Below are 72,089 nucleotides of genomic sequence, written 5' to 3'. Positions count from 1 at the left end.
CTCTGGGCACCCTGTGCCAGTGCCTCAGCACCCTCACAGGGAAGAACTTCTTCCTTATATCTACTCTGAATCTATCCTCTTTTAGTTTAAACCCATTGCCCCTTGTCATATTGCTACACTAAAAAGTCTATCCCCATCTGCCTTATAAGCCCCCTTTAAGACCAGGTACATCTGCATACCCCCTTTGTATGGCTCCTGGCTGTACGAGTTTTGTCTGCAGGGTTATCTGTGTGTGGCACCAAGGTGCATGCTAAGACTGGCTTGTTAGCAAAAGCACATTCAGCTCTCAGATCTCCACTTTCAAATGAGGGGTTAAATAAACCTGTGGCAAATTCGACTGCTTCACAGAATGTGGTAATGGAGTTGATACCATGTGGATGGCAGAAAGTGTACATGATATTGGCCAGTTGTTTGATACTGCCACTCTAAACGCCCCAAGAATTAGACCAATTTCACACTAGAAGAGGTGCTTGTTTCTCACATTTTCTTTCACAGTTGGAGTCCTGGTCACTTGTTGATCTTCTGTCCTCATAAAATCTTTCCAGTTCATTTAAAAGTTGGCTCTCTTGTGCATTTCTTAAATTCTTCTCAAAGCTCAAGGTTTGAAATGCTTTCTTACTTCTGAGACCGAAAGGGCAAAACTGGAAACCTGGAGTACCCTGACCCCAAAGGCTTTGTGCTGCCAAATACAGTCAGCAAGAATCTGTGGTAAATGGGGCTACGAGATCATGCTCCAGCATTAAGTACTAACTAAATGGCCATTTGTACTCAAAGGCTTCAAATCTTATGCTTTCCCTTCAGCTTTCTTCAATGCACCTCTACAACATAGGCTAGAAGCTCTGCACTGTGAGAATTCCAGACTTCTCTTTATAAGGCTGGTCAGTTATTTCCTTCCAGTTATCTCTTCTTTCTACATCATTTTAGAAAATAATACTGTTGACTCTTTTTAATATGTTTGTTTGCTGGGTAACCCATGAACAAATGGTGCTGGCTGTGCTTTTCCCTCTTTCCCTCTCTCGAAGCAGGCTATGCGCAGACACGCATGGAGCTGAATATTTATTACATGGCAACACAGACCAAATAGTATTATATTAACCAGTGATTATCTAGTGGCATTCTGGTTTAGATGGTGTCCAATATTTCAGCTGACCTTCAAACGGTTATAAAAACCATTGCTCCAGAAGGAAAGTTACTTCTACATCTTTTAAAATTGTTCGTATGTGACCTTAAACACACCTCAACTGAATCCTATTGAGCCTAAAAATAATCCTGAATATGAAGGAAAAGTCCTCCATACTTAATAGACAGTCCTAGCCATGGAAAGAGCTGAACTCAAGCCCTACACTGTTTTGTGGCGCAGAACTCACCAGTTCTAAAAAGTTGCTTTAGGAGTTCACCAGCAGATTAACTCTTACATTGATCAAGACCAAAAATATTGCTCACAGCATTGATGCAAGATGTATTAAAAGGCAAGTAATTCACTTCACTGGTATCCCAGACCAGGCTTCCAGGAGTTAATAGACTAACTCACTCACAGCTGGGTAATCCGCACACTGCACTGTCTACCACAACCTGTCAAATCATACCTTGCAAGTACAGAAGGCCCTCACCCTGTTAATCTGAAGCTGATAGATAAGAAGAAAATTATATGCAAGAATGCCATTTTACATATTTGAATTCTGTTTTCTCTTTCTTCTGGTACTTGTGACCTCTTGATCTCTACACATCAGGAACTTACAGTGAGACATCTATGAGTCATTTATGTGAAAAAGTGAAAATGTGAAAATGTGAAAAAGCTGAAGGCTGTTTACTCTCTGTCCTTAAATCTTAAGCAATAAAGTTCAGAGTAACTGTGGTAAAAAAAGACTGCTTTCCACCAAAGTTGACTGCACAAGAGCCATCCCAGGATCCTGATCTGGAAGTGCCAGTATTTCCCATCTTTCCATCTTCCACTTTGGGAAGCGATATAGTTAGGCAGGAATATTTCCTCAAGAATCCGTCTGTGCTGCTGCAGCTTTTGAGAGAAAGGTCACCTTATGCATTTGTTCCTTTGTTGTTATGGAAATCTCTGCCCTGGTTTGCTCTGCTGTTGGGATTCTCACTGCTTTGGCCAGCACAGATGGACACTGCAAAATCTTCTTTGTCACTGTAAGTTTTTCCATGTTACCTGCATATCCACACCAATTAGCTATGGAGTACAGGCTGTTTCAAGGATTCTTCTTAACAGAAGCATGCATCTGTGTAAATATAGCCAGACATGAAACATCTTGGAAGCTCTCAAATAGGTGAACTCTGTAAATCTTTCTTTCATTAATACAGTCCCACAGGAGTTAGCAGGAGCATTTCATACTGGTGCTGTAGCCACATGCATCTAGAAATGGGTGTATCTGCTCTCTAGGCTTTGAAACCAAATGAACAGGTAGAAAGTGATCATTTGTCTTGGACTTAATATAAACTAGTATTACAGTTCATTAAAGGCCTTGAACTTGTGGCTATAGAGTTTGTAGCATTAACTATATGCTCAAGGATTGAAAAGCTGTTTATTATTGTTATTCATATTAAAGCAATGCTTACTGACTGGCCTAATTATGCAAATGCATAGCAGGGGACAGGTTCTACCTGCAAATCTTACAGTATAAACTAAGTAAGAGTAGGAGCAATATAGAAATGGAAAGCAGATGGAGGAAGTGCTAGAACTGGAACTCTCTGATCACAAACCAAGGTCTGCTTGTTCTAGCCCCACTGAATCTGCTATAGTGTGACACTTTCTATCAGGAGTTTCCCAGCCACCCAACTGTAGATCTGGGGAGAGCAGAGAATGCTTATAAATAAGGATCCAAATTGCCTGTGAGGCTTAGAACTCTCTTTTAAGTGATGTCAAGGAGATGAGCTTTCTCCTGTTGGCTGTGATAGGGCAAAACTGTGTTTGATGTGCATTTGGATCACCTGGAGGTTAGGAAACATAGTAATATGGTTAGAGTAGTAGGGCTGAATTAGGCTGTCTAACCTGTCTGATGAGGATGTGCAGCGTGGTAACAGAAGGTGTTGCAGCAAGTCTTTCAGATGAAATAATTTTGTCTTTGCTCAATTCTCTTCCCTGTTCAGAGATCCACAACATGATAACTCATTCCTGATCTTTGATTTTGGTTTGATCAACAGCTACTTTACCTTACAGATGCATTTTGAGCTGTCTTCAAGTAGCTTCAATCTCCTTTTTATGTTCATGTAGAGCTCAGCAAGGTGCACTCACACTCCTGCGACTGCCCTGGCCCGTAGGGTGATGATGATGGCTTCCAGCGTTGGAGACGGAGGTTGCGGGACAAGCCCCCACGGAAGCCCCCACAGAGAGGACACGCTGCGCTGCCGCTGTCCGCGGTGCTGAGCGGGCCTGGCCCCGCAGCTGCCTGCTGCCCTCGAAGGAGTCCACAGCTCTTCCATGGCTGCAGAGCCGGACCTGCTTTGGTCCAGCTTAGCCCTGCAATGCCCCAAAGGAGCCGGTTTTCCCCGTGAGAAAACAAGAGGTTTGTGCTGGTGATGCTCCCCTTGTGTCTGTGTCTGGCCACGGACGTGTTGTCATCTCTCATCTGCAGCTAAAGAAAAGGCTCTGCCTTCATGCGCTGTGGAGAAACACAAGGTAAGGTCCCACAGCAGCCTATCTGGCATGACTGGGCATGCACTGAGAACAGACTTCTCTCCAGACATGAGCAGTTATATATAAAAATATCTAGGAATCTTATTGCTATTGCTACTGGTTTGTTTTTGTAGCATCACTGGTGCTCAGAGCACTCTTGCAGAAAAAAATGATAACCTTTATCTGAAATTGTTATGCCTTGGGGCTTCATTGGTTGAGCTGGTGCTCTAGAGGGTTGAATTTTATCTTTTCACTTCAATTCATGTGCCTGACTGTCCAACAATAACATACAGGAGTTTAGCTAGAACATTAGAAAACTTGTCTTAGCTGTAGGTAATAAAAAGGAGATAGAACTCAGACCTTAGTTTTCATACTAATTATATCCAGATGGATGTGAGCTTTGGCTCCTGGAGGGGTTTTGGGACAGTAACGTCATCCCATCACAGAAACAGTACTCACTGTCCTCCAGAGCCTACAGAATGTAAATACATATTCAAAACTCCTATTCACAGGAAGAGATTTCTAGACACATATTGTGGGTATCTGGATTTGGGCATTTTCCATCAGAATGAAAATATTTCTCCTTTACTTGTTTTTCTGAAACAGATTTCTAGTAAATACTATATTCACTGAGTTTCATCTTTCCCCATTAATTCAGTCTCCTCAAACAACTTCCACATATTTGTTCTCAGCACTGAAAATACTCTTAGAAATTCAAGATGTGTCACAGAAAAGTTTCTACCGCCTTATTAGATGGCCTTTTCTTCTTTTATGTATCCATCTTAGACCTTGCTTCTGTGAAAGTCCATGCATACAGTACCAGGCAGTTCCTTGGAGGAGCTTTACTTCTAAGTCAGGGTACCACAGTCCTGGACAGAAACTTCAAGAGCTCAAACTGGAAATGAAATACAGACTAATATATCAACTGGAAATACAGCTTCTGCAACTGGCGCTTTCCCTTTGCAAAAGATATATTCCATGCTTAAAAGTTTCAATCAGTTCCTCTGAATTTCTCCCCACTTTGCTTTTCTAATGAAAACACAAATGGCCTAAGCTAAGACTGCAGGCCGTAAGTATTGGTATCATCTATGGGGATCATCTTCTCACAAAACCCTGTTTAAACTCTACATGACAAGGGATCTGATTTCATCAAGTAAAGGCAATAAGAGAATTGGCAAGTGGGAGAGAGGCAAACACACCAAGTTTCTTAGGATCTTAGGTTTAATAAAGGGGAACTGATTCATGCACCTCTAATGTTTTCCCTACGACCATACGAGAACTATGCCAATGGAAGAAAGTATTAAATGCATATGCAAACACATTTAGGTGGGAGTAAATATCGGTTCTGTTAGTAAATAACAAGAATGACAGTAAGAATATCTAAAAAGACACAATGAACTAAGAAATAATAAGCATAATCCCTTTCATTAAAAATGCTTCACTCCACGGGGCCAGTAATCCAAGACTGTTTCCATAAGGCTCTGTTGTTTTAACAGCTGTGGCCATGGTATAAAGTTTCCCATTTGGAGCCTGAGGACAATTAAAGTCCTCTTCAACACCTGATGAAATGGGCTCTTATTTACTAATTCATCTTGATAATCAGCTGATCTTGAGGATGTTCACAGTGCTGTGTCTAGAGAAGTACAGAGATTATCTTGGAGCGTGCACTCAGGATGCCTTGGATTGCCTATTTATCCCTTCATCACTCTTTATGGCAACAGACACTTTATTCTCTTTTCCATTTAGGATTTGGTTTATGAAACTGTTTAGAGGCCTCAAAGAGATTATGACCACCTAGTGGTAGGCACACTTTAGAGGTTTAAATTAAAGAGACCAGGCAGGAAAATAGGGAAAGGAAGAAAGATCAGGGCTAATGAGAGTGAATGACTGCAAGCAGTGAATTGCAGTTGACTATGGTGGCTATTAAATTTATGATCGCAATTTTGCATCATCTTGATTGAAGCAAGAGTATATATTGATACCTCCATCTACATAGGCTTTGCTGAGTATCAGTGTTCCCATTTCAGAGGAAGAACAGCAAGAAACTCACTGACCAATGACTAACAGTGCTCTTAAGACAGAAATTCTGGTGAAGACAAGAACTGGTTTCCAGTTCCTAATTTCAGGCTAGCGGATAAGCTGTGAGGACACTATTCCACGCTTCTTGCACATCACATGTTGTCCTTCACTGGCTTCTCTCTCTGACAGCAGTTCTGTAGCCAGGGTGAGGACTTCTTTTGTGTGACCTTTCAGATAGTTATCTTCACCTTTTTGCTAGGTGTGGTATCAGTAACTTTCATCTCTCTCTGTGCTCTGCCTGCTTCCTTCCCTAGGCCCAGTCTGAATCCCTGAAGCTGCAGCTCCTGCCTTGCCAACATTACGCTTGCCAACATGAGTTTCTTTCATCCTTCCCCCCCCACACCATGTTTTCTGTGCACTAAAATAAGACACTATTTGGGAATTGGGAAATCAATTTAAAAGACAAGAACTCCATGAGGTCTCTCTTGCAAAATTTTCTCCAGATTGATCCCTGTGAAAGAAAATCATGGAATGGATTGGGCTGAAAGGGACCTTAAAGCTCATCCAGTTCCAACCCCCTGCCACGGGGAGGGACACCTTCCACTAGAGCAGGTTGCTCCAAGCCCCATCCAACCTGGCCTTGAACACTTCACTGAATATGTAAGGGATACCCACCTTAGCAACAATCCAAATTCATGTTAGTATTCCTTTTCTTTTGGAGACTACTGAAAACAGCCTTGTGTGGATTGGGCTGCTTATTTGTCCTCTGGTTCCTTGGCTGGCTGTTTCAGCTGAAAGAAAACACCTTTCATTCTCCCAGGCTGTGGCAGCTCAGCAGATGAGGCCTGTGATCCAGTCTTCTTGCATTGGCCATTAACACCACGTGTCACGTAAAGGTTTGTATTCTGGGTGAATCCTTACTAGTGTGATGTTTTCATCGTTGCTCACAGCAGGGGGATCAAACAGAAGAATGGGCTGCAGATAACTGAGGAAAAAAAGGCTCTGGGAATTTATTACTTTGTTTTTTTCATAGCGAGAACAAGAAAGAAAAGGCAGCACCTCTTGGCAAACAGTTACATTAAGTGCAGTTTGCAAGAACCGTGTATGAAAAGAAGTTGAAAGGCTTTTGGTTATTCATGTATAAAGGAGATGAAGAAGAGGTAACTCGGTAAAACAGAATTAGAAAGGATGCTGTTGAAGAAGGTATCTTGGGAATGTCTGTTCTGCTGCTTCTAATGACATAACTTGGGACTATTCATGTTAATGAAAGGTAGAAAATTAATATTAAAAATATTATCATTTTTATTCTATATAAGATTGACTGTGGAACTCACTCCAGTAAAAATGTTTGACTTAACATTCAAATAAAAACCTGTCACTGGCACAGACATAAATAGCATTAACAGTAACAATTACATATAGAAAACTAATAAACAATTGGGCTTAAGTTTCTCAGTAATTATTCAAAGCAGCAAGGTGGGGAGTAAACTGCTTATTAGAGAGTTCTTATATGTGACTCAGAAGCATTTCACATCAGGCAGCCCTCTGGACCACGGTGATGGTCCGAGGTCACCGTTTATATTGCAGCCGCTGCACAGACTGCATCACATCGATGGATTTCACATTAGCCTCCCTGATAATTTTGTTTCCCAGTGACTATGATTTGATTCTGTTCAAGAGTTATTCTTTTGAAGTGTTTTTTTCTCTTTTCTCTAAAGAAATAAAATACTCTGAAGTTAATCGGGGACCTCGTGTGCTTTTTTACATGTCACAAGGTCATGTATCTGGGGCTGATGACAGGGTTGCAAATGGGGACAAAGTGGTCAGAGGCTGCACTAATCCCTGGCATGAGGGGTATGGAGGAGCAGCAAATAAAGCAGGACCTATGTTAAGTGGGTGGGCAAATGCTTTTGAAAAAATCCTCTAAATAGGCTAATTCCTCTTTTTCCTTCATGGACGTGGCTAACATTGCTTTGTGTTCACCCTGGAGCTGCTCCTGGGCGCTTTGCCTTCCTGGGAGCCACAGGACCAGACACCCTGTCCATGTACCTGTGAAAACATTCCTTGGGTTCAGCTGAACAAACTGAAACACCCCACGCTGCCCTCAGCCTTTGTTACTGCTTGCTCACCCCAAGTCCTACGTGTAGCTGCTGCTAAAGGAAAGTTTGAGGAAGTCTGCCTGCCACAGGAAGACTTTCATTATTTCCTTAAAAAATCATACCGGAGGTAGGTTTATATTTTGCTTATTTGCTTTCCTGCTAAAAATTCCCACCATTCACACTCACTCTCCATAAGCCTTAGTTGGAGCTCAGATGCCACAATGATGGGCACAAATAAAGATGCCACATAAAACACCACAAAACCTTTCAGCAACAAGTAGCTTCAGGAAGGTGGTTTGTGTTCCTTGCTCCCATAGAATGGAATTCAGCGGTTCAGTGAAAACAAGCAAGCAGGTCTCTGGGCAGCACAGGGCTTTAGAACAGCTTTGGGGCAGTTGGCAAAAAGAGGAAACAAGGGAAAAAAAAGAAATGGGACTATTATTTATAAGCAGTTTGTTGATTCGGGATCACTGGATGTACCAGTGTGTGTATGGGTGATGTTTAACTTGTCCCATGCAGCGACGCAGCTACAGGTGCTATTTCCTTCCCCCTTTTATAGAAATCAGATGAACATCTCTGAGTTTGTTCGCCTTTAGTAGAAAGGAGGGGATGCAAGTTCCAAAGGAAACTCCCTCCCTGCTGAGGTCCAAGGTTTTGACCTGAGGCACAAGCAGAAACAGAACTAGGTCTGTGATAATGGTGCATGGGACTGCAGAGCCTCCAGCTTTTCCTCTGCCCCCAGCCCAGAAGCAGCTTTGGGTATAGAGGTGGGAGAGGTGGAATTTGAAAGAGACAGGGGGAAAAAATAATTAATAACGATGTCCTGAAGTATTTCTTTTGCTTGAGTGCTCAGACAAGGCCCCTTCACACCTCAGGGCACATCCTTATTTGGAAATATTCAGAAATAATAATAGTAATAAGAATAAAACCATCCAGCTCTTCACATGTTTACTGAGGGCTGCAAAGCTGTAAAATAAGGATTTTGGCTTTAGTGTGGGCAATTTAGCTTGACGCTGGCTTAAATTGCCTTAGGTGAGGAGTAAACGGCTGACACTGACCATGGCTTCAGCCCCAGGACTGCGTGTCAGGCCAGCAACCAGGGGAAAAGGGCCTCATGGTGCCTGCATGAGGGAGCAGGAACCCCCCACACACTGTTTCTGGTTATAAAAATAGAAGAGCAGAGAAATCCTCTTTTCAGCTGAAGGTACGTGAGGCAGCTCTGGCAGGACACATTCGTGCTGCTGTTCCCCCTGGCTCACAGTGCAGCAGCAGGTTTGGGACACAGAGTAGCCCTATCTCAACAGGAGGGACAGGACAACCTCAGCGCACAGGACAGCCCTGTGCAGGGCAGGGGAGCGGGGGAAGGTCTGAGGGTTGGTGAGTGCCTCTATGGCAAAGGCAGCCCAGGTCAGGGCTCTTGTCTTTGTCCAGGGATGCGGGTGCTGCTGTGCAGCCCATGCAGACAAGGCAGAAACCCAAAACTATCCCCCAGGGTCTACCTGACAGAGCTGGTTTGCCACTCTCAGCTCTTTTCTTTTTACCACTGCTTCCCTTCCCTTTCCCTTGAAGTTTTTCAGTCTTGACCAGCGGCTTCAGTGTCACCTCCTTAAATGTCACCTTCCATCCCCTCCTTCACCCTGCTCACCCTTCCCCAGATCATTTCTGCACACTTTAAAAACAAACAACAAATCACCATCATCACCACGTCTTTCCCTCTTAATCCAGAGCCGTGCATCCGCCGTGGCTAGGACAGGCTCATGGCAAAGCTCAGCAGAGGCCGCAGTGGGATTCCAGGGCTGGGGAGATGCCCGGAGAGCCATGGATTGAGACCTCCCTGTGGCCCTGGAAGAACCGAGGCCTCAGAGTGGGGGGCTTCCTAAGAACAGGGATACTGCCCCGCACTGGCTTCCCAGCAAAGGACTCTCAGGGCTGGGCTGCTGAATGGAATGGAAGCAAGAGCTGTTTAGGTATTAATATCCATATTTATGCACACAAGCATATATATATTTGTATGAGTATTTATATATGCTTATATAGGGATATATAGATAGGCACACATGTATGTGCATCCGTAAGCCAGGCCCGGCACCCGTTGCAAGCAGGAGAAGGGGTGCAGAAATGAGGGACCCGCACACCGGGATGGAGGGGATAGGCCGGACACCCAGCTCGTCTCCCCATGCAGGACCGTGCCACCACGACCACAGGGACAGCCGTGGGTAGGGGATTGGGCCCATGGGGTAAGGAGAGCTGCGAGGGATGGGCTGGAGCCAGGAAGGGGACTGGGAATGCCCTAAACTGCCCCAGAAGGAAAAGGGAAAAGATCCCGCTCCATGAAAGGGACCTTACAATCCCGCTTTTCAGAATTAGAAATAAAATATAAAAACTAAATAAAACCTGGCAACCTACAGAGGGATTGGGTTGGGGGGGGGGAGTTCAGCAGCGTGTACATTAGATGAAAGTAATGTGGGTGCTATGAATATAAGACGAAAATACACCTAATTCCATCATCATATAGATATAATATATTTCACTCTCACCACATAAATACAAAACATCCAAATATCCAAAACATTCAGAACAAAAGTTAGTAGCAAGGGCTCAGCGCTCAATTCATCCATTATTTGTTTCTTTTCCCGACTAGTTGCCTAGAAACTTCCGACGTAAATAATTTACAATAAAATTACTATTTTCTTTCTGTCCAGCTCCTGCCCACTTCTAGAGTTAATTCTCTATTCTACAGCAACCATTCCACTTGTTGTCAATTTTTTTTTTCTCTTTTTTCTTTTCTTTTCTTTTTTTTTTGGTTACAGATTGGTGGCACGGATTTATACAGTTTGTAAACGTTAAAGTTGAAAGAAAGGAAAGAAACTTCAAACCAAAGTCAAGAAGATTAATCGCTTGTTTCCAAAGAACTAGCTAAAAGTACAGCATCCCTTTTCTGGCAAATCATTCAAGTACCGAGATTGAACAGGAAATATTCGATTCGGAATACTAGAAGGTGAAATACACGTTTGTGGAGGAAAATAGCAGTAGGAATTATGAAGGCAAAAAAAAAAAAAGGAGGAGGTTGTTACATAGATGTATTTTAAAGTACAAAAATAACATTAAAAGATACGTTTTTTATATTTGACGTTCGTTTTAAATGAAGTGTGAGCGATATATGCGAGGGTTGTTTTAGGAGGAAGGGAGGCTAAAGATTGGTTTTGTTTCATTTTGATGCGCGTTGAAATTTTTTGGGGAAAAAAATCGAATAGAAGAGAAAAATTAGCAGAAAAATACTATCGCAACGGATCTGGATGCAAATCGAGTCGCGATTTATCCATCATTTATCTGCAGATTTGCTTTTGCAGATAAGGACCGTGGGGCTGGCCCATGGGAATGCGGGAGAAAAAAAATGGGGGGGAAAATAAAGGGAAATAAAGGGGAAAAAAGGGGCTTTGTGTTATCTCGAAGGAGGAGACAGTTTGATTCAAAATCTCTGCAGCCACTGGTTTCTGCCTCCTCGCTCCGTGCGTGTGTTTGCAAGGCAACCCGCTCTGGCCCTTCCCACGTTCGGGATTCACAGTGGAAAAGGGAAGCTGCTGGCCGTTTTCCCGGCCGGTGTTCCGGGCGAGCAGCACGGAGCTTTCCCGGGGACTGCAGTGCAGTGGGTGTGTTGGAACGGGGGCCACGGGTGGAGCCCCCAACCCCTTGTGCTTCGGAGGCACTGAGGGGGAAAAAAACCAAACCCGGGCATCACCTGACAGTTCCATCTTCCTCTCTCCGAAATCCCTTTCCCTCGCTTGGCATTGGCTATAGCGGGCCTGAAAGAGCCAAACCGCACCCCGTTCTCTCTCCCTCCTCTTCCCTTTCCTACCGGTGGCAAAGCAAACGAACAGACACCCCCCTCCCTCCCCGAAAGGACACACGGACGCCGGGCTGGCGGGGCAGGGAAGCGGCGGGGGCTGCCCCGCTCCCGCAGCCCCCGGTCGCTGCCTCGCTTCGCTCCGCGGGCACCGGGACCCCGCTCCGCTCCGCACCGGCCCGCCGAGGGAACCGCGCCGCGGGGCTTGGAGGCGGCGAGGGAGGGAAGAAGGGATGGATGGAGGGGGCCGCCGCGCCGCCCGCCCCATAAATACCGCCACAAATAGAGACTATAAATATAAATACGGGGAAGTTACTTAGAGTCAGTCCAGTGCTTTTTTCTCAGCGCTTTCTTTATTGTTGGTCCGGGAGTAGGGCTCGAAGGCCGACGAGCTCAGGTAGCGGGCCGACAGTTCCTGCAAGTTGCCCGCCAGCGAACCGGCCACGGCCAAGGGCGCGGAGGAGAGCCGCCCGGCCACCGAGCCCAGCAGCGCGGGCACCGGCAGCCCGAACAGCCCGTGCCCGGCGGCGGCCGCCCCGTGCAGCGCTGCCGGCGGCGGGGGCCCGGCCGCGGTGCTGGCGGCCGGTGGATGCGGGGAGCCGCCGCCGCCGGGACCCGCCGCGGCCGCCGCGCTGCCGCTGCCCGCAGCCAGGCCGGGCCCGCGTAGCGCCGAGCCCAGACCGCCGGTAGCGCAGGGAGGCAGGAGGCCCGGCAGCCCCGGAGGGGAGAGCAGCCGGCCTTGCTCCAGCAGCCGCAGGACGCTGCAGGTAGCGGCTGTCTCGGACACCACCGACCGCAGCTCGGAGTCCTTGCCCTGGTCCTTTTTCTGCTTGGTGCGCCGGTTCTGGAACCAGACCTTGACCTGCAGGCCGGGGAGAGAGCAGGGTCAGCGGGGCGGGCTGCGACCGGCGCCCCCCGACCGGTGCCCGGGCCCCGCGGGGCGGAGCGGGAAGGCTGCGGGGGGGCTCCAGCCCGCACCTGCTAACGGGAGCGCTTTAGGAACGCACAGAGCGTTTCCCACCCCCCAAACCCGGGGTTTCCCGTTTCGGGGTTCGCCCGGGGGAACAGGGGGCAAACACTCCTTATCGCACTGTATCTGTAGCCTGATCCGTCTCACTTTATCCGATTTCACCGTACGCCGGCCCTTTCCCCAACGATTTATTCCGAGCCAGCTCAGCCCCAAGACCTCAGGACCTGTTCTTCGTTCCCACACCGCTGCCTGCCCAGGCCCAGCTGCCTTTCCTGTGTGGGACTCCAACTCCATGCTCCCTTCCCAACCTCCTGGCCTGGATTTTCGCTCCCCATCCGTTTTAGACAATACTGAACTTCAAACTGAAATCATGGGAACCACTCCGGGGAATAATAACAATAATGATAACACCCAAACCAAACACCCAAACACCCGTGGCAGTTTCTGTAACCTACGAGCTATCGAACTTGTCATTCCTATCCGACAAGGGAAAGAAAAAAGGTAATTATCTTGTCAGGGGGGTTTATTATTGCACGATGTTTTGCAAAAATATGAAACCGCCTTTCAAAAGTTTGGGCTTTTTTAGGCGTTTTCCCGCACTCTCGCACAGTTTTAACCCGCCTGATGGCCCCCGGCCTCTCTGCTCTGCTGGACGGAGGGGCCGGAAATACAGGCACCCAAAATAAGGCCCAAACTTCAGGCCCGTCCCCGCATCTCCCGTATCCAAGGCAGAGCGCTCGGACCAGCCTCCTCTAACCGGCAGCGCCCGGGACGGTGCCAGCTTCCCCCCGGTATTCCTCTTGCTGCTGGCGGGGAGAGCCTTGGCCGCTCCTTGCCTCTCCGCGGCCGCAGCCGCGCAACTCCGCCCTCGGGACAGCCCGCACCGGCACCGTGGAGCAGGGAGCACCGAGCCCCGACGGGGCCCGGGTGGGTCCCCGCAGTGGGAGCTGCGCTCAGGGCCGAGGAAGGGTTTGGCTTCGTGGCCAAGACCCCTCGGCCCCGCACAGACCCACGCGGCCACGGGAGACCCACAGGGGCCATGTGCGGGGACGCTCAGGGCGGCGGAACCCCCCTTGGCCACAGCCGTTCCCAAGCCGCACACAGCTACGGGTCCCTCAGCCGCGCACCCTCATGGTCCCTCAGCTCCATCCCTTCTCCCGACCCGACACGCGTGGACCTCTACCCGCCAGCTTCCTCGGCCTGCGCGGTGGCGCGCAAGAGGCGCGCAAAGGACGCGCAGGGCCGCAGCGCCGGCCAACACGTGGGGCCCTGCGCAGGGGAGCTGCCCGAGCCGGGATGGGAGGTTGCATGGAGGGACACGGGACAGGGACAGGGGCAGCCGGGGGTCCCCGTCCTTCTGGGACTACCTGAGTCTCGGAGAGATTGAGCTGACGAGCGAGCTCGGTGCGCTCCCGCCCCACGACGTACTGGCAGCGCTGGAACTCCATCTCCAGGCGGTAGAGCTGCTCGGCCGTGAAGGAGGTGCGGGTCCGCTTGGGACGGTCCAGATCAAGCCCTTTGGGCAGAATAATCTCTCTGATTGAACCTTTGGCATCTGGCAAAGAAAGGCGCAGTCAGTTTTACACCCAAGCAACCTTCCTCTCTCATTTCCGCCCCCCATTTTTATCATTCGTTTTAATATTTCCGAATGAAAGAGACGTCGCCAGCTCCTTCAAGCCCAAGCCCTGAGTCGGGTTGGAGACTGCGGCACTGCACCTGGCCACTGCACCCAAGAAAGGGGATAAAAATCCCCAAACACCCAACAGAGAAGGAAGAAGGGGGCGATGGGGGCCCAAAGCTCTGGAAATAATTCCCTCAGCCCATTTAAAAATCGTTTTGATTTTGAATATATCACACTGACACTACAACACCCACGTTCTCTCTGGAAAGCTGGGGAAGGATCTTCCAGGCCGGGCTTTGTGCCTGAAGCTCAGGGTTACTCTTTGTTCCCCCTGGATTCCAGGTTAGGGCTCGCTGGAAGCCACCCCCTACTCTCCAAAAATAGAAAACCTCCCTATTATTAATGTATTGAATTTTGTTAGAAGTTTTCCATGGAAAATAAGGCAGGCAGGAGCTTTCTGGGCACAGGCAGCGCTGGCTGAGTGCCCACCCTGGATGTGGGGACACCCCAGCCCACCCCGCATCCCGAGCAACCAAGCTCCGGGGTTTTGGCAAACAGGAAAAGAAAGAGGGAAAGAAAAAGGGGGCAAAGCTAACCCAAAGCACCAAATAGCCCGCAGAAACCTCACTCCTCTGGTAGCCCGGACCGAAAGAAAGCGAGACAAATCTTGTTAACACCACTGTCAAGTCAGAGCCAGATTCATGTTACATTAAAGCCTTCCCAACTTTGCTTTCCGTAATTTTACCTCCTCGGTACGGTTTAAATCAGAGACAATCACATCATTTTAATCTGACCCCCTCTCTGGGTCAATCGGTCGCGCAAGGATTAATTATTGTTTACAAGGCCTTGCCTCACACTAATTTTGGTCCGATTCTGTTCGCTCCCTCCTCCCCCAAAATGCACCTTAATAAACCCGAAATTTCTGCAGGTAAATTTTAAATTATGATTATTATTTTTTCGGAGGCGGGAGGAATAGAATGATTTAATTACTTCAGCCTGGAGAGAAGACGAGGGTTGGGGGAAATTAAACGTATAACTATACAATAAATGATAAGGATTAAGAAGCCCTTCGTGGTGCCTCCATTCGTTTCAAGGGTGATGACTATTCCAAACCAGCCCTTTCTGCAGGCTACCCTCCTGCCCGCTTCCACACCAGGCGGGAACCGCGGCCCCGCGCCATTGTGCGCGGCGGGCGGGATGCGCGGAAGGAGCGCCCCGGCCGCGGGGCAGAGCCAGCTCCATAGCCGCGGCCCCGGCGGGCTCCCTGCGGGGACGGGCACCCAGGAAGAGGTGCAACGCGGGGAACAAAACCCGTTAAAACCCGACGGGACCGGGCGGAGCAGGGGGGGAACCACCGCGGCCGAAGTTCTCCCTCAGCCAAGGAGGCGATTCGCCGCAGCACACGGGGCTGGAGCGCGGTGCAGGGCCGCAGGAAGAGCTTCCAAGCAGGGGGGGGACCCAAGGCAAAGCGACGAAATAAGCACAGCTCACAGCTCACCCCCACCCGCCGCGAAATCCCTCAAACTCATACCTCTAACTAGGATCCTCCTGCAATAGTCCGGGTCAGCCGAACTAGATTTACTTTTATTACAACCTTCCGTAGCTGCAGAGGCAGAAAAAGTCCCTTGCTGATCCTTCAAAAAAGAAGTAGAAATATTTCCTTCAGCCCCTTTGCTTTCCTTGCCCTCTTTATGTCCGTTCTTCGAGACCCGGTTAGCTTCAGTCTCTGAACTGCATCTAACGTCCATTTTGTCTTGTTTCCCAAACATGTAGTGCAATAAAAACAAAACAGAAAAAAAAACCACCAACAACAAAAAAATAGAAGAGTAGAAGAAGAAGAAGAAGGCGAAGTCTATGTTGGATATTGCACGGCTTAAGGTCAGATCGGTGGGGATCTGTAAAAGCACCTTGAGTAAGGAAGATCGGGTTTTATCCTACTGGAAAAGCAGCGGCTTCCTCAGTCCCAGCGTCCTAATGTGACTGTCCAGCTTCCCAGAGCGCCCAGTGATCAGGTACTCAACAGTACAACTCTAAAATGATTTAATGTCTGCCTTATTACAGAGACATGTAGTTGTTAGACACACAGAGGGACGCGCACTCGCTGTTTCAATTGATTACGGGTAATTTTGCAGCCTCCACATTTAGGTTACCTCATGAATACACTAAATTGTTTGGATAATATATCAGATCGTAATGGATGGTTTGTGTGCTTGTCCCCAATCAAGTAGAGTTTAGCCAGTGAATAAACTGAAATGATTGGTCTTGCTTTCAGGAAACACACAATCAAAAGACTGAGACTTCCAGAAAAAAAAAAAAAAAAAAAAAAAAAAAAAAAGAGAAAAAAAAAAAAAGGAGAAAAAAAAAAAAAAAAAGAGGGAAAAAAAAAGGGGGGGGAGAGGGAGAAAAAAAAAAAAAAACTTTTGACAAGATTCACCCTGAATTGTTAGCACCATTAGCAGCCATTATTAACTTTCTTCAGTATGCCTTTGACCTCCCGATTATAGAGTGGCTTTCTCCAAAGCACGCCAAATAAATCTGAATAAAGCTGCTGGGAAGGGCTGGAAAAATGCAGTTGCAGGGGGGTGGAAAAAGCAAAAACCCACCAACAAAACCACAGCCAAAAAGGAAAAGAGCCCCCTGAATTCTAAACAAACAAACAGATCCCCAGCACGCACACGCATCAAAAGTTGGTCCTTCCAGCAGATCTCTCCAATGAAGCAGGTTATCTTGGCCAGCAGAAATCCTCGTTAACACATCTCCCCACAGACAGCCATCTTAAACTCCTACCTCTCCTTACTTCAGTCCCGATACTTGCTTTTTGTGCTTCTCCCTCTGTGTGTGTGTGTATGTGTGCGTGCATGTGTGTGTGCTAATTCTGCACCTTCGCAAACACTGAACCTATTCGCAGAGCCTGCTCATTGGGGAAAAAAAAAAAAAAGGAGGAAGAAAAAAAGGAGCCAGCTTTGTGCTCAGTGGATCCAGGAGGGGGGAGAAAGGGAGAGGGGGAGAAAGAGGGAAAGAGGGAGGGAAGGAAAGGGAAGGAGGGAGGGAAAGAGAGAGATAGCCCGTGAAAAATCTCAACTGCGTTATCCACTAAAGGAGAAAAAAAGTTTTACTCTAGCTATTTCATTGTCTCTGCTACAATATCTTTGAGAACCGCAACAGCCAGTAATCCAATAAGACCGTTGATTAGGCTACAATGATTCAATTCAAGCAAATGGCCTTGTGCAAAGAGCATGCTCCAGTCCTTCTTGTCACCTTGCAGGGCAGAAGCCCTCTTCATGCTGCTCTCCTTATTCATTCCTTTATGGGAAATGTAGAGCAAAAGGAGTGAAAGATGGCAATTATCTAATTGGACTATTAACAAACAATTCTCTGAGTGTGGCTGTCTGGCAGTGGTTCTTGGGCGAGGTGAAAGGCCACATGTTGCACTGGCCCCATTCACAAAGAGTTTAGGGGCCTGAGAGGGAGAGAAAGAATTTTCCCTGAGAATTTTTCACACAAACACCGGAGCATCCATCAGGAGCGCTCCTCTCCGCCTCGCCCTCCGCCTGCCTGGGAATGCTACCCACCTGGAGCAGGCTGGGGGAGCTCTGTGGTTTACTGCAGCGGAGAGGAGCGGGTAAATGCAGAACAGGGCTCCCTTCCCTTGGCCAGAGATGCTCAGCCCCAAGGGCCTCATCCTGCTCCCGCTGGAGGAATAACAGCCCTCGTCTCACGGGACCCAGTCTTTGTGCATGGTGGTGTAATGGAGTGAAGGATCCACTGCTAGGGTTTCATTGTCATAAGTAGGATATTCAGGGGAGAAAAGGAAAGAAAGGGAGAAGAAAGAAGGGAAAGGAAGGGGAAAAGAAAGAAGGGAAAGGAAGGGAAAATGAAAGAAGGGAAGGGAAGGGAAGGGAAGGGAAGGGAAGGGAAGGGAAGGGAAGGGAAGGAAAGGAAAGGAAAGGAAAGGAAAGGAAAGGAAAGGAAAGGAAAGGAAAGGAAAGGAAAGGAAAGGAAAGGAAAGGAAAGGAAAGGAAAGGAAAGGAAAGGAGGGGGGAAGAAAGAAGAGAAAGAAAGGGAAAATGAAAGAAGTAAAGGAAAAATTAATGAAAAAAGAAAAGAATATAGAAAACAAAAAGAAGAAAGAAAAAGAAAAGAAAGAAAAGAAAAAAAAAAGAAAAGAAAAGAAAAAAAAAGAAAAGAAAAGAAAAGAAAAGAAAAGAAAAGAAAAGAAAAGAAAAGAAAAGAAAAGAAAAGAAAAGAAGAGAGAAAAGAAAAGAAGAGAAAAAAGAAAAAGAAAAGAGGAGGAAGTTCATAGATGCATTTGAATGAGTTGTCTTTAGTGGACATCTTAAAACTTGGTAATTTTTCCACAAATCACAGCCTGTTTTATTTTTATTACCACTGTCTGAAAAGTCAGACTGAGATCAAGGAGGTGCCTCTAAGATTTTCGTCAAGTCCTATCATTTCAATGATATTCATGCATACAACTGGAGGTAAAATGTCCTTATTATGGACCAGGCTTTATTTTTCCTTACAGCCAATGCATCTCAGCGATCTCTGGTGGTCTGTTGTTATTAGTTACTACTTGTATGGCAGTCATACCCAGGGCCCCAAATAAATCGCAGCCCCATTGTGCAAGGCTTCATGCAGATACAGAGAGAGGATGGAAGGAGTTCATTTCCTCCATGGGTTCACAATGCTGTGCAAATGCCTGTTGTGTGAAGGGATGCTTGTGAAAATGTACATTTAAGAGAGATCTGGTCCTTTCAGGAGAGGTGCAACAAGTGGATGGTGATTAGAGGGAATGTTTTTCATGTAGCTGAAGCATAGGATTGTGTTTAGCAGGTAAGCTTCGTTGTCTGATATACATAAATATATACATGTATGTGTATGCATAGGCAAGGTAGTATCAACAATCCTGGCTGGATGTTTATTTAATGCGAAATGAAACAAAGTCCTATTTCAAACATCTTTTACATAGCAGATATATTTTTTAGACAGAATAGGCATAACAATTCCATAAGAGGTCTACTGTGAAATACAGAGAGCAATTATAATTGTATTTGCATAGGTGTGTGGGAGTATGTATGACATTGGCCCTCATGTTTTTCATTACGCTAATGTCTAGGCATAGGCCATAATAATAAACATGGAGCTATTGAACTCAATTACACTGTTTGAAGCTGAGTATCTGGAGATTAAATATTGTATTTGTGTGATAATTGGGGTTTTTTAACATTTATTTTATTTTACTTACCACAAGGACCTGATCCGAAGCTCACTAAAGGCCAGAGGAATTTTATTCTACATGTGTAATATCTTAAATACATTGCAACCCCCTTTTGTCTATAGAAGTCAGTGCTACAAAAAGGCTTTCCCTTATTAAATCTGTTAAATTTGCTTTCACACATTACGAACACAGTACTGTTGAAGATCTGGAAATTCAAATAATGTGTCTAATCCTGCAGCAAACTTGTAGTGAGCAGACAGGTCTATCCACACACAGCTCACTTACTTTAATTGAGGCCTGCTCATCTGCAACAAATAGCAAAGTCCAGAACTGCATTGGGAAATTCAGCATTTTACCATTATGAAGTCAACATTAGTCTAGCTTTGTGTTTTTCTCACTGGTCTAATCTTCTTTCAAGTATTCTCATTTATCTTTTTTCTCAATAGACTTAAAATTAAGCATTCTGGAATATTATGTTCTTGCAGGACATATGTCCCCTTCTCACTGTCACAACCCCAAGTCTCTCCATAGCTTCAGCACACTTACATCTACAATCATGTGCCACTGGATAAGCAGATGAAGGGTTACCTGTTTTCCCTTCAAAGAGTGCTTAACAGTGACTTAGCAGAGTACAGAGGTGCTCTCTGGCTGTACTTTGCTGTGTGGACTACCTTGTTGCTTTTCAGATACAGCTTTATTAGTTCACATTAGCATGTAGAAGACTGAGGAAATTGTTTCTCGTTGACTGCCATTGTTTATATTATTTTTATCTCTATTCAATGGGTAGGAAAGATACCCATTACTGCTACTCTTCTTTGTCAAAGAAATATTTCTGTCCTAAATTCTCTTTAAGGCTTGCAATGCCAAGCTGGTTATCATAGTCTGAACATGGTGCTGAATTGCTACTGAGCTTCAGTGCTTATGCTTATAGAACCATAGAATCATAGAAGTCTTGAAGTTAAAAGAACCATCAAAAGGATTCTGTATTTAATACATTTAATTTAGTATTTGATATGTATTCCTATCAAAATAATATTCCTTATGAGTACAAGCTTTTGTCCGCTTGGAGAGCTTGCTCCTGCCCTCCTTTGCTATCTTTGCTTTGCAGAGTCATCCTAATAGACTTTGGCTGTGGTGGGTGGTTACAGGCTTCAGCTGAAGAGGAAACAGAGCCAGCCCAGCACTCACAGACACGTAGGTTAATATAAATATCTAAAGGTAGGTTAATATAAATATCTAACAGCCTGCTCTGCTCTCTGTAAAGGCACCCATTGCCCCAGCTGGGGCAGATGCAAGAAGAGGAGGGAAAGCTCTCCCAGCACCCTCCCAGCCCTGAGATAAAAACGCATGACTCAGAGATCTTCTAAATCAAAAGACTTATCTCTGTGTTTAATAGCCCTAAGTAGATTTTTGTTCCATTAATTTATCTAATTATTTTGATTCAGACTATTTGCTGTTGAATTTAGAGATGCATTCAGCAAGCATAGCTTGTTTAGCAGAGAGTGTATGAACTGAAACCTTGGGGCTGAGCATCTTCCTGGTTATTTCAAATTAACAGAGGATATGGTAGCTGCTCGTAAGGATACATTATGTGTGGAAATGTCAAGGAGTTGTTACAAAGAGGTCCTACCAGGCATCCTTGATTGCTGTTACAGGCAAATGAAGGAGAAACAGAAAACCTCATTACTATGTGCACAGACGTTCTGGGACAGGAAGTTTCTGTCCAGTGTGACACTTTGTGAGCAGAGAAGATGATGTTCTTCATGAAGGGAGGAGGTTCCCCAGAGTGTTCTTCTTTCATATGGGTATCAGTGCTGTGCTAACCACCAGGATCTCTGAGCACCGCCTTGAAACAATGTGCGCAGCATAATTAACAACCCTGTTGTTCTTGCAGACATTCACTCCTAGGAAGGAAATTGCTATACAATTTAAGGTGAACTCGGGAAATTTCAGCATATACATACTACTGTGTAATGAGGGGAATTTAAACAGCATATGCTAAGTCCTTATTTGAAGATGGTAATTTGTTCTAGTGGAAGTTGGTTCTGTCTCCTGCAAGTGAGCCTAGAAAATAGTACTCTTTCCACACAGGTGAGCAGTATCCTTGAATAACAGGATCATGTCTTTACCCTGAAGCTTTACACTGTCTTTGAAGGAAAGGATTGAAGTCTGTGACTCAGTTCAGCTTTCTGTGTGACGTGGAAGATAAGGCTGTCATGTCTGTGGCAGCCTGTATGGCTAGAAACATTGCTAATTCCACTTCCCCAAGGACTGATAGCCAGGTGTTGTGTTGTTCAGTGCCATGTGCGTCCCTGCATTATCACAATATAAACCACATCACATGGTTTGTTTTATGGTAAGTTAAATGTCACAGGCTCACAAGAACTCTAACAGGTAAGGAAAAACCAATTTTTCTCTGTCTTAAAGTGGGCAACACCATCCTGCATTGGTATGAAATAGGGAGGTAGATCTGTCTGATTCCAAATAGGCTTCATCAGCTTTGATGCAAGTATTGTGTCCTTCATGCCAGTTCCTATATATTCCTCTTTAAGCAAGCATTCTGCAAGAGAACTATTTAAAATAAATTAACATATCCAGACATCTATTTAAAAAAAAGCATCAGATTGAGATAATAAATGTTATTGCTTGTAGCTGTTACATCCCCATGCTTTGCTACGCTCCCAGTTAGTAGCCTGATGTAGAATACAGAACTTGCTGCTTCTTAATTTTCCTGCATACTTTGCCAGTAATTGCAGTATTGTCTCGACCAGATACTAAACTGAGCATATTGGCAGGACTTAGCAGTGCTGTTCTGCAGGCCAGTAATAATGAGCATGGGTATCACACGTGTATCATGATTAATCACGTTGTGGTCATTATGAGCTGCTCCTTACAGTTATCAATCTGGACAGTGGATTAATACAAAGCTTCATTGCCTCTATCATGCCCATGGCATATGCGAGCCATCTGAACAATGGTGAGACATGATTCTTTTCATGAGAGAAAACTGTGAATTAAGAGGAAATACTGTTTGCTCTCAGACAGCAGATTGAGAGCCTCTGGTTTCAGCCTCAGCTGTGTCACTGCCTTCCTCTGTTACCACCAGCACCTGAACACTTAAACTCTGCCTTCATTTCACCCTCTCCTGACAAGGGTATTGGCTTTACCAACTTTGCTTGAGCACTTTTGGGTGTTTATCACCTCAAAAGCTATTAGCCTGTGAACCTTTACTATCGGTACTAAAGCTCTTGCAATCCTATTCATTGCCATAGTCAGTACAAGCAAGCTTGAAGGTTTAAACAGCACAAGAAGGGTTTGCATTTAGTTTGTCATTTAGGCTAGTAGATGTGATCTGTACTCTTTTCAATACTTGGAGTTTTAACATTGAAGACCTATGCATCAGAAGGGAAAAAAAGACAGATTTTGGGTTAAAAAATGAAGTTCTTTCGTTTTGGGAGCTTAAGTCAGACAGATCAGATTGAACACAATGCTTGTCTCAAATACTCATATTATGGTCTCAAGGAGCCAGAGGAAGACTGTACAGGACAGTCCTGCTGAACTGAGTCTGTTCCTTAGGTTTCTTCTAGTAATTAAAATGATGTGGGAGATCAGAAACTGTCCCTTCAGTCTGGAGTGAGATAAATGCTACCATCATCCCACGGCTGGGATAGTAGTATTTCAGATGGACGTCTGAAGTGACAGCACAGTATACTCCCTAATGCTTCGTCAGAGAAAATGATGGAAAAGGAAGGCAAAAACTCAGTGCAGTTTGGTTTGTTAAAACCTGTTGGAGATTGCAGGTAGGTTTAGGGTGACTTCACTTTATGGGTAATACTTTATCAGATGGATTTAAACACACTGAGAGGCTGAGCATCATGATGGCAGACAACTCTGAACATGGCTAAATGTGAGGTAATGCAAAAAACCAGCGATTAGCTGTATAGCTCAAATAATCCCCAAAGCTCTGAATTTCCAGGAATCTCTGAGGAAAAAGAACCTGCACCAGGAGTCACCACTGCCTGATTTACCTCAATCTATAGTAGCAGCTTAAAAAAAATTCAAAAGGCTGTTTGGATTTATTGAATAGAGATAGAGCAGAATGCCAAAAAACCATCATGATAACACAGGATTATGCCATAAATCCACATTAACTCGGTGTTCATTCTTTTTATCCTCTTCTCTCATGAGATATATAGCAGAGTTTGAAAAATGTGTAAGAAATGAGAATAAAAACTATTACAGAGCTGCTGGGATTAATACATGAGAGATGGCAAAGTCTAGAATTCTTTTGTTGGGAAGTGCAAGATGAACATGGAGCTGATCATGGAAGTCAAACTCTTAAGCACATAGCATTGGGCTTTCTTCCTATTTTATCACATGAGAACAAACATCAGGTTAAATTAAAAAGCAGCAAATTGAGAATGAAAAGTAAATGCCCAGACACATGTCTCATCACCTATGGGAGTTGCTGTTACAGGAGGTTACTGAGGCAAATCCTTTGGCTTGAATTTGAAGGGAATTGGACTTTGTTTGGATTACCTTATTACAAGAGGTTGAAAACAGTGACCAGTGTGATTGAATCTTACACCCAGGGCTGGATGCTGATCTCATAAAGGAGTGAGGCAGAAGAAGAAACACATCAGTTTGGGGGGGTTAGCTTGTATGCTATTCTCTAATATATCTGAAAGAGTGATGGCATTGGATAGGGAAAAATCAGAGTAGTACATAGAATCATAGAATAGTTAGGGTTGGAAAGGACCTTAAGATCATCCAGTTCCAGCCCCCCTGCCATGGGCAGGGACACCCCACATTAAACCATGGCACCCAAGGCTCTGTTCAACCTGGCCTTGAACACCGCCAAGGATGGAGCATTCACAATCTCCCTGGGCAACCCATTCCAGAGCCTCACCACCCTCACAGTAAAGAATTTCTTCCTTAGATCCAATCTAAACTTCCCCTGTTTAAGTTTGAACCCGTTGCCCCTTGTCCTGTCCTGTCCTGTCCTGAATAGTCCATCCCCAGCATCCTTGTAGGCCCTCTTCAGATACTGGAAGGCTGCTATGAGGTCTCCATGCAGCCTTCTCTTCTCCAGCCTCAACAGCCCCAACTTTCTCACACGAGAGATGCTCCAGTCCCCTGATCATCCTCGTGGCCCTCCTCTGGACTTGTTCCAACAGTTCCATGTCCTTTTTATGATGAGGACACCAGAACTGCACACAATGCTCCAAGTGAGGTCTCACGAGAGCAGAGTAGAGGGGCAGGATCACCTCCTTCGACCTGCTGGTCACGCTCCTCTTGATGCAGCCCAGGATACGGTTGCTTTCTGGGCTGCGAGCGCACACTGCAGCCAGCTCATGTTCATTTTCTCATCGACCAACACCCCCAAGTCCTTCTCTGCAGGGCTGCTCTGAATCTCTTCTCTGCCCAACCTGCAGCTGTGCCTGGGATTGCTCCGACCCAGGTGTAGGACCTTGCATGTGACATTTTGATGGCAGCTAACGTTAATACTTACTGCTAGTAACTTCTGCTTCTGGTAAGAAAAAAAGCGTGATCAGTGGAAGAGGCAAGCTATTTGGCGCAGCCACATCATCGGGGAGGTGTGAAAACATTTAGTGAAACCATTTTATCTTAGGTTTCCCTTCTGTGGGAAAGCACATTTTAACTCAGGCTTCAGAATTAGTAGGAAAGGCAAAAGACAAAGGATTATTGGCTCCAAAATACGCTTCTACCAAGCAAATAGATACTTCACCACTAGTGTTGTGCAAGGTTGGGACTTCTGAGGTAGAAAGACACAAGACATGTCTAACATACTGTGGGGCCAAGAAAACAAGCTGTCTTCTGCTGATACATTACTCAAAATAGGGAGGACAACAGAAAGTGATGTTCTGTAAAGCCAAGCCTGTTGAAGTCTGGAGCACTGGCAAACACTCTGGGACTCTGCTTTGTGTTCCTATGGAGCAAGGACAAGAAGAAGAAGGGCAAAAAGAAGAGATCTTTTGTATTGGAGGACTCCAGCAGATTCTTTTGACAAAGGGATCTACAAAGTCTGGAAACCAACCTGTCAATAGCAGTCTTTTTATCATATCCCTCAGTTCCTATATCAAGATATGAAGGGGTTATCAGATATCAGTTAGGGGATATCAGATATCGAGTGGCTTATGCCTTGTTATTGTTTTGCTTATTCATTTAAATAACAGAGATGCAAGTCTCAAATAGAAGCATGTTTCTAAAGACTGGGATATTCCTAGGATATTGTTTGCTTAAAAGTGTTAGGATGTTTCTTCCACCCAATAACACAATAAAGGTATTACATGTATATATACATATATAAACAAATAACACACACATAACATATATGAGGAGTTGTAATATCTAGAATCCCCATATCTCTTCGTGGTCCTGATGGATTAGACAATGTCCAAAAAGACTGAGTATACCTTGAGTTATTTATGACCTGAATAAGACTAACCGGATAAGAGAAGAAATAGAAATTATTTTATTTTTATAGGTGGAAGAAAACTTTAGTGTTTATCTTTTATTATTTGATAGATAGAAAAGAAGAAGCACAGAGAGTGCTGTTTTCCTAGGAGGGCTGAATGAGATCCTTAGGGCAGTTCTCTGACTTTAAGACCATCCACCAAGAAAAGGAAAAAATATTCAGGAAACAGAGGGGTTATTCAGCAGGGAAGCTGGATAACTGCCAAGCCCCCATTGTTGAGTTCTAAGGTGCAGAAATGATGCTACCCACTCCCTGCCTTTTAATATGGCACGTACAACACCCATGTGACGTCTAGCTGTGAAGGGCAAATGTTTGGCATGTTTTCAAAGGGCATGTTCTTGAAACGCTCTCTCAGATCCGCATGTACCAGGTAAGAGAAGAAGAGGTCCAGCTGTAGCAACCTTTTCCAGTCCAGGAGGATGCACAGCTCTGAGGACAGATTATAAACCCTTCGATGGAGACGCAATGCTACTGATGTTATTAGAATTGCTGTTGATTTAGACTCCAGCCAGATTAGGGTCAACTCCAATGACTTAGTTAGCAACCTCCTGCCTGATTGGCATGAAGCTGTTCATACAATCTTTTGTCTTAGTTTTGTCTTTTTGCCTGTTACACCTTCATTTCCTCCTAATGAAGAGCAGAATTGGACCTTACGGTGTCTGTCTCCTTTTATCATGGGAACTAATTCACCATTGTGTTGGCAGCGTTCCTACTGCTGTCAATGGGAATTATGTACTTTGAATGAAGGCGAATGAGGCCATAACTGTTTAAGAATTATGCTATTAAGACAGCACAATGTGTTTTACTTTTATATAGAGCATTACATATGAAGAGTCAAAACCGCTTTGCAGAGAAAAGGGATAATAGACTGTACTTCACAGAGTTGTTTGGAGTGGTGCTCTGATTCAGAAGGAAAAGGACAAATGACTGTACAGATGTGAAGAGAATAGCAGAAAAGCTGGACCTTCAAGGCAATAAAACAGCCAGGGACTTTCCTGACAGAACAGACATGGCAAAGGGGAAATGGAAAGATAAGCTGCTGAAAAGAGCTCAGCTGGGCAAAAATGAAAAGATGTCATGGAACTTCAGGCTGGAGTAACCCCTCAGTCCCCCTCCTCTCAAACACAGTTGAATTAAACACTACAGGACAGTGGGTGCTTACATGGAATGTATTTTGACCCTGTTATCTTATGAGTCCATCTCATGTGTCATCTCAAGACAAGAGATGTGCTGTAGAGATGCTTCATGGCACATGGGCCTGTGCTATCCCGTTTGTTCCTGTAAAGTCTCTCCAGTTAGGCAAAAGAGCATCACCCACTTGCCCAAGTTTGTTGATAGCATCTTGTCAGCAGGTTTCTATTGAGTTATGCTGTAAACCTGAGTGTAATGAACCGCCAAATGCTGTGTCAGGGGAAACCTGCTCCCTGTAAATAGCTGCTTCCTCATCAGATGAATCACAGTACCCTGCCCAGCCAGGGATCAGAGGTCTCAGGAGCAGCAGGAAAAGCCATCATGGTGCTGTTTGCTGTATCTGACTACCAGCCATGGGTCTACACAAGCTGCCGTCACTGAAGTAGCTGAAATATAGATGAGCCCAAAGGCTGTCTCTTTCTCTAGGAGGAAGTCTCTGGAGGATTTGGAGACATGGCATGTGCTTCATCCCCCCCCCGCCTTCCATCCCACTGCCTCCCAGGCGCTGCCTAGCTGCTTTGCATGGCTAGGTGTTAACACCCTTCCTTTGGTGGGTGCTCTTCAGCCATATCTGAAGCCGTGCCTGCTGCAGAGCATGTGGGGGGCACAAAGCCAGCACCATGGACCTTGCCTAAAGCAGATTAAGGGTCCAAATGAGACATTCCAGCCCTAACCCACTTCCCTGAACGGGTCATGCATCTGTCTGATCATCTCAACAACTCTCTCATGTTGCACTGTGTTATAAAGCTCTGCTTGGCTAACACAACACACTGTGATGATTTTGCTGATGCAAGATCATCTTAGTCTTTGAGGATGGCAGGGCTCATCCTCAGAAATGCCAGGAAATGTTTGCACAGCGTTGCTCTTTGGTTAATTTGATCCCGAGGGCATGCGGAAAACTCAGATAAACATATTTTGCCCAAGTAGATTTGCAATCAATAATCTCTTCCAGTTTTATTTTTTCCATAGAAGCAGCTTTTGGCATTTTCTATCACCAAATCCCTGTCCCAGAATTCACTAGGCAACCGCAGCGGTGCAGAGGAAATGTTATTGGTCTTCATTTTTGCAAAGGTGAGATAGAGCACAGGCAGGTGAGGTGGCTTTCCTAAAGTGGGATATTGAACCTGTGCCAGTGGAGTGGAGCCTTGTAGGGCTTTAGTCCCATGTTTGTAGCACTTCTATTCTGAAGCTCCAAGTTGAATCAAACAAGAAAGACTCTTAACATTTGAAATAACTCATCTGAATCATTGAAAAATATATTTCAGATGTTGGGATTTCCCTTTTCACCCTCTTTTAAAATAATATTTAATTAAAACATTCAGCAAGAATTTTCTTCTGCTATATTAAAACTTTAAAGTCTACTATTGGAATGACATAGAAATAAAATGTTCAATGAGTTCCAGTGCAGTGCAGCTCTTAAGTATGTGTTTACCTTTAAACACATCTGGAGCCCCACTGACTTTGACAAGACTACTCATATGCTTAAAGATAAGCCTGCTTTTGTTGGATTATGGCCCTGAGGATGTAAGTGCTGGGGGAATCATTTTCATGCGCTCCAGAAAGGGCTTTAAATCACTTTTGTTTAAGGAGAACTAACAGGTTGGAGGTAAACAAACCTAACAAACCAATAGATCAAGATTAACTTTAAAGTGAAGCCACTTGACATCTCTAGAAATTACTTACTTAATGTTGAAGTTTGGTTCTTAAAGAAAATAACGATCCAATTATTTCTTAAATGAAACAGAGCTGTAGGAAAACCTTGATACTTCCACGTGGGAATTTTGGGTTCTTTTTTAAATAGAAGGAGAAGAGAGACATAGCCATGTTAAAGGTAATGCAGTGTGCATGTCTGAAGGGCAGGAGAGTTAGGTGGATTATTAGATTTCAGCAGTTGAGAAGCGGTGTGGTACATAATAGGACTTCGTCTGTAGTTGGGTTTGCTGGTGATGCTCTGAGAAGGACAAAACAGATGAGCAGCAGGACAGTGCAGCCCTAAAAAATAACAGCTGGCTCTAATACAGTGTCTTTCATTTGTGGATGTTAAGAAGTTTAATCCAAAGTCTTTGAAATCAATGGAAATGCTCTCATTGACTTCAAGGAGCTTTTCCTCAAGCCCTGCACCACTCATCTTGCCACGCTGCACAGGCACTCAGGTCTGCTCAGATGTGTGGATCCAGTCAGGTCAGCCCTGCTCATCCCTTGGAAGGTGCACAGGCACTGGGGCTGGGATCTTCCCACTACCCTTGACATACACACCGCTGCACCTGAGAAACCATATGAAAACAGCACTTCTGTCACAGGGTCTTTCTGGTCCACTGCAGGCCATGGGGACTCTGGTGCTGTCTCCTTCCTCTCTGTCACCTCCCACTGTCCCCATGGGCCACTGCTGCCTGGGGCACTGTGGAGTCTCAGGACTGCATTGCAGGTGCAGCCCATGCACTTCAAATTAATTCCTTCCCAGTAGGGCTTGAAATCAATAATGAAGAGCAGTTGGTGGTGGTGCATTTTGGGGTTATTTTTTTTAAGTAAAACCTGGAATTGCTAATACTTCACAAAGATGTTGCTTTTTAAGCATTGCCACCTCTGCTCTGTGGCTCGTTGGGAGTCTAGGTGGGAAAAGCAATGGGAAATGGAAGATAAGAAAGCCCTACCATCTAAACCAAGCACAGCAATCTAACATCGCTTCAGCGGTAATGACAATGGAGAAGGAACAGAATGCTGTCAGGGGTAATGGTGTCCTGCTGGCAGCTGAATATGAAAGCCAAAGCAGAGACATTTATAAAATAAACAAGCATCAGGGAAGATGAGACATTTATTACAGAGCAGGAAATAGTGAACTTTAACAATGGTCCATTTCAGTTTCTCTCCTTGCTATAGAATGAAGTGGTGTAAACGAATGCTTTGTCTCATGGATGTTTTATTGTTTCTCAGGCAATTACCAGACCGTATTCAGTTTAAGCGAGGGGAGGGAACTGCACGTCGTCCTTTAGGAAGGCTGTTTATGGGGGCAAGCAGGCCAGGGGGAGAGATGCTTGTTTTGTGTCTAAATTTGTGTACATTTTCTGACTACCAAGAAGAGATAGGCCAGGCAGTATCACACCAGAACATGACAGAAGGGGTTGTACATGATGACAGAAAGATGCGCTGCAACTTGGTGACATCGTTTTGGTGGCAGAACCTGGTTAAGCAGTTTCTGCTCCCCACTTCCTGCCCCCTCAGCACATCACCACTCTGGGGCTGCTTCTCCTAGGTACAGCGTTGAGTATGTACATGATGAAGCAGGCGGAATAGAGCAACCTACAGAAAATGGCTGTTTTCCCCAGTCTTGTATCTGATGCACAGATGTGTGTGCTCGAGGGACAAGTGCAGGGGGGATGATACAGTGACAAGTTACAGTGAGGATGAAGAAGAGGATGAGAGATCCCTGCATCAGGAGTTCTGCCAAGAGACAGTGAGGGGGACCATATCTTTAGTGAGAGGGTAAAATTACATTGAGACCATGACATAAAATGCACCACTCTGGCATGGAAAGCTCCTATATGCTGCCATACCCTACACTTATTCTCTGTGTAGTACCAGTACCTATGTTTCATAGAGCAGTGAATGCAGATTGGGGCCAAAGCAATCTCCATCTTCTCCTATCTCTTCAGAGAAAAAACATATGCTGCAAGAAAGATTATGCTGCTTGCCATCAACATGCCAAAAAAGGGGGAAAAAGAGCAAGAATTTGGACATGATTAAGTAATCATGCTCCTTTCTGCAATGAGGCCTGAGCTAAACCCACACTCTTCTATTAACCTCTGTTGGGGGGGGGGGGGGGGGGGAGAGATTAAAAACATGGTAGGGTCATGGTGACAGGTGTACAGATGAAGAAGAGAAAACACATATTTAAGCTGTCAGAGGGATGTGTGGCTTAAAGCTATGGGATAAAATAAAACCTAAAGCAAGAAAACACAGTTGACCACCAGAAAATATTTCCTAGCAACCTTTATATTTCAACATATTTTCCCTCTTTTCCGAGCTATCTGATGGTGTAACAGCCTCCCAAGACTGCAGAGTAATTATCATGGATTGTTTTTAAATTTAAAGCTGGACTGGAAAATGTAAGAAAATACTACTGAGTGAGGATAGATTAGATAGCCTAATAGACCATTTTCCTCTCTAATTTCCATTAAGGTGATGAGTTGGAATGCTGCTTGCAGCATATTAGTGAAAAACACTGGGAACATGGTCATATAGTGGATCCAATATCTCAAAATAACGTTTGGAGTAATAACAGTGATATAAAAATCCATCTCAGGTATTTTACAATGCTAATTAGTGCCTGAGTGACTCACAATCTTTAATGTATGCATCTTGCAACACTCCCCAGGGGAAGAGATTTGTATCAACCGCTTAAAAGAAAAGGAGCAGATATAAACAGGGATTCGGTTGTTTGGTGTGCAAGGGCAATCAGGAAAAATTAATCTGAATTAACTGAAGCAGGAGTTTAATTTGGATCTTTCTGCCAAGTTACATTTTGCACATAATCCTCATTCAGAAGGGAAGTGTCTTCCATTGAGTGCAGAGCGTTAGGCTTTCGCTGCATACCTGTTGACATCGACATCCATTACCGGTGTAGAATGGATGAGTTGCACTGTACAGGGACTATTAAATAGAGAATTTATTTGCATTTCTCTATGCTCGGGGTTTGACGGGCAAGCTGCCAAGCGTTTGAGAATTAACTACAGGAAAACATCATCTCCTCTGCGGAGGGGAAACCAGAATTGGCAGAGGTTCGGTTATTCAGTCTGGGAAACCAGAACTCACATAGTATAACTGGGATGGCACAAGTGGTACAGCACAGCTGGGCCATGGGTCAGGGCAAAGGACCATCAAGCCCTAAAACCGCTGTTGGGTATCAATGTGTTAAATAGATCGTGGATGGAAAAAAAATGGATGGGAAGATGGGAAGAGGTAGTGCTTTCAAATAACTACTTATTTTAAGATAATACATTCATACTTTCAAGAGTCCGCCACTAAACCCTGATGGTTTTCCTTCCCCTGTGGGCACATGCTCACCATGGTGCTCCCTGCTCTGCACGGCAGAAACATCTCTTCCTGCATCCTGCTGAATCGGGGCCCAGCCAAAGGCTGGAGGGGTATTTGAAGAAAGGGGGAAAGTGGCGCTTGATGTTTCGTGTTTTGAGCTTTTTTTTTTGAACTGTGGTTGAAGTGACAGAAACAAAAAGGAGAGGAAAGGAGAAAAGGAAAGGAAATATTTATTGTGGTGAAGAAGGATTTATTGGTGGGGAGAAAAGAGGAGAAAGGCAAACAAAAGTCTCCCCGGCACGGGGCGCAGCTCTGCCCACCCCGGCAGCTTCCCCCTCGCTCCGCTCTGCTCCAGGCTCTCCGAGGACTCTCGGCGCAGCATTCCCAGCCCCGGGACCTCCGAGACCCTCTCCCAGCCGGGAATTACCTGCCGGGACGGGAGTGCGGCCGCGGGGACAGGCGGCACCGGAGCCTCGACCGTCTGTGCGGTGCTTTGGCACAGGCGGCGCGGCGGGGAGGGAGCCGAGCCCGGCCTCACCGCCAGCAGCCCCGCTCATCCATCTCCCGCACCGCGCACCCAACTGTGCAGACGGGGAAAGGCGATGCCCCGCCGGGACCGATGTCCCCCCCTCTCCCAGGGCCGCGCTTCCGTCCTTCCCACGCAGACCGGCAGTGTTCCCGCACGGACAAGGGGCAGAGGCCCCTGGCCGAGACCGGGGGAAAGGGTGGGCCCGGCTCCCCTCCCCAAGAGCTGCCCCGCACTCCCAATGCCCGCCCCCCGTTCCACCCCGACGAGCGCTCCGCCCATCACCGTGCTTCCCGTTCCCACGCGCTCCCCATCCACCCTGCTCAGTGGGGCTCATCCCACATCCCTCTTCCTCGCACGTCCCGCCCGCGCCCACGGGATATCGCCCCACGCGTGTTCCTGTATGAACGGGGGAGGACATACACACGCCCCGCGCTCTCGCCGCTCTGAAACGGGAACGGCAGGTCCCGCCGGCCCCAGGTCGGGCAGAGGAAGCCGTTGCCGGGATTTCCTGGCCCGATCCTCGTTTCCCGGTCCCTGGGAGCGCTCCGAGGCAGCGGGAAAGCATCAGGCTATGTCCCCCCTCCTCGCTTCCCAACCCCGGCCCAGATGCTCCCGTGTCGGCCGCGGAGCCGCAGAGGTTTCTGTTCAGGACACAGAGGCAATGGGGAAACCAAACCCATTTCCTATTTATTTTTCTTTCCCTTTTTTTTTCTTCCAGGGCTTGTCACCTCCCAAGATGGAGCGGGATTAGGGCTGCGAGTCCCTTACACACACGGTGATGGGCTCCTGCCCCTCCCCGGCCAGGCTCGTCCCTCACCGGGAGCAGCCGGGATAGCGAGGAGCACACCTCGCAACCTCTTGGAAAAACCATGGGCTCGGTATTTGTTCAGCTGAGGAGAAACTAGGAAAGAAAAGGCAAATGTCAGCTTGAGCTCGTCATTTTCCTTTAATCCCGTTACAGAATAAGAGTAGAAAGCATGGGGTTTACGACAGGAAAAGAAGAGAAAGAGATAAAAACAGTGCGGGAAAAGAGGAATATACAGAAAACGAGAAATGTTGCTTTACGGTGTTCTTTGACATCCGAAACTTATAATTTTATCTTGAGTAAACGCAATTTTGGAGACACTTGCGGACCTTCCCACCACGTTTTATTGGGTGGATAATGTGCCCGCAGGTGGAAGCACAACTAAAATCGTTTCAGGTGACGGTGCTCTGTTATTAGAGAGTGTTGTCTCACATCTAAAAACCCACTTCGATACTAAATACCTTGGAAGCACCGAGCAATTGAACGGATTTTTGTATTTATGTTTTATTTAGCTTTTTATACACTGAGACCTGTGACCGTTCAGCGGCCGCTTTAAAACCTCTCACGGCAGCGAACGGTCAAATTTTACCTTCACTGAGAGACGATTTTGAGAGCTTTGCGTTGCCTTTTTGCACAGCCGGTGTTAGGGCTTGTTTCTGAAAAGCAAAAACTACCGAAATATATTGCGCCTTCCGCTTTTTATCCATAAAATTGTTTTATGTTTTGCACCGTCTTTGAGTACCACAACAGCGCGGGGAGCACGGCGGGGATAACGGAGCGGGATGGCCGAGTATCTTTCGGGAACAGAGCGGACAGCTCGGATATAGTGAATCGAATGGCGGCATTAGATGCTGCAGATACGTTATTTGTACCGGTTGAAGAGGTTGCTCATGCCGGCCCCGGGGCTGTTCCGCACGGCTCGGGCGTTTCCCCTGCCCCTGGGTCGGCCGGTCCCCAGCCCTGGCTGAGGTCTGAAAACGGCCTTTTCTTGCCAGGGCTCAGAGCGGAGCTTTCCCGACCTTGTTTCTTATTTTATAGCTGGTTTTCAAACCCAGTTTAATGTGTTAATTCCACGCCAGTGAGGCTCAGGATCGCAGCCTCTCCCCAAACGCCGTGACTCCGTCCATGAGCAGGTAGTCGTTACAACGACAGGACCGGCGAGCGGACGTCGACCCACATCCGCCCCCAGCGCAGGACACGGCCCGGTTCCCTGTCCCCTCCTCCGCGCCGCTTCCCGGCCAGCGGCTGACGGCCAGGAGAGGAAGGGGGTGCATTGTCAAAGGAGGTGTTTGTCTTTGATTTATCGTTTTTTGTCCCTCTAGAACAGGCGAACCTCGGATGTGCGGGCCCGGCGAGCTCCCATCGCGGCCGGGCAGTGGGTGCGATGCTCGGGGGAAGCATCCCCCGAGGCCAGCTGCGGACCTTCGGACGCCCTCCGGTAAAACCAGCAGCAAACCCACCCTTGCTCTCTTCTCCAACCCTCAGAGCTGGAAAACTCCAAATGGGGGATCCAACGTAGGGCACTCCGGCCCTTATGAGGGGGTCTCGGAGCCGCAGCACCGCCTGGACAGCGGGCACGAAGCACTCCGAAGGGACAGACCCTCTTTGCCGCCCCGTCAGGATGAGCAGGGCTGCGCGGGGCTGTCTGGCGGCTCTGGGTCTCCCTCCATATCGATGTGTGCTCATATCGGGCAGCGGCCCCATCCAGGGCGCCTCGGCTGCACGGGGAGAGCGGGCGAAAGCTGCGGAGCCGGCTCCCTCCTCGTTTTGCACAGGTCGCCATCACCCCACCTTGCTGCTATGCCTGCCTCACCCTCCCTATTTCCCTCGACCTGCTCCCGAGCGCTGTTCGCCCACGGGGCCCTGCTCGGAGGGGCAATGGGCCCCGCTGGCTGGGGACCGCATCGGAACCTTCACACGACCCCAGCAGCAGGAGCGGGGTGAGGGGACGACGATCAGCAGTGCGGCATCCACTGGGACTACAGCCTTACCCCTTGGCTTTCGGGGATCCTGCTTGCTTGGGCATGGCGGTGAGGTTTTATTTAAGCGTTGGGGCAGAGCGAGAGTCCTTCACTCATCTCTCAGGTCGGCACCTGCAGGTCGCTAGCTGCTGGGAACACCTAAGAACAGGAAGAGCCTCTTTCTCCCCATTAAACGCACACTGGAGGTGGAAGAAGGAGGCTTTTCCAAGAGAGACGAAGACCGTGGAGCCCAGAGATCGCAGTCCCTTGGGTAAAACAGAGCTTGTTTGGCCCAGCCAGCCCTCACCCCCAGCAATCAGTGCAGCACCCTGCACTCTACCCCGACCAGAGAGGTGGATTTGCTGCCTCACTCCTTGGAGCAGAAGCAGCTCCCTCGCCCTCCTCCAGCCAGGCTTAGCTTTTCTCTGGCATAGATCTTCTGCCGAATAGTTTTCCTCCCTTTAAAGTCACAGCCATCTGAGAAGTGGCAAGTTTCCTTCATACCTTCACGGGGACACTGCCGAGGTTCAATGACAGTGCGGAGGAGATGGAGCCCTCTTGTCCCCATGCAAGAGAACATGAAGATAGAAACACAGTCACAGGCAGGCCTTTCCCACGGCTCAGCTGCTGTGCCCCCCAACCCATCAGCTGGGCTTTGCAAGAAAACAACAGTTTCCCTCACAGCAGGGAGCACCACCCTGCCTTGCATATCTCAGCATCGATATGTGTGCATGGGAGAGTTCAGCCCCCTCCAAATAACTCCCCCGCCCCATACCCATCCCAGTCATTGGGATGGATGTCCTGGTGCCTTCCAATCCTTATACTCCTCACTCCATGTTTGCCCAGGCCAAGCCTGCAAGCTCAGATGCTATTTGGAGGGGAGGAAGCAGGTTTTTTCCTCCCTGCACCCCAGTGACTTTCCCTATGGGGCCCATGGGAAAGGATTGGTGGGGAAGGGTGGTACCTGCTGTGGCTGCCTATTGCTTGGACATCTGTATGCCAAGTCCCTGTCAGAGCTCTTCCAGGCAGACACCTCAACATAAAATCTCTTTGAGACATTCATTTCATTCCCTACCAGAAGGGGTAGCTCCCTATTTTTCTTCCCCTGTGAATTCTGAATGACAAGGATGAAACGAGAAATCAGGATAATTCCTCCCCCTTTACCTGTCAAAACATCCACAACCTTTCCCACTGTTGTGACATGCTGCAATGTTTCACTGCCTGGAGATGTGCCTGGCTCTGGGAGGAGCCCTTCAGGATTTAGTGGCAATCCTGAGCGGATGCCTGGTGACTTCCATGCCCAGCAGTTAAGCCACCATGGGCCACCTCACTGAGCACATGAGAAACCTGGCTAAAAGCCCATGCTGGGTGTTTGTGAGCACTGTGAGCATGCAAGTGTGCTAGAGCTTAAAAGGAGGCTTGGAATTAACAACTAGGTTGTGATGGGAGCATGGTTTATGGACTCAGGCAATCATCCACCATGGTAAATCCTTACTGCGAACCCCTCTACTCATGAACATGCTGCAGGTACATTAACAGCACAGGGCTGCAGAGATTTTCAGCCATTCAAAACATATCCATTCCTGGGAACTGCTGCTGCTCACACCACTTGGCTTGGGCACCTCTGCTTTCCTTGCATTTAATGTTCATATATACAGGAAAGAAAAGGGCTTGGAAGGTCATGGGATTTCATTATGGCCATCATGGATGACTGCCTCATTAGTACTTAGTTTATATGAAGTCACTGTATGTGGGTTCAACAAACCCTACTGTGCCCTACTAAACACCTTCCCATGTGGGGTGATGAACCAGAGCTCTCTTGTAGAAGAGGCCAAAATGCAGAAAACATTACAGGAAAGGGAGAGAAGATGCTAAATGAATTGCCAGTGGAAGAGGGAATTGTTAAGGTGCCATTCCCAAGAGAGCTTGAGTAACTGCCCAAAGAGCAGAGAAACCAAACCAAACAGCCTTTCCCCTCCTCTCAAAAAGCCCCTCAGTCCTTGCCAATCTTACTTAAGGGAGAATTTCTTCCTGACCCCACCTCTAGTGAGTCTGCAGGTACCAAGGCACTATGTGAAATCCATCAGCCATGGTTGTTCTTGGTTTTATCCATGGCGTTAAGTACTCATTCCTAAATATATCCAAAGGAATACAGTCGAGGAAAAGAGAGCTTGATTGGGAGTGCGCTAACCTCCACCTGCTCTATTAGGTAAACCAGTATTTTTTTAACCAAGCATCAACAGGTTAAGAAATAAAATGCATATCAGTGCAGGCTTTAGAGAACTGTATTTAGATTTACAAACAACATTGTAACTGGATCAACAGGCTATAATTAGAATTTAATAATCCAAGTGGAGGAGTAATACGCCTGCTGCTTGAAAAATTGGAGCCTTTCTTCTGCAGGTCTGAACACTCAGCTCTGCAGAATGGACTCCAACTTGCTTGACACAATTACTGTCCTAGTGAGGCAAACATGCTACAAATAAGAACAATAAGATCAACAATAGTCTAAGTCTAATACCGTAAACAAAGGAATAATCAGAACACCTCCTGCCCCAGCACAACCCACATAACTGGGACAACCAATTAGTGTGGTTATTAGGGAAATATGCAAGGAACTGCTATATTGTATGGACTTTAGAAAAGACTTGAAGGCTGGCAAATGAATCAGAGGCAAACCCATCAGATGCATTGATGACTATTAGATACAGTCTTTGCATTTAGTTCTAAGGTCTTCCTGAGGCAGGGGTGACACTCCACGGAATTGATGAAGGGGGGAAAAAAGAGACCTGTGTAAACAAAATTCCCCTCATATTATATTCAAGTATTTATTATGAGCTGTATAATTAAACAAAAGGTTAATCCAAGGGATTCCACAAGGGGATTAACCACACAAGCACCAAAAATGGATACAGTCCACAGGCTCTGCTGGTATCACAGCTGCCTCTGGAGGACATGGGTACAAAGCTCCTGCCACAGACTGACCACTGACCATTGCAGCTCAGTCCAGTTTCCAGTCCCAGATATTAAAAGGAGACCTCACCTCTCATATTGCTTGCTAAGCACACAATGAAAGAGATTAGGTGGGAATTTTTTCCTACTTTAAAGCTCATTTCAAAATCCAAAGAGTACTTGTGGGGGTATTACATCTGTCTGAAAATAAACCATGCACTATTAGCTTTTGTTTCCCAAAGGTTTATTTCCACAGGACAGGAATAGTCTGGATCAGAATCTGTCCTGGCCAGAAAGCAATAGTCAGGGATACACCACGTCAAAAACTCAATTGAGAGGCTGTGATCAGCTCACCTTTAATGAAACCCTGGACAGAAAGTATATATTCTCCAGTCTATTTTTAAATTATAGTTGATTTCTTTACATGCACTGACTCATCTTTGTCTTCTTGAAGTGCTTGGGGATTGCCAGGAAAGTAATAACATTGGGAAGCGTTTCCTATGTGAATCCTGTTAGCCAGAGGTGTCTAACCCAAGCATGGCATGAGGACAAATGTCAGCCATTGGTAGGGCTCTGAGCCTTCCCAGCAAGTCAGAACCCTCCATGCTGTCCCTGGGTGCTGGTACATGCCCTCAGCCCATTGAGCTGGCTGGAAGGTCTGTAAAAAACAACTGACATGAGGAGACCCAATTTGCTGTTGGGGGTGTTTCTGATGAAATTCAGGTTTGCTGCTTTTCCCAGCAACTTTATCCCAACATCCCAACATGCTTATCCCAACATCCTGCCCCAGGATGTCCCTGGGACATCCTACAGTTTTGAAACAAGCCGGAGAGATGGAGGTTCATTTGGGATGAGAGTTAGAGGGGATCAGCTGAGTCTGTTTAGCTCCTACCTCCTGGACTGCCAGGATTGCACCAGTTCTCATGTGTCCTTTGGGAGATAGCCATGATATGACTTAGGTACCTTGTAGTGGAGATCCCTGAGAGCTCATCATTGTGGCATGTACAGAAATGAAACCTCCCCCTTTAAAGACATCCCAGGTTTCACTGTCAGAGGTGCCTGGCTAGTGTCTTACGGCAGTGCCAGCTCCTTTCCCTGCTGAAACAGAAGCAAGGAGAAATGAAGAGAGTCTCCATCACAGGCACTAGATCAGGGCCAACACAACTCTGTGTGACAGGGAGACAGCTTGAGGGGATGTCTTGTGTGACAGTGGGGAGAGCTGGAGAGGAGGACGTGAGAGCAGATGCTCTTAAGCCAGGCAAGGGGAATCAGAGCTGGTAGACTGCCATAATGTCTCTGTCCAACTTTCATCTCATATTAACCTACAGATAAGAGATATCCAGATAAGATTCACGGGAGAGATTAATGTTAATCAGGTTCTTGGTTATATGGTTAAAGTGATACTCCTCAAGCTAGCCGTAAGGCTGCAGGCTGGCTAAGGGAACAGCCAGCAAGTATTTGCCATAGTTACACTTGCAAAACATTGGAGATTTCCCTTCTTGCTCTGTCTCTCTTGCCTGCAAACCCAGCGGCCGCTCTTTTGGTGTTGTGCTACAAACAAGAGCTCTCAAAAAGGAGCCAAGGTGCCCAGGAAAGCAACAAGCAGCACACACATGGCACAGTGTAGGGCTGCTGGTCTGTGTTGTCCTCTTGCTACTGTTCACAGCAGCTGAACATCAAGTCTCTCAGAACATGCATCTGGTTGACTGACCCAGCATTCTCAGATCTTTATTAATCCATAAGGCAACATGTAAGGGGAGATTACACATGACTGTGAGTATGTGTGTGTGTATTTGGTACCAGAAATTCACTGGCAAATTTGTAGAAGCCCACTCCTAATGTCCCTGCTGCATTTAATGACTTGCTTTCCAAGAATGACTTCTACATAAAGTCAAAACCATTGAACATGTGTCTTCATGCAAAGACGTGCTACAGAGGCTAAGTGAGCTGGATGTCAGCTGCCAAAACTTCCCTGCAAAGATGCTGGCTCACCCTTATACCAGCCTGGCTTCCTAACTGCCAAATTCACTGTTTGGAGTGGACGATCATTTTTGCCATATGTACCTTGGGCTACATCAAAAGCAGGGTGACCAGCAGGTTGAGGAAGGGGATTCTCCACCCCTACTCCACTCTCCCACCTGCAGCACTGTGTTCAGCTCTGAGGCCCCTAACACAAGAGGGATGTGGACCTGCTCAAGAGAGTCCAGAGAGCACTGAGATGCTGGAAGGACTGGAGCAGCTCTGCTCTGGAGCCAGGCTGAGAGAGCTGGGCTGGTTCAGCCTGGAGAAGAGAAGGCTCCTTAAGGGGAGACCTTAGAGCAGCTCCAGTGCCTAAAGGGGCTACAGGAAACCTGGAGAGGGGCTTTGGACAAAGGCCTGTAGAGCCAGGCCAAGGGGAATGGCTTTAACCTGCCAGAGGGGAGACTGAGATGAGCTCTTAGGCAGAAGCTCTTCCCTGTGAGGGTGCTGAGGCGCTGGCACAGGGTGCCCAGAGAAGCTGTGGCTGCCCCATCCCTGGTAGTGTTCAAGGCCAGGTTGGACACAGGGGCTTGGAGCAACCTGCTCTAGTGGAAGGTGTCCCTGCCCGTGGCAGGGGTTGGAGCTGGATGAGCTTTAAGGTCCCTTCCGACCCAGTCCCTTCTGTGATTCCATATTTCTATGATCTGGGGCTACCCAAGCTCTCGGCGGGGCGGGAAGGGGGATGCTCTGCATCCTCCCGCGTTTGCAGCCGAGGAGCGCCGATCTCTGCTCCGCGCCCGGAGGGGCGGGGGGTCCCAGCACCCGGCCCGCGGGCTTTGAGCCCCCTCTTGCGGCAACTCGCCGGTATTTAGCACCGGCTTTTCCCCCGGCGCCGGGCGCGGCAGCAGCCACCTCCCCACGCCCGGGATCCGAATCCGGATCCCAGTCCCAATCCCACCTTCCTGCCTCCCGCTCCCATGAACTGTCATCCTGGCTGACGTGCTGTTTCCTTTGCATAACTCCAATAATCTCTCCTGGAAGCCAGTGTTGAAGGTGGATGAAAGGCACGCGAGCCAGCCCCTGCCTGGAGACAGGTTTTCCCAGCAGATGCCTCCTCTCGATGAACCCCTGTTCCTTTCAAGGGCTTGGAAATACTTGAAATGATTTCTTTGTCACAGAGATACCATCTTTAGCTCAGGAAGTCCGTGAACTGCAAATTGCTCGAGGCTAAAAGACTGTTCTGGGAAAATATAACTCTATGCTTGCCCTGCACTTGTACCCTTTCCTAAGCAGCTGCTGATGGAAACAGCAGAGGGGGGAGATGCTGGGCTCGGTGGATGTTGCTCCTGCTGATAGCACTGGCAGATGTGCTGTTTAGGAACCACTTTGCAATGGGGTTTTGTTGCCAAAATTTGTCTCTTCACACAGTGTTTTTTTGGCTGTGACTCCAGTGCTTTGGCTATGGCACAATTCACCCCTTTCTGGGATCCAGTGTGACTGCAGAAACCTGCTCTGACCCAAGGAAGGTGGGAATGCACCTACAGAGGTGAGAGCATCTTAAACTGGTTTTCTTCTTCAGGAAGCTACAGGCTGCCTCTCAAAGCAGATGGATGTGCACTGTAGTTTCAATGGCTCACCTTCTTACATGTCCTATCCTGGCAGCTCCTCACAAGGCCACATTGCACTTGCTGTTCATAAGAACCTGCTTTGCTGTCACTTGTGGTAGGGAAGTTCAGCCAGGTTTTGCTGCACAGAAACTTCCTCCAGCACAGTAGGGCCATACAACGGAGCTGTTAATCCTTAGCAGGGTCAGTGCTTGCTTGTGTGAATATCCTGGGTATATGTTTTGTAACACACACGCTCAGCTGAGTCTGTGCATGCCCTGGAGGTGCTCTGGGAAAGAGTTTGTCCGGGAATGGTTTGCTGTTGAATGAGCAGGTCCCATATCTTGCTCCTGAATGACCATTTGGTAGTGACCACAACCTCAACCTGGTTCCCCTGGACTTTCCTTCACAGGAGTGTAATAGTGATGAGAGGAATTGCATGACCCCAGAAAAAGCAGGTGGCAAGAGGTATCCTAAAGGAGAAACAGGCTGTTCTTTCTAGCAGTGTGCTCACAGCTTGAATGTTCAGACTGAAATTTTCCATAGCATACATCTGCTGCAGAACCTAAAGGCAAAATAAATATTGCATAGATGTTCACTGAGTGAACTGTACCCATTTTGTGTAATGATTGAGGCCCTGGTCTGGATGAAGATACAGAACGACTTCATGTAAAGAATTAACTCCACGCAAATGCAAAAGGGGATGTGTCCAGGTTGCAGCCTTAACACTTTTGAGTACTCAACTTAGCCAGCTCAACCATGTCTTTATAATAGAGTATAATAGTGTCCTGGGCTGGGATTCTCCTCTGTAATATTGCATATTGTGTGTTTTGCATGTTCCTCCTACAAGACAGCAGAGAGCAGCAAGATCTGGGGCAAGGAAAGTAAAAGAGAAGCCCAGCAGGAGCCAGGAGTATGGTTTGAGAGATGAATCTACAGCTAGAATATCCACAATCACTTATTAAGGAAAAAAGCTAATTCTGCCTTCATATCTATTAAAATGGGTTATGTGAGTTTAAATGAAAGCAGAGTCTGACCAAATTCTGCTACAAATCAGCTATATAAAAGCATTAAGTTGAATGCTTAATTGGTATAAATGGCATATTTCTGCTATTAGTGTTGGACTGCAAACAACCTCAGTCTCAAATTATTGAACAAAATTGTGATCATTTCAGAAGGGTGAAAAAGGTCCAAAACAACAACGGGCACTTCCCAAAACAATTTACTTTTACTTCCATAAACATCTGACTGTAGAGAAGGAGAGAGGTTCTTTGCACTGCTGGGATGGAATTGCAGGAAGGAGGGCCCCTCTGTCCTTTGGCAACACTCGTGCATTTGGAAACAAACCTCAGTTACATCCAGAGCTCCCACCTTTAAGATGCCTCATCCAGCTTTCCAGATTGTTCATGTTATAGCAAATGCCTTGTTCAGATTGGAAACATTTGTAAAACATTGACTATTTGTAAAACATGTAGCAAATCCTGGCAACTCTCTAGTTCCCACCCAGGGTAAAGGAATCAGTAAATGCAAAGTAATTAGATACCCACCTGAGAATCACTTCAGATCAAGAATTCAGAGAATTACTTAAGCAGATAACACACCAGAAATTACTGTCTAAGCACTTAGATGATGAAAGAGGGTTTTAAGCAGCTCAGGTATTAGCACTTCAGATGTGGGTTTGTGGTGTTGTAGCAGCTTGGGTTCAGCAATAGGATCCATGTTCCAGCATCAGGGAGTGAGCAGCTGCAGGTGAGGGCAACGGAAGAAAATCTTCTCCTCCCATCCGAATTCAGTGTGAGATTCAGGTGGAGCAGACACACACCTGATTTGCTCTGCTTGAGTAAGGAAATGAGAGCAGAGAGGAGGCACATGCTTCTGATGGTGCTTATACCCTGTGATGGTGTGCATGCTGCTGTCGCTGATGCCCAGCATGGCTTGGGCTTTTTTGACCATCTCTATGAGCAGGCACCCAGGCCATGCCATGAGTTCCCTCCATGAGCAGAGGGGTGAAGGAACAGGGATGATCCTGTCCTCTGATGGGTTACTCTGATTACTGGCACTCCATGCTGCAAACTTCAGTGTGTCTGGAGATGCTCTTCTGCCTTCAAGGTTTGTTAGCAAAGGCGGGTTAACCAAGAGCTGTTAAGAGATACCACTTACAGCTGTGTGGGGAATGGAGGGATGAACTTATGGGTAAAATGAGGGGAAAAATGTGGGTTGGATGAAAAAACTTTTTACATGAAACCAATATGCAAACAAAAGCAAAACGGATGTCAGCACTGCCCCCCTGCCCTGTCTGCGAAACAAGTATTCAGGCCATGCGGAGCTTCCTTCTATGCCTCTGGGCAGGATTGTGATTGTGGGTTGTGATGCTCTCTCCTTATGTCTCTGGTTCTATACAGCCATCCCAACTGCAAGCACTCCATCACAAATACCTGCAGCTGCAGGAGGCATGTTCAGCAAACAATAGAGATCCTTCTTGTTTAGCCTCAGATTTCGGTGTTCCTGCTAGAATCTCTCTGACCTTTTCAACTCAGCTTCTTGCTGGAGTTTTAAAGAACAACTCCTATAACCCCGAAGGCTTTGCAGCCACTGCTGTTGTGGCAGATCTGACCTAATAACGATTGATTTCTTAGATATGGCTGCTTTCTAATAGTTGTACCTGTACAATGAACAAAACATACCACAATTCTAGAATACACAGAATTGTAAAGGGATTTAGGGTGGAAGGGCTCTCTGGAGGTCTCTGGTTCTAGGTGCAAAGATAGATCAGGCTTCTCACGGCCTTATCCAGCTGAATGCTAAAAACCTATATAGTATGGAGGTTTTACAGGCTGAGGTTTTGTGGGCCTCTCTTCTGGTCTGTAACCATCACCCTTTTGATGTTTTTTTTTCCCCTTCTTGTATCTAATCGGCTTTTTCCTTGTCATTGCCTCTTGCCCGTTTTCTCTGATAAAAAGTTTGACTCAATTTTCTCTGTAATCCTCTTCAAATGGTTAAAGGTAGCAATTAGTTCACCCATGAAACTTATTTTCTCTGCACTAAACCCCCGTGGTTTCTTCAGGGAATCTTCATTGGTCATATGCTCTGGACACCTAAATATCTTAGCAGACCTCTGCTGCTGGACACCTAAATACTGGTCATATAAGTCATATATAAGACCTCATAGCAGCCTTCCAGTATCTGAAAGGGGCCTATATGGATGCTAGGGAGGAACCCTTCATTGGGTGACCTGGTTTAGTGTGAGGTGTCCCTGCCCATGGCAGGGGGTTGGAACTAGATGATCTTAAGGTCCTTTCCAACTATTTCCTTTCTAACTATTCTATGATTCTATGATATGGTCTGTAATTGCACTGGACTCTCTCCAGGTTGTTGATATCACATCTGTTTCAGTTGAATGACTTAGAACAAACAGGGCAATTGTAATTATTGTTGTTGTTTTTGTTATTTTCTACATAGTGTTCTTAAAGACTAGCCCATAGTTCAACTGATACACTGTGGTACATGCATCATGAACAACTCCTAATTTGAGGAGCTAGACAGTAAGTGTTCATCAACATGTAAAGCACATGATGATTAGCTAGAAAATCTGAGTTAGAAATGTATCTGACCCTAAAATACAGCATTTACTGCAGCTGTTTTTAGAAAGAGATGGATAAATATTCTCAAAGATGGTCCAAGAAAGTCCTTACAGGGGATTCTGTCCCCCAGGTGCACAAGTAAGGAGATGCTAGCTCTGAGGCAATGTGAATGGCTTCTTTCTCAAGACATATTTGCTTAGACAGCCTAAAATAATTTAAATGTGAGCATTTTTAGCTAAATACTCTGGTAAAAAGCAAGGACCACTGCTCCCCACCTTCTCCTGTGTGTGACATCCAGCAAAGAGACAAGCTTTGGGAGAGAAGTAGCTTTCTGTAACCCCACAACAGGAGCAGTGGAATTGAAGAAAAGAGTTCCCATGTGTGCCCCACTGAGGGATAAGTGATGCCACAGAGGGGTCAGGCATTAAAATCTCCCAGTTACCTAAAGCCAGCTCCCCTCCTTGAGCAATATGCTCTCATTAGACCCAGCCGTTGTCTACAGCAGAAGAATCTGTGGATCTATCGCTTTTTCAGGGCAGTTGTTTCAGAAGTGGCCTTCAGTGGTGGTGTGGTTTATGCCAGATTTACTGGAAGCATAATTACACCTTCCCCTGACCAGCGGTACTGAAACAAATCTATTGGCTTGTTGAGCTCCACAGCAGTGGTTTTGCTGGCAGAGAGCATGAGTTTTGGTTTGTACACATCCTGCCAGTACAGTTACGGCAGCAGCGAGCCTGGCAGAGTTTACTGAACCAGTTACGCTGTGTTTCCAAGCTTTGCATGTGACTGGGACCTGTGACATGTTGAAATGAGATGATGGGATTTGTGCCCTTGCTGTGTGCTGTGCCTCTGAGCTATTTAAGATGTGGTAGATGAGCTAGAGCAGCTGATCTGAAGGTGTAACGTGCTGGGGGTCTGTTTTGAGGCAAACATTTCACTTGCTAGGGGTGAATTTATTCAGTGTCATGACCAGATATTTCTCCTCTCTGGGTCTTGTGGGTACCAACAGCTTTCAGAAAGGGAAGAGGCTGACTGGGGGACCTCTCCTTAAGGATACCATGATCCAGGGAGAGCATACTCAGTTCTGCATGCTACTGAAATTCAGTGCATGCCTATGAAGACAGGCTGAGAAAGTTGGGGCTGTTCAGCCTGGAGAAGAGAAGGCTGCATGGAGACCTCATAGCAGCCTTCCAGTATCTGAAGGGGGCCTACAAGGATGCTGGGAAGGGACTACTCATCAGGGACTGTAGTGACAGGACAAGGGGTAACGGGTTCAAACTGAAACACGGGAAGTTTAGATTGGATCTAAGGAAGAAATTCTTTACTGAGAGGGTGGTGAGGCACTGGAATGGGTTGCCCAGGGAGGTTGTGAATGCTCCATCCTTGGCAGTGTTCAAGGCCAGGTTGGATGAGGCCTTGGGTGCCATGGTTTAGTGTGAGGTGTCCCTGCCCATGGCAGGGGGGTTGGAACTAGATGATCTTAAGGTCCTTTCCAACCCTAACTATTCTCTGATTCTATGTGCCGCCACAGGGAGAGGTCTTCTATAATCTGAAAGAAATTCCTGGCATACAAACTGAGAGATCCTGGAAGGCACAATGTGATCCCAACAGCTATAGTGAGCTGATGCTATTGCACCATTGGATAGCGATAAGAAGCTGAGCCTCTTGAAGAGCACATAAAAAGGCAGCACAAGAATGGCTTTCACTGTAGATCTCCCTTCATCATCAGTTAGACTGAAAGAATGAGGAAAAGGCAGCAGTGTTCACAAAGCAGACTGCAGAGTCTTCGTCTGACTGTGCTGAGGGCTGCTGCAGCTCCACTGTGGGGGGGGCACTTGTTTTCCAGCCAGACTTCTGGACTTGGACATACCTCTTGGATAAAATATGTCTGTTGTGCTCCATCCCCTTCTTGCTTGCAGCATAAGGAGGGCAGTGGTGGAGCAAAGGTGCTGTAGGATTCAGGAGGCTGTGCTTCTTGTCAAGACCAGCACTACCAACACACATTACTGCATGGGGACATGCAGTAGCCTCCAGTCCCGCCTCCTCTGGGTGTGCAGGACCTTCAGGATTCATCTGAAATCCTGATGCAGCATCTACACAAATGTTTGTCTCAAATGTTCAACCTCTCCTTTCTGATATGTTTCTCACGTCTTTCATTTTAGATAAAGGATAAATCCATCACTTTCCAGTCTAAGCGTTGCACTAGCTGTTGCTCTCCCCTATAGCCCCATCTGTAGCCAGCTGACTTTGGCTGCCCAGTAGGATTCAACAGTAACCCTCCTTGAATTTCTCTTGATCCTGCACCTGAGCTACTCCTCCCACATACCTCAAACTCCCAAGTGACTGTGGAGAAGGTTAGCGCCATTTAGATGGCTTTTTGCATGCAGCCTCAGTGACAGGCAGTGAGTGTTGCTGGTGGTGGGCAGTCTGGGTGCCAGGCAGTCTCGGGAAGAGCCCGCAGTCCCTGGGTGGAATGTGGTCTTCATGAATCTGCGAGGTTCATTACCCATGGGGCCTGTGGCCCAGATGACTCATTCACAAGTGCTACAAGATTCTTCTTTTTTTCTTGAGAAGAGTGGAAGAAAACAATTTATTCCACAATTAGTTTTTATAAGAAATTCCTTGGGAAAAAATGGGCAATTTTGCATGCACTTCTTTCTCACCCAAAGCATTTTGCAGAAGGCACTTTCATAATGGAGTCTTACGTCAGCCCAGGCAGGATCACATCACCAAGGAGCTGTGGCTTTAACTAATTAAAACTGTGAAGCTACATTTGGAGGGGTCTAGAGCTTGAAGGAGTGTTCCCCACTAAGGTGGCAAAATGTTGTTTACTGAATCACTAAAAACCACTTAAAAACTACTCCTGTGACTGCTAAAAACATTTGAAGGGCCAGTGTTGCAAAGGGTAAGCTAATTAATGGTGTATTAGCTGAAATGGGTGGGACAGGGATTGAAAAGTTCATGTACGCCTGCTCAGAGCTAAAGGAAATGAGCAGAACTGAAAGAAATCTCAAGTGTCAACGCACTGATGTCCCAAGGCACACCCATATGTGAAAATATCTTCCCCCCCTTGAACCTACAATGACTGGTGAGTGGTAGGATAATGGAGTTTAAACTATTGCAAGAGTACTTCACACAAAAGGGGAACAGAAATTACTGAGAGCGTCATTAGGAAAATTGGGATGAAAAAAAGTGATGGAAAATTTAGCCTGATGCTTAAGAAACTCTGAGCTGCTGACATTAATCCATGGCCAGTCCGACTGCCAGTGATGGGAAGCAGAAAGAGGTGTCTGATTGTCAGCATCCTACAGACTCCTGCCCTTTGGTTTACAAAGTGCTGTGGACGGCTGAGGGCAGAAAATACTGTAAGCAGTGCACTCTGAGGATTAATGCTCCTTAATGACCCCAGAGCTGTTCCAAATACAGGTTTGACCTTAATGCCATGGGTAATATTTGGCCAGTACTCCAGCCTGCAAAGGACGACTGCTTGCCTGTGTCCTGTTTAACTGAACATGTATATGACATTGGAAATGAGGTCAATAGATGGTTTTTTTATTAGTATTTCACATGCTGGGAATCGGGAGGGTCTATGCTACTCATAGAGCCCATCTCAGATGTGTGCTGGTAGATATTTACAGCTAAAAGCTTGTTCCTATATATGAGGTTTTAGATCCCTCTCTTTTAAACTGCTTATATACATATGGGGCCACATTAATAATAATAAAGAATAAACCTATTTTTAAAGAGTGAGGTAGACTTGTCATGTTGAATCTGAGGGGGTTTTGCCAGTTTGAATGGTGTAAAATTGCTCTGTTGGCATGAGTCATGACGCTTAGCTTTTCTGCAGCATATAATCTCACATGCTCTAATGTTAATTAAATTCCAAAGAAACAGTTTTCTGATCTCTCTACAGGGAGCTTGTTTGCCTTAAAATGAAACTACTGGGCTGAGATAGTCTCCACTATACTAGCATTACGTTCACTACATTAACTCAGTAAAGACTTTGGCATAAGACATGTAGCTGAACCTCAGTAATCCCCTTTGCTTATCTGGAAACCCGGGGCTCCTGCTCGGTGTCTCATTTGTAGTGGGGTCTCATTGCAATATTAACCTTTCCATTTGTTATAACACCCTGAAGCGTTATCACATCATTCAAATGAGCCACGCAAGCAAATGAGCAACGTAGAGTGCTGGGAGGTGACGGTGGCCAGGCTTTGTTTGCAAAGCCTTCCCCACGCTGAATGAGAGCTGTTGCACTGCATCTGTCAGCGCTTGATTTTACTTCTCCGTGGCCCTTTTGAAAGGGGCTGGAGCAGCGTTGTCCATCCAGAAGCAGCTTCCCCTCCCAGTCCCAAATGTATTCTGACTTAGCACATGGTTCAGATAGCAGAATGAGCAGAAGCTTTTGCCGCAGAGCTGCAGAGCTTTGCAGCAGCCAAGCCCTCCACACTTGCTTGCATCCCTGGCTCCTGGGTGCAAGTGCTCATGAAGCTTTGGGAGAGAAAACACATTGAGATTACAAGTTCCCTAAGGAGGAAGGGGTGATATTTCCCCCATTTGGGGTGCATGCCTGCTCCTTCTAGACTATTGCTGGTTGCTCAGGTTTGGGGAAGAAGTGGAAGAAGAGATGTGAGTGAAGTCTTTCTACCCAGACAATGATTTGGGGTAGGGGAGAGGGGTTGAGAAGTAGCTGGTTAGCTCATGAGTGAATGAAGGCTGGTCCTGCTCTTTGGTGAAAAATTTGCCCATCAGACGTGTTTTCTGGCTGTGTGCCTTCATCTGTGCTAAAAAAAGAGATAAACAGAGACTAATACCTAAGCCTTCGTTCATCCTGGGGCATACGATGAGTCTTTGCCTTTCGTAAATGAAATGATGAGACCACTTGCTTGGCTTTGGTGTGAACAAAGAATGAAATAGGAAATGCTCCTATTCAGGGTGAGAGGCTTGGACATCTTTGAATCCACTCTGCATTATATGCAGTGTCAGGATGCTAGTCCTGAGTGCTCTCAAATATTCCCAGAGGTTAGAAGCTCAAGCACTTGATTCAAGCGAAAGCTGAGACTTTTAAAGATGGATACAAAGGAAGCTAAACCTTCTCCTGGGGTATGCGATGGGCCCTACACAGCCAATTAGTGCATTTCTCTCTCCATCCCAGCAGTGAGGTGTAAGTGGACGGTGGAAAGAACAGGAGGTATCAGGGGAACTCATAATCCAGAGGAATATAGTTGGGGTAAGGAGGAGAAAAATAATTGCAAGCTGCCTTAAAAGCACATGTCACTTATCTAGTGGGACTGATATGCTCTGCACAAATGTCATAGGTCTGTGTTAGGGGTGGGCTTGGGCCAGAACTGCTCCTGGGCCCCACTGTGGGCTGAAATCCCACAGGGGCAGGTTTCAAGAGCCTGAGGGATGGGAGGGATGGGGTGAGCATGGTGGGTGGGAGGTGGGAAGAGTCCTCTGAAAGTGTTCACAGACACTGCTACTGAAACCTCACTGACAACCACCATGCCTTCATCACCATGTGGGGTGTCTTTATGTCTGGGGATCAAATTCGATGTTTACACAGTCTTGAAACTGCTTTCTTAGTACAACTACTGCTGCTATGTATTTCCTGTTGTTTTGGGTTGGGTTTTTTTCTTGGGGTTGATATCCCATTTATACAGAAACACTCATTTTCTTGGGGAGTTTATGTATGTGCATTCTAGAAATACTTTCTGCAGTCATGTGCTAGAGTAATAGATTAAATCCTTCATGATCCTTGTTAACATTAAATCTTGAACAGAACGTTTTTAATTCTCATCGTCATAAAGAACTACCAGGCTGAGGTCTTAGCCTTTTATCAAACAATATTCTCATCAGAATCAATGTCAGATGCAATGAAAGCAAAGTATTTAGTCTGTTGCCATTTTTTTAATAAGGCACTTGTCATCCTTCAACTCACTTTGGTTGAAGCAGGTATTTGTCAGTGAAGTATGTTGAATCCAATGTGTTTCATAGAAGAGAGGCAAACACAGCAGGTCTTTGACATAGTAGATGACTTGATGGAGAAAGAGTTTTAATGATTCTTGAAAAACATCTCATTGCCAAACTTCTTGGTTTAACCTTTGTAACCCAGGAACATCAGATACTGTAGGAATTCTAACATAGAAGCGCAGACTGGTTTGGGTTGGAAAGGACTTCAAGGTCATCTAGTTCCAACCCCCTGCCATGGGCAGGAATGCCCTACATTAGAACATGTCAGCCAAGGCTCTGTCCAACTCTTGTAGTTGTGGTCACAAACCTTCCTTTCAAGCAGCACCTCCAGAGCACTCGCATTTGCCCCAGTCAAAGAAATGGAAGTTAGGAAAAGTGCAGGCTTGCTGTCCATTAACATGAATAGAAAATGCATATTGCAAAAATCTCTCTCAATACAAGTACCAGTAACTCAATTTGGAATAACTTGTGGTTAGTGGGATTTGCTTTTAAGCAACTGAATTCATACAGCAATAGTGGGAAATGGTTTAGATTAAGCAAATAATGTAAAAATCATTTCTGGATATAGGGTTATCAAATTTTCTGACTGTCACAAGCTCAGAGCCTGATGTTGCAAATGGCTGAGAAGCTCCTGGGAACTGTTAAATACTTTGCAGTCCAACCATGTATAGGGGGAGGCTGAGAAGATTTTAAAGCACTTTGGAGGAAAGAGGTTTGTACCTAAGAGGTAGATGAAAAAAATCCACAGGACAAATTGTGTCAGAATTACCCTACTGGGCAATGAGAGCCTTTTCCAGAAGAACATAAATGTGAGTATTACGCCTCAGACCTAGGGCCCATTTGGCCCAGTACCCTGTTTCACTTTTCCAGCTTCAAACTATCTTCAGTTCAGGGAGTTATTGAACCCCATGTGGTTTGTAGTCAGTATTAATGATTGTTCTTCTAAACATCTCTGCATCCTTTTCCTTAAGGTATGTAAACCCAATATCCTTTGGCAAAGAATTGTCCAGCTACATGAGAAATCATCCCATTTTATTTGTTTTAAAGCAGGTTTCTACTTGCTTCATTTGGTGGTCGCCAATTCTGGCCCCAGAAGAGTCTACAAACCTGCTCTCTCTAGGCCACCCATGTGTTTGAAGGCTGTTGTTATATATTCCATCACTTACTGCTTTATTTCCCCTGGCCAAAGGCACTACTCAGTCATTCCTTGTCTGAAAGCTGTCCATACTTTCAGTCATCCTTGTTGCTGTTTGAAACTTCCCCGGTTTTAATATGTGCTATCTGAGAGCATGGTACTGGAACCACATTGGAGTGTCCACAACCTCCAGGTATGTGGACACTTTGAAGATTCAGCAGGACAGGGAGCTGGGATCTAGTCTAGGTTGTGCTTTGTTTAGAAAGGCTGGACCAGATGATCCTTGAGGTCCCTTCCAACCTGGGATTCCATGATTCTATGAAAACTCTCCAAGAGAAGCCAGTGTCTGTGCTTCTAGCATGGAGCACTCCACTGCCTATAGCCACTTTACTCTTCCAGCTGCCTCTTTGCCTTCTCTGTGTCCCCTAATCTGCTGTTAAGGACACTAAGCCTAAGTACAACCTTTTAGGAAGTTGTATTGCTTTTGGTTATTTATGAACATTGGCAATTTTCAGGTCAATAGGGAAAAATAAAAAAGAGCTTGACTGCAATAAGAGGATTTATGAATCTGTTGTCAAAAAGCAAGACTGAGTCAATGAGGCAGATAACCAGAACAGTACAAGCACACAGGCTTATTTTTGTCTTAGCTCTGATGAAAGCCTCTTTTCTATAGTGGAGGTTTCCATACTGATGAGCATATTATATCATGTGATCCAATTTGCTGAGAGTTTGACCTAGAAGGAATCACTGTAAGCGTGTAGGATTTCTTTGCAGTATGGACATGTTGCTTGTATACAGCGCAGTAGGTCTTGGCTGCATAAGACTGCTTCAATTTTTAATGAAAGACTCCTACAGATTAAATATTTAACACCTCTTTCTGTAAAGTCCAACTCCCCTTACTACTACTACTATCATTGTAAAGGGCAGTGATACTGCTTATTGCTCTAAGTGGTTTAGAGTGATGGATGAAAAGAACTGAACTGAATCCTGCAGTTCTTTCTTACTAAGATCAGTGAGAGTTTCAATTAATAGGAAGATTTTAATCAAGTGAGAACTGGGAAAGACCTTATTGATCCTTTTTTTTTTCTGGAGAAAAATCCTTTAAAACTCAAGAGAACCCTCCTACAAAGATTATGGGGTATAGAGAGAGATTCTTTAAGCCATCTGAAAGAGAAATGAATTGTTCTACAGTTTGCCCAGATGAGGATAGCTAAACTTAAGTGACGACTACTAGTGCCAACCCCTTCTTTTGATTAATTTAAGCTTCTCTGTTTATTTCTGGGAGAAATCTTTAAAGAAATCCATCCCTTACAGTGTACATTTTCCCTCCTGGGATTGGGAATGTTTCTATTGTATCAATGGGAAACTGTAGTTCAGAACAAGAAGCTTTAACCATGAGTTGGCTCCAACGGAAACCCACAAAAGCTGGTAATCTGTGTGCATTATAACACAGACTGATCAATAGTAATTCAGGGATAGTGTGGAGTGAAAAATATTTCAAGGCTTGATTAGTTGTGCTCCTTTTCCATTGGGACTGTAGTGTAATCTTCACTTATAAAGACATGTGATCTGAAAGCCTGAGGCAGAGCAATTCTTGTTTCCACAGGAGAAGCTTTTCAAGGATGCAAAAGCTTTCACATCCTTATCCTCGCTTCTAAAAGCTGTGACTTCTCCACAGAATTAAAAGAAAGGAAAAAGCAAAAGCGATGGCATCAACATCTCAGCCTCTACGAGGTAAAAGGGCATGTAAAAAAATCTTCTGGGCAGTGTTTCCTCATGCCTGCTTCATTCTGTCTCTTGTGATCTATGCTTTCCTTGGGGCTGTCATGTTTTCCCACATTGAAGGTAACCGGAAGGTCAATTTAAGTGAAGAATATAGAAAATTCATGCAGAATTTGTGGCACATCTCCAGAAATTTATCAGGTATGTACTTGGATTTCAGAATGACTTGGCTGTACAGGGAGATACTCAATCTCTTGCTTTTTGAATGGGATTTTTGGCTTTTGAAGACATTCTTCAAAATCCTATCACCTGAACCTGCAAACAGGATTTTCCCTCTGCCTAGCTAATGACTGCTGCTGTTTGCTTGTCTTCTTCAGCTGTGATTTTTGTCTGCAAGCTTCCCTGGTCCCTGTGTTCCTGCCTGAAAGCACTTTTTCTGTGGTGCCTGTGTTCTCCCTTTTGTTCAAGTTCCTGAAAGAGCAGCTGAGATTCCCAAAGCATTTCTCTCTGATTGCTGGGACTGAATCCTCTGCCTCAGAAAGTCCCTTCCAGCTCCCTCTTCATAGCTCTGGGCTTCCCTACCAGCCCTATGGTGATGGGATGGAGAGGGTAGATGAGATGAGAAGGGTTAGAAGTCCTCCCATATCTGTGTTGGGATCCATACACACGCTCAGGCTTTCACTCAGGTAGCTGTGTCTTTAAGTTAAAAGAATACAGATCCTTTGGGGAGACCAAAATGAAACAGGACATTCAGGTTGAGAGCTGAATAGTCAATCTTCCTGCCTGCTTCTTTACGCTTATTTTTGTGTCATATTTTGACTTCATTGGGGCATAGTTTGGTTATTTTTTCTTGTTGCTTTATTCACTGAAGCCACATGATTTTTTCCTGGAGGGAAAGGGGAGAGTGAGGTGAATATTTTTATCTCCTAAAAGAGTACAAGCAAAGTGTCAGATGGTGAAAACCTCACTGGAATAACAGGCTGGCTGCTTCCTCCGTGGTGGTGTGCAAACACTCATCATCTCTGCTGTTTTACTGTAACAGATAACATGACAGAAAATGAGGAGATATTTAAGGAAGAAATCCATACACTGCTCAACACGGCTGAACGAGACTGGTTTGTCAACCCAAAAGACAAATGGACTTTCTTTGGGTCTCTCTTTTTCTGCTGCACAGTATTCACAACTGTGGGTAAGTTCAGAGTTAAAGCAACCCCCAGCAGAATCAATTGATACTGCTGCTTTGTCTAATGTATTTCTTCCAGAGAATTAGAACAAACAACCAAACCTAAACCCCAAATCCCCTTCAATGTTCTTCCTGAGTAGTGATGATAAGTCTGCCACAGGCTCTGCAAAAACCGACGGCAGAGATGTAGCTGAGTCACAGAAGCAAGTTGGAATTTAGTAAGTAGTGATGATACACACTAATTAGCTGCATCACTACATGCATACTATAACATGTACTTATATATGACAGGTACCCAAAACTAGTATATTAAAGTAAAAAGAAAGCTCAATTTTTCTGTCAAACGTTATCCTTCCCATTATTGTGTGTTATGGCGAGTAATGTTCTCCTCACTGGAAGAGGTAATTCATTATGCATATATTGTCTTTCAATTGCTTCCCTGTTATTTATGTCTAACCCTGCTTCGTAAATCTATGGCTCTCTAATTAACCATGTTATAGTTGTTCACACTGCTTTGTGTTAACAGCACATGCCAATGTTTAGGTCACACTTCTGAAATCTTTCATTCTGACTTTATACTTCAAAGGAGGACCTAGATCAAGTATTTGTTGCCAATAGATGGCTATTTCCATTGCAGTGGGTTTGTTATTTGCAGTATTAGGAACTGATAAATCACTTCAGGTTGGAGTCAATTTAGCTACTTTTAATCATCTAGGAGGACTGAGGCATCTAGTCGGAAGATCAGTGATTTGAGCTGTCTCTCCCCACTGCCCTAGGAGCTTGCTTACTGGCTCAGCTAGCCAAGATTTCTGGATAGCTGAATTTAAACTCAAGATAAGTTTTGACCCTTGTAATTCCACTTCACTTTTTTAATGCTTAGAAATTGAGAAAAGGCAAAATCACTCTGTACAATAACTACCATAATTAATCTTCCACAATTGCTTCAGCAGTAAGGATTAGCAGCCAATGGGGAAGAGAATGACAGATTAAATAGTTTTTCAGTGCCTTACAGCAAAGGAGGGACCAAGTGCAGATTCAGACCAAAGGCTATGGCATCCTTTAGTGAAAACAAATATGAGTGGGTGAAGAAAATGAAGGAAAACATGCCTCAGCATATGAGCTAATAAACTTACAGGCTAAGCAACTGGCCTGGAAAATCATCTAGAAAAGAACAATGTTTTTGGAGGGAAAGAAGAAATTATTTATGTCATTTTGGAGGATGAGAAGAAAAATGGTTTTTAAAATTAAATACAATTAATATAATGCTGATGTTTTCTCCCACTGTAATGGAAAAGCACTAACTTACAATTGAAGTCTCATATCCAATATGTTAGAGGAAGGAAATATAAATACCCAAATTGAATTTCCCAAAACTTTTAGGGAAAGGGCACATCTTCTACCATTTTAAGTATCAGAAAGGCCATGCATCTGGTAGCACTTCCCTATTTGTTGTAGTGATATTTGTAAGCTTTAGTGCTTGAGAATAAACATTCATTTCCTCATGTGAGAAACATGTGCTTCCTCACTTGATGTTTTGTTTTTCTTAGTGTTTAAGAGACTCTGAAAACTATGAAGTGCATACAAACACAGTGTTAATACAACATATGCCATTAGAGCTAGATCTGATGAATAAGGGACAATTTCAAATGCTGTTATTAGCTTACCGTTCATCACAAGTAGTTTTGGTGGAGAAATGAAGTATGAAGTATATGTTTCATTGTCCTAGTCTGGTCCATAGTGCTGTTCCACTTTCAGAATTCAATCATCTAGATCTGAATCTCCTCAAAGCTGAGGGAGTTTCATCCCTAGAGATCATTCAGTCATACTGTGAGGCCCTGCAGGCTGGCCAGGAAATGATCCCTCAGCTCCACATGCACAGTCCATTAGCTTTCCCCAGCATCAGCCCTCAGCTTGACTTCCCTGCAGAGGGACCCATGGGCTCAAGACCTCTCTTGATGTCTTGCCTTTTGGATCCTTCTTGACCCAGCTTCCCAGGTCAGGAAATCTTCCCAATGACAGTCTCCAGCAGGACAGAGGCTGCATGCCAGCCTTGGGCTGGACCAAACCTTTTGCTTCCCCTCCCTAAATGGCCTCTTGTTGTCAGGAGGTTAAGTCAAGTCAAACAGCAGATAATGTAGGAAGAGTTCATTCAACAAAACTGACAAACTCCAAACTTCCAAGTGTTTGAAGAAGAAGGACACCCGGATTCTGAGACTCAGATATTTTAATAGCTTCAAAGCAAAGCAAAAGAACAGTATTCTCTGTGCTAAAAATTGATTTTTAAAATGAACAGCAATAAAAAGCTCAGAGGATGTGAATACCTAATAAATCACAATGTTATGTCTCCCTTCTCTTCCTCTTTTTGTTCAAGGTTATGGCAATACCTATCCTGTGACACGGACTGGAAAATATCTCTGTATGTTGTATGCTTTATTTGGCATCCCTCTGATGTTCTTGGTCCTGACAGACATGGGAGACATCCTTGCGACTGTCTTATCCAAGTGTTACAATGAATTCAGAAAACTCCAGTCAAAACTTCTAGCCTCTAAACTCTGTTCTGGATGCACATGCAACAAAGGGGATGAACTGAAATCCAGAGCGCAGTCCAAAATAGTCATCAATGAGCCCTTGAGTATCATGGAAGTGCTGAAAAGTCAACCAGGTGTTAAAAGGAAGCCAGTCAAATGCCGCAATGCTGAGATTTTTGAAATGTTAATTGCCAGAGAGAATGAACGCACAGGCCCAGTGAGAAATAAGAGCATTGAGAGGTGGAGTTCATGTCCTGAACTAGCCAGGGGAAAGACAATGTCCAGAGTCATGGAGAATTTTGACAAAATTGGGAAGCAGTTAGAAAAATTAGATGTGCCCATCGTATTAATGGTGTTAGTTATCTTTGTGTACATCTCTTGCGCGGCTGCTATTCTTCCAAACTGGGAAACCAGGTTGGATTTTCAGGAAGCCTTTTATTTCTGCTTTATCACCTTGACAACTATTGGATTCGGAGATACACAACTGGAACATCCCAAGTTTTTCTTGTTTTTTTCCCTCTATATTATTATTGGCATGGAAATAGTCTTCATTGCTTTCAAGCTGGGCCAAGAGCGCTTAATTGGTTTGTATAAAAAGGTGATCTCATTTTGTGGGGAGAAAAAGATGCCATCAATGAAGATATATCCAAAATAAGTCATTTCTCCTTCACTTGTAAGCATTGGCCACTGCAATGAGATGAAATTTCCTTTGCATTTCTGCCTTGGGGTGGCAGGAGGTATATCTTATTCTGATTTCTTCTGAGAATCTAATGTAAAATGGCTGAATACCTCAGGACACACTTGGAGAAGGCATCTCCAGGAAGTACTTTCCAGCAGGGTCCCATTTTCTGAATAACGATGATGCATGATGAAGAAGCAGAAGGCTCTCCCTGCCAGTGCTCCCTAGCACCTTAGCAAAGCCTTTCTGTCCTCTCTCCCACCACAAGCCAGAATAGGATTTCTTTTTCAGCACTTGTCCAAGCAAGTCCCAGATCACAATCTCATCCTGCCACCTTGTCTGCAGGTAGGGACAGCTTGGTTGTGGCTGTCGGTACTGAACTGTGTCAGAATGCCACTGCAATGTGATTTATCAGCACAGAGAGTTGGGGAGAAGGACTTTGAACCCAGCTGCTCTTCTGTCATGACTACATGTATTGCAAACATTGCGCCTTTATGTACGTCAGAGGAATTTTAAAATTAAAAGAAAGACACCAAATTTACACATCTTCCTCTGTCTCCTGTCCAGAAATCGTTCAGAAAACTGTTCATCTCTTCATGGCTGAAACCACCTCTTTTCCATCATGGTTTATCATATCTGTGCTCATCCCAGAGGTGATATGTCCTGTGGTATCCAGCTATAGAAGTTCCGCCCTTGTGATGGTCAGGGGAAAGCATGGAACAAACTTCAAGGTGACTACAGCTGTGGAATGAACCCCAACTCTTTGCTGATGGTCTGGGAACACCGACCCCAGAAGTCCTCACTCCTAATCCGGGTTTTACTCTGCGCAGACTGCTTGACCTCTGGGAGTTCCTTGACCCATAGACAGAACAATCTACCTATTTCAATGGGATCCGGTGAGGATCCTGCAGTTACATACCTGTGGAGCGCATTAATGTGTGAATAATGCTGTATCTTCAAGATTTTGCTTATATTATTCATAATCTGGATCAAGCTATCAATGATAGATTTTTTTTCCCTGGCAAAACAAAAAACACTAAAACACTGTATGAAAGAAATCACTGACTTTAATTAACCTATTAACCTGTAAACTGTATACATGCTCACTGACTGTGAATGACATCTCTAGGTATTAAAGCATGTTTGATTATGATGGAATGTACATTATTCTCCATAGCAAATATGCCATTTGAAGCTGAGATTTTTAGAGTATTTACATGGCATCTTACATCTGTTATACTCCATGTACATGGTAATGTGTATTCAGTCTTTATCAATAATTAGTTATGATTAAGCACTGATGATATGCAAAATATATAGTGAATGATATTATATAGAGGAAGTGCTTTATAAGAATACCAATAAAGAATACAGCAGCTGGAAGGAACTCTGGTTAACTTTTTCATGTTTGCCATGACTTCGGCTTCACATACAAAGTCCCTCTGTTCAGCCTGCTGCCATATTACTTTATTTTATGTCTTTGGATTAAAATCAGTGTAGGACTTTGGACCCATGCCAGCGTTTTCAGAAATCAATGAAGACACTGATATGATTTAATGGGCTTTGGATCAGAGAACTGTACATCCTGCTTCTCAGGGTTTTTTCTTGTGATACACCTAACATAGCCAGCATTAGTTAGAATTGGCCTTTATAACATGACTAGTTTCTCTCATATCAATGAGATCTCATTTATGGAGAGGGATTACCTCTGAATTCATCCCCTATAGATTTTTCACTGACGTGATATCTTGATACCTTCCCATTTACTTTACAGACTTAGGGAATTTTGGCTGGACTTGCAATACGGATTCTGCACCAAATCATTCTAGTTATGGCCAAGGGATGGTGGTAAACAGCTTTCCTTCCTATAGAACCTGTCAGTTATGGGGGATTAAAATGTATTCAGAAGAAGAGAGAACAATTCATGTCATCATGACCCTCTATAAAATGACAGTGAACCTGCCTCTTGAATATAACGAGCAGCTCTGATCCTTCACTTCCCAAAGGATACGCACAATTGGAAAAAGTTTATAGGACAGGTAAAGGATGACCAAGACAGGGAACGGCTTCCATATGAGAGACATGGAGTAGCTCTCCAGTCTGGGAAGATGTGAGAGACTGAAGGAGAGATGCGTAGCATTACAAGGGCATGGAGGACAGAATGATGGAATAATTGCTAAACATCCTTCATTATGAGAGCTAAGGCTTTCATGTGGCAGGTTAGAGAAAAGAAACAGAAAGAAGAGAAAATGGTACTTCACACAACATGTAATTAAGCTGTAGATACTCCTTGGCATGGGAGGATGTGGTGATTAAAAGTTCACATTAAATCAATGGGAGATGGAGCAAAATCATGAAAGAAAAACTTGAAAAGCAATTAAACAACCATAACACTTCTGGCTCAATAATCACCGAGTCCCAAACTGGTAGATGAGAAGGAAGCAACTCTACAGACTTCTCTATCCTTGTGTTCTTTCTTTGCAACCTGTTGTCTCTCAGAGGCAGAATACTCGTCTGCATAGTATTCTTCTGACCTGATTTCACGGCCTGTAATGCATTGAAGCAGATTGTTATATAGCTAACAAAATATTCAGCAAACTTAATTTCTGCAGAGATATTCAGTTTCACATTGCATGCAAGGCAGACAAACCAGCACATTCTGATTCTGCAAAACAGATCACAAAAGAATGTGATTTGGGCAACACAACACAACAAGCCTGCAGCAAATAGAACACGGTCATTTGTCTTGTGTTGTGAACCTGAAGGAGGGTGGAGAGCTGGACACACACCAGTGTCAGGGATAAAAAGGTATCTGTATCTTCTACTCAGGTGCACTGAAACATTGACCCCACATAGACAGGAATATCCGGCTCTGATTTTCTTACTATCAAAGTTGGAAGTCAGTTTGCCAGATGACAGCACAGTATGCAGCAGCCTTGCTCTAACAGCGACAGCAGTGATGTGGTCTGTATAATAGGATCTGAATGCAGCTCAGTAGATACAGCAACAGACTTAATGAACATGAAACAAAGTAGTGAGCAGTGACTCATTTAGTGAGGCTCAGGCATAAATATTTATGAGTTGATTGCTCTTATCATGATCTAAATCCTAGAAGAATTCACAGTGTCTGCCCTCAGAAGTTTTTATTCAACAAAATTGACATGGAAATCAGCTTTGTTTGCATCAAAGACATATAAAATACTGCTTTTCATAAGTTTTTTTCCATCATGTGCTGCACAAGATGGTGGCTTAGCCATGAAGGGTGTCATGGAAGAGCTTTTCTATCAGGAAAGACGTGACTGATGGGGAAAGAGTTGCTTGATGTGTAACCCACAAAGGATATGAGTTATTACAGACCCAGCTGGAGAGCTTTACAGATCAAATGTGCTTGGCGCTGAAGGATGCTGGATCAATCACTCCTGATTGGGCCAAGATGGCAGCTGTCACGAGCGCTTAGAAGCAGAGAGGAGGGCATTCCTGGTGTGGGAATTACAGAAGGAGGGATGGAGGAATGAGCAGAAGGGGTGGAAAATAATCTTTGGGCAGAAAGGTTAGAGATGGAAAATGACAGCAACAGCAGAGGAAGGAGCCGCTTTCTGAATAGACAAAAGTATGGCGAAAAGATGCTTGAGACACTGAAAATATGGTGAGGGCTGGTGCCTGTGGCCTGGGGAAGGCTTGTGCAGCCAGCCCACGGTTGGAGAGCCCTTCTTAGATCAGCATGGTGGTTGTGGGTGGTGGGCTTCAGCACAGGTCCCACCATCAGTAACCACAGGGAGGACAGAAGAATCTGCAGGGAAGCCTCTTGAGAGATAAGAGAGTGGCAGAAAGAACATACAGACACTGGACTGAAAAGCCATTAATGAAACCACCAGAAATACCCTTCTTATTCCCTGCTTTGTCGTTCAATGAACAACAACCCATTCAGAAGCATCTTTTACATGAGCAGTATGTCTGAGGACTCAGGAAATTCCTAATGGGATGTAGGACTTGTCATCTGTATGCCAGTAGTTCAGATGCAGTCCAGATTTTAGTGGGCTCAACGTTAATAACATCTGATAGCACTTCGATGGCCTTTATGCTTTTTCAACTTGTTCCAGGTGCAGATGCACCCACATCACAAAAAGGCTCTCACATAATGAATGCTAATAGCACGCATGGTGGCAGACTCAGCAGAGGCAAAGGGTAAGACTCCAGCTGAGAGGAGTCCCTGCAGTCCCTTTTGCTTCCAGGTTCCCAGCATACCTTGTGATCTTCATTTCCAGACCACAGGGTGCATCAAATGTAGCATGTGTGGCTGTTGCATGCAATATGAGTAGTTTGTGATCCCAGAATGATGACTTTTATTATTTTCCTTGGATTTCACAAATGGAACATTTTTTTAATGTATTAGTCTTATTTATAATTATAAAGATATTATTATTATTATCTAAAAGCTGTACTCAGCTGATCTGCCAGGACATGTTATATTCTAATAACAATTTGAAGCATTTAGTTAGGCTACCTTTCCCTTTCTTCCTTACCTTACGCACCACATACATGGTAGAAAACACATTTCTCAAGCCATCCAAAATGACAGCCTGCCTTACACAGAGCAAGGGAGCTCAAGTTGCTCAGGATAAATTTCAACGAACTTTGTTAAAGTACATAGGCACAGATAGTGACAGAAATACTAGGAATTTGCTCCGTCACTCCCAGCAAGTAATAGCTGCGTGAAGACAACACACATATATAAGATCTTATATATGAGGCCAATATTCTTAGGATGGCAGCCTGAGGTCTAAGTGCAAACCGTCATGGACAAGGAAGTCCATAAATGCTTTACTTGTGCGTGCCAATAGCTAGTTGTCTGCACGTGGGACTCATTAGAGAGTTATAGGAAGTGCTTGAACAAATGTTGGCTTGTGTGCTCATGGGTTTGCATGTGAATGTGAGCTTTTTCGCCTTCCTTTTTCTTTGAATTAAAAATTTGGTCTCTTGGTAGATAAAATCTAGCTCGTTTTGAGGTTATTTCAGACTTTTTCAAGCTTATGAAGTTCTCAGTGTTTGAGCAAAGCCAGAATCCTCCTGACACTGAACTTGTATGTAAAACTGTATTTCTGTGCATTTTCAGGATTTACTGAAGTCTAAGGGAAATGGAAAGAAGTGGGCAAGAAGGGAAAGGAAAGCAAAGCAGGAAAAGAGCGACAGTGGAAAATGAATTGCTGTGTTAAGCATCTACTGATGAGAAATCAGGGTAATGATGCTGTCTAACAGTGTTGACGCATTACATTATCTGCTTCCACAAAGTCCTGTGTGAACAGGAAAGCTGAGAGAGAAGACACCACAAAATCAGCATATAAAATTGCCAATGTACTTGATGTGCTGCTGGAAGACAGTTATTGGATCTGCCGTGCGATGCCGACTGTCATCATGCTCTCTGATCAGTGCCCCATAGGGGAAAGCCACCCGCTTGCTGTCTTTTGTCACATATGACAGGAAGATTTGAGAAGCAGTCACAAGAGTTGAAGGCTGGGGCTTTGTGGGTATAACACTCACATTCTACAGTTTTCCCACATTATACTTCTCTTGTGACAAGTAATAGAAGTTGTTGTTGATAAAGGAATTTGGGAGTTCAGTTGGGAATTTGGGAATATGAGGAATTCAGCGTATGTATGTACACAGCCTTCTGCCCGCCAGATTGGTATTACAGCTGGTTTTAGGCTGTTTTTTGCTCACACAGCCATACAAAGTCTCAGGAGAGCATTGACTGCCCAGATTTCACTGATGCTTAATGGATAGTTTTCCAAATACACTTGCAAGCCAGAAGCACAGGGCTGCTGTCCTTCCTGGACAATAAAACTGGCTGATGCCTGGAAGAAACCAGAAGTTTTGAATACACCATAGCAGCATTTTCATCCAATGTTTTCAAAGCGAATCTGAATTTGTAGGAGGTTTTTTGGCTGAACTGCAAAATGTTGATGGTCAAAAGAGGGCTTTTGAAAAGGTTTTATCAATTTCATGTTTCAATGACTTCCTGACATGAGCCGTTTGTGTAAGAAGGTAGGGACCTAAAAGATAAAGCTCTTTGAGAACCCCCCCATGTTGTTCATTGTATCTCTAGCTTCTCACACAGAGACAGTGATGTATCATGTCACTCTGCTGACGAAAGAAGACTGGCTGTCTCCACGGTCAATTCCAAGTCTTTCCATGTTTCCCATGGAGAAGACCAAACTCTGCTATGATCTACTTCAGGCAAAGCAATATGTGGCATTCTTGCTAAAAGATGTTTCTTAAACAGTATTAATAGTCTTATCTTAACACAGCTTCGTAGTTACTGGGAAGAGAATAAGAAGAAATGAGGGATAATGAACTTGGGATTTAAGAGCAGGACGTGATTTGCAGTACTAAGAAGTCTGATGTACTGTCTGGATCTATAAAAAGTGCATGCTTTGGCTGACATTTGACAGCCAACAGCACTTCTTTTCTATCTGCTCTTCAAGAAAAGTTACACTGCCAAATGGTTTTTAGAGCAATTTGCTATGCTGATGAAACAAATATATTTTATACTCAGAGAGATTAAGGACTGACATGTGTATGTGTTTTTACTTTATATAGAATCCACTTCTAAATGCTAGCTAAGAAGCAGTGGGCTGAGTTCTGATCTTGAAATCCATGGCCAAGCTCATCGTGCCTTTAGCAAAATCAGGTTTGGAAACAAGTGACAGATAGAATATGTTTTGCCATCAATTCTTTTGATCCTGGTTTTAGAAGAGCTGTTTCATGCCTAAACTGCCATCTCATGGAAAGGTGTTTTCTACATACAAACTGGCTAAATTCCTGATGGTTGTTGCTTGTCTTTTTCTCCTGAAAGGGCTGGCTCTTTTCCTTCGCTGTCACCAGTGACCTGCAATCAAGACATGATCACAGACTGGAGACAAAAAATTCTCCATAAAAAACCTAAGTTCTTGTTGGTCAAAAACAGGCAAACATTAAGATGTGTTTTATACCTACGTTAAGCACTCTTGTGGTTGTTAATTATTTTTCTGTGGCCATGTTTTTTCATTGTTTTTGGGCACAGCTTCCCATCTCAGTTCCTGTTGCTGGCCCACTGATGTGTTCCCTGAGACACCAAGGCTCCCCCCATGATGAGCCAGAGGTCCATTTCTTCCTTGGCGAAGCATGGAGATTCCCTCTGTTGGCTTTGCTTTCCATTAAAAGAGAATAGGGAAACAGAAGCATTGGTATTAACAATGCTATAAACACAGCAACTAAGGAAGTAATTTAACTCAGTCTCCAGGAGATTTTAACATAGGTTTTAGGGATGCTGCTCAAATAAACACTTTGACCAACTTTTGAGCTTAAATGAAGTCCAGTGATTCTAAAATGAAGCATTTTAATTTTTTTTATTTACAAGCTTTTACTGATTGGAACAGGAAACCATGTTAGAAGTTGTTCTCAGTATTTCTACTGTTTGGGAAAAGATGTCATAAAAAACATTAGGAAGTCTGTTCCTGTAAAGTTCTCCAGCCTTCCGCTTCAGACCGGATTTGAAGTGGTTGGCTTTGGCAATGTTTTTTTGATCTAAACCCCTCACCTGCTTTTTAATCTGAATAGCATCACCAAGGAGCTTTACAGCCTTTCAGAGTAGCTTAATTATAAATAAGGAGGGCAAAAGATTTGGGCGCTGATTTCACTTTCAGCAGTTCCGGAGGAAAGCGGCTCTGTCAAAGCCACCAAAATCATTAAATTATAAACCCAGCATGGAATTAGGGTCAGACTCCTTGAATTCTGTTAATAATTATTATTGCTGGTGTTTCTTATTTTCATTACCACAGTCCCTTGAAGCATCTTAGATAAGGACCTTAAGCAACCATTCTTTATCTAAGAGTTTCTAGCTACATGCCTGCCGCAGCATGCATCTCTGTAACTAAAGCAGACCTTATCATTTCCTGCCTGTGCTGGCTAAGCAAGAAAGCAAAAATCTTTATGGCGAGTGTACAAATATGTGTCACTGGGTGATTGAGTAGATCTGTGAAGCAGCTGCGGTGTATTTCAAAAAGGAAGAAACCTAAGTGAAATAAGAGCTGTGAATGCAGAAGCCTCATGCAACACAATGGCATTTCATAGCAAGGGAAGCTTCTGCATTGCCTGGTTGTCCTGCTCCAGCTGTGTCACTTCACCCTACCAGCTGTGGTCCTGCTCATGGGCACTTGATCTGACCAATCAGTCAGTCAACGCCTCACCAATGCGTCTGGGTGTTTGCATTTTATGTGATTTCTCCATATAGCTCCTGGATGATTCCTCTGAACACTGGGAAAAGCACGAGTTTGTCAGTCTCTAGTTCTTAATTTAGCCTTCAGTGTGGTCTGGATGCTCTCATCCAAGGTGCTTGCAACTACGTGGGAAGCCGGAAGAGCAAGGTAATTCAACCAGCAAGAATTTGACAAGCACAGAGCATATAAAACACTTTTCCCCCTTCCAGAATGGAGAAACAGAAATGTGATAAAGTTGCAAACTTGCAAATCACTGAACACGTTTAATGAAACTGACTATAAGGCATGTATGTATTATATAGAAATGTTTATGGTCATATTATTATGGTCATAGATAGTATTCATGGTCATAGAATCATAGAATCATAGAATAGTTATGGTTGGAAAGGACCTTAAGATCATCCAGTTCCAACCCCCCTGCCATGGGCAGGGACACCTCACACTAAACCATGGCACCCAAGGCCTCATCCAACCTGGCCTTGAACACCGCCAGGGATGGAGAATTCACAACCTCCCTGGGCAACCCATTCCAGTGCCTCACCACCCTCTCAGTAAAGAATTTCTTCCTTAGATCCAATCTAAACTTCCCCTGTTTCAGTTTGAACCCATTACCCCTTGTCCTGTCACTACAGTCCCTAATGAAGAGCCCATCCCCAGCATCCTTGTAGGCCCCCTGCAGATACTGGAAGGCTGCTATGAGGTCTCCACGCAGCCTTCTCTTCTCCAGGCTGAACAGCCCCAACTTTCTCAGCCTGTCTTCATACAGGAGGTGCTCCAGTCCCCTGATCATCCTCGTGGCCCTCCTCTGGACTTGTTCCAACAGTTCCATGTCCTTTTTATGTTGAGGACACCAGAACTGCACACAATACTCCAAGTGAGGTCTCACGAGAGCAGAGTAGAGGGGCAGGATCACCTCCTTCGACCTGCTGGTCACGCTCCTCTTGATGCAGCCCAGGATACGGTTGCTTTCTGGGCTGCGAGCGCACACTGCAGCCGGCTCATGTTCATTTCTTCATCGACCAACACCCCCAAGTCCTTCTCTGCAGGGCTGCTCTGAATCTCTTCTCTGCCCAACCTGTAGCTGTGCCTGGGATTGCTCCGACCCAGGTGTAGGACCTTGCACTTGGCATGGTTAAACTTCATCAGGTTGGCATCAGCCCACCTCACAAGCGTGTCGAGGTCCCTCTGGTCATATTATTGTTGTGGTCAAGAGGATATGATTTACAGTAAGAGAACCTGTTATTCCGAGTCCACGACTACCATTTGTTCACAGATGACAGTTGCCTTTGAACCAAGCTGGAACAGGCGCAGAAAAAAGATCACTCTGGAGAGCAACCACACTTGAATTCTTATTTGGTGAGAAGAGACTGAGGAAGACTGACAGATCCTCAAAGGAGAAGCAATGTTTCAATTCAGAGCCTGCCTGGCTCACTCTCTGGAACTTTAGTTGAAATTGAGCAGAAATATGCTAAGCTGGGAAACATCTTTGTAACAAGAAGCAACAGGATTTCAAGAAAAGGAAAGGAAAGCAAAGCAGATTATGATGTCTGAAAGAATTTGGCAACACACAAATGGCCTGATTAATTATAACTGTCAAATCTGGCAGGGAGTCAAACTCCTGGACCTAGGATGTCCCTTCCTTCACTGCTGGAGTCCTACATGGATGTCTGTAATTAGCAAAGCAAGAAGTATCCTTGGAGCCTGTTAGCACTATAGAGGTTCTCTAGGTACTTACAGTCTGGAGAATATGTCCCCTACTCCTTCCTGCAAGGTGAACATAGAGATAACCTCTCTGGACTAACTATTTTAATTTACGTTTTAGCTCCCAAAAACAGTGAGTGAAGGGAAGTTAAATTTGTATTGCAACTGGAAAGTGATATATACAAAATATTGTCCATGCGAGCCAAAGTTCTCTTAAAGTCCCAGAGCATTCTAAACTAAACAGGCTCATTACTACCTCCTACATGTATAAGATAAAGAGAAGCCAAAATGCCAACAGAAAAGCAAAGCAGAGAAAGCACGCTACCAAGGACCAACCCATGGCTATCAGTCCCTGCCCCAGTGATGGTATAGAGTGATGATCTCCAGCTCCCCATAGCTCTTCTTTGCCCAACCATGGATTACTGAGCTTGGCTGACCCACAGACTGATGTCAGCTTGGCCTCTAGTGCTCACAATCTCAGCAATTTCTGTATCTTCATATTAAACATAAGCTTCATATTAAACATAAATCCACTCTTGTGGAGTTGTGGTCACTATTATATTGGGGGTGTCTTCTAGTTATTTATCAGCACGCTGTCCTCATGGGTGCAAGAATTCCTGTCTCTCTTCCATAGAGTGGAAACTAGAGAGTGGAGAGATGAAATTATCTTGTTTAGGGTTTGAACCTCAACGTGGTGGGTGTTCATGCAGGCTTTTTCATTATGATGTCCTCCTCCTGAGAGGAGGAGCATATGGAGTATATGAATACTCCATAAAAGCATCTGCTTCTGGAGCTGGGGTCTTTGACACTCATCTTTATATACTCTGTGATTCCACCTGCTTCTGGACATGCAGAGTTTAACTGCTCTTCCCATGGCAATAAAAGCTGAGGTGTCATAATGTACTATTGAGCTATCGAAACATTTTAGCACTCTCAGATTCATTATTCTTCCAGCTGAGAGTTCATTAGAGTGCATACAGTCTGTTGTCTCTGCTAGGTGTAGGGCAATCTTCAGGGCAGTCAAAGTAAATACGTTATTGCAACTAGTAAGCACTTAAATTCCTAGAAAGGCTTTCCAAGTCATTGTGTACTTAATGCTCTGACATAACTCAAAGGCTATTCTGAGTGAAGGATATAATTCACAAGGAATTCAGTCCAGGTGGTTTAGCAGGTCATGTGCTTGGCTTGTAAAATAAATGGAGTCATAAATATGAATAAGTATCCTGAGTCCTTACCTAAAAGCACTGTGGTAGGAATGATTTTTCTGACTTCAGCTTTCCTTTTTGTTCTGGAGCCAGAAGCCCTTGGTGGAGTCAATCAGCTAGGCTTGTTGGGGTGCCAGAGACCCCAACACACTGACAGTATGCTTGTGTTTACTGGCAGCACTTCCAGTTTGATGTCTGGTTCTTTGAAACTCATCTACTTGTGGTCATCATCAAGATGCAAATCTCAGCTAATATATTTCCTCCTCTTCTCACCACCCAAGTTTTACATTTCTAATTGTCTTGAGGGACATACATTGTTTCGTAGCATGTGAAGCTCTACTTTCTATAGATAACATACTATACTGATGAATGAGTTATTTGTATTTGAGAAAGTCTATAGGCATCCATTAAATATAACCTAGAACTTCATAGCCAAGTGCCTCTCTCAATGCTTCCTTGATGCTTTCCATCCTCTGCCATGATTCAGATGGATCTCCGTGGTGAGAGGACAAGGTGCTACCTGCACAGCTCAGGTAAACTCCCAAACTCAGAATGACTGACACCAATTGGAAAACTCTTGTTTTCTTCAAAGGAAAAACAAATACCTTAAATGTGACCCTATCCCTGAATGATGCATCTCCTGACATTTTAGCTGTATGCTAAAATCCTGGGAGATGCCTCAGTGCATTTCAAAGACAATACAGTCATTCAAGCCAAGGGAACTATTGACTCAGTAGGGTCTGTGGAGCCAAGGTCTTTAATTGCCCTCTGCTCTGTAATTGTGTGTGCAGAAGATTCCTAGTGATTTCCAGCTGTGGGCACTCCCCTTGTGTGCCACATTAATAAGGAAAGTCATTCACTGGAAAATACTCCATATTTCATACAGAGTACAGAAATAATGCTCTATATTTCATAATATATTTCTTATATGGCCATCATATTTGAAAGATCATGGCAGTCAGATGAAGTTCCCGACGACTGGAAAAAGGGAAATATAACCCCCATTTTCAAGAAGGGGAAAATGGATGACCCAGGGAATCACAGACCAGTCAGTCTCACCTCTGTGACTGGCAAACTCTTGGAGCAGATTCTCCTGGAAGACATGCTAAGGCACATGAAAAACAAGGAGGTGCTTGGTGACAGCCAGCATGGCTTCACTAAGGGGAAATCCTGCCTGACCAATTTGGTGGCCTTCTATGATGGGGCTACGGAACTGATGGACAGGGGCAGAGCAGTTGATGTCAACTGCCTGGACTTGTGCAAAGCATTCGACACTGTCCACACGACATCCTTGTCTCTAAATTGGAGAGACATCAATTTGATGGGTGGACCACTCGGTGGATAAAGAACTGGCTGGATGGCCGCACGCAAAGAATTGTGGTCAATGGCTTGATGTCCGGCTGGAGACCGGTAACGAGTGGTGTCCCTCAGGGATCGGTGTTGGGACCGGTCTTGTTCAACATCTTTGTCGGTGACATGGACAGTGGGATTGAGTGCACCCTCAGCAAGTTTGTCAATGACACCAAGCTGTGTGGTTCGGTTGATACGCTGGAGGGAAGGGATGCCATCCAGAGGGACCTCGACACGCTTGTGAGGTGGGCTGATGCCAACCTTATGAAGTTTAACCATGCCAAGTGCAAGGTCCTACACCTGGGTCGGAGCAATCCCAGGCACAGCCATAGGTTGGGCAGAGAAGAAATTCAGAGCAGCCCTGCAGAGAAGGACTTGGGGGTGTTGGTCAATGAGAAAATGAGCATGAGCCGGCTTCAGTGTGCGCTCGCAGCCCAGAAAGCAACCGTATCCTGGGCTGCATCAAAAGGAGTGTGACCAGCAGGTCGAAGGAGGTGATCCTGCCCCTCTACTCTGCTCTCATGAGACCTCACTTGGAGTATTGTGTACAGTTCTGGTGTCCTCATCATAAAAAGGACATGGAACTGTTGGAACAAGTCCAGAGGAGGGCCACGAGGATGATCAGGGGACTGGAGCACCTCCTGTATGAAGACAGGCTGAGAAAGTTGGGGCTGTTCAGCCTGGAGAAGAGAAGGCTGGTGGAGACCTCAGAGCAGCCTTCCAGTATCTGAAGGGGGCTTACAAGGATGCTGGGGATGGAATCTTCACTAGGGACTGTAGTGACAGGACAAGGGGTAACGGGTTCAAACTGAAACAGGGGAAGTTTAGATTGGATCTAAGGAAG

The 72,089-nt window shown here is 45.2% G+C and overlaps 2 protein-coding genes across 2 annotated transcripts; one reads left to right on the top strand and one right to left on the bottom strand.

Annotated features, from left to right (window-relative positions):
* Nucleotides 1-11,915: 11,915 nt before the first annotated feature.
* VAX1 (ventral anterior homeobox 1) lies at nt 11,916-17,384 on the bottom strand (the record flags this gene model as incomplete). The annotated part of the gene is made up of 3 exons (XM_080622162.1): nt 15,716-17,384; nt 13,931-14,118; nt 11,916-12,455 (listed from the first exon to the last, which is right to left on the bottom strand). Exons 1-3 carry the CDS (start codon nt 15,951-15,953, stop codon nt 11,916-11,918), a joined length of 966 nt encoding a protein of 321 aa, XP_080478288.1. The 5' UTR covers nt 15,954-17,384.
* Nucleotides 17,385-55,391: 38,007 nt separating this feature from the next.
* On the top strand, nt 55,392-58,710 carry KCNK18 (potassium two pore domain channel subfamily K member 18; the record flags this gene model as incomplete). Its single annotated transcript, XM_080621124.1, has 2 exons — nt 55,392-55,533; nt 57,899-58,710. 2 exons carry the CDS (start codon nt 55,392-55,394, stop codon nt 58,708-58,710), a joined length of 954 nt encoding a protein of 317 aa, XP_080477250.1.
* Between the last annotated feature and the right edge of the window lie 13,379 nt (nt 58,711-72,089).

Source organism: Psittacula echo, assembly GCF_963264785.1.
Source record: "Psittacula echo genome assembly, chromosome: 6".
In the NCBI taxonomy this organism is placed as follows: Eukaryota; Metazoa; Chordata; class Aves; order Psittaciformes; family Psittacidae; genus Psittacula; species Psittacula echo.
This window is presented reverse-complemented; position numbering and strand designations above follow the sequence as displayed.